Source organism: Miscanthus floridulus, chromosome 8 (genome assembly GCF_019320115.1).
Source record: "Miscanthus floridulus cultivar M001 chromosome 8, ASM1932011v1, whole genome shotgun sequence".
Classification (NCBI taxonomy): domain Eukaryota; kingdom Viridiplantae; phylum Streptophyta; class Magnoliopsida; order Poales; family Poaceae; genus Miscanthus; species Miscanthus floridulus.
The window spans coordinates 52,550,539-52,619,105 of NC_089587.1; the positions used below are offsets into that span (position 1 = coordinate 52,550,539).

At 46.6% G+C, this 68,567-nt stretch overlaps 7 protein-coding genes and 3 long non-coding RNA genes across 25 annotated transcripts; 6 read left to right on the forward strand and 4 right to left on the reverse strand.

Annotated features, from left to right (window-relative positions):
• Positions 1-7,624: 7,624 nt before the first annotated feature.
• LOC136472035 (uncharacterized) lies at positions 7,625-10,231 on the forward strand. Of its 3 annotated transcripts, none has more exons than XR_010762208.1 (5): positions 7,625-8,108; positions 8,180-8,638; positions 8,741-9,063; positions 9,259-9,487; positions 9,562-10,231. XR_010762208.1 is itself a non-coding variant. In XM_066469772.1 (3 exons), exons 1-3 carry the CDS (start codon positions 7,680-7,682, stop codon positions 8,990-8,992), a joined length of 1,140 nt encoding a protein of 379 aa, XP_066325869.1. In that variant the 5' UTR covers positions 7,625-7,679; the 3' UTR covers positions 8,993-9,093. The 3 variants fall into 3 exon arrangements, 1 of the variants encoding a protein (XP_066325869.1); XR_010762209.1 differs by having other exon boundaries at positions 9,368-9,487; XM_066469772.1 differs by lacking the exons at positions 9,259-9,487; positions 9,562-10,231 and having other exon boundaries at positions 8,741-9,093.
• Positions 10,232-19,788: 9,557 nt separating this feature from the next.
• On the forward strand, positions 19,789-21,328 carry LOC136472036 (uncharacterized). Its single transcript, XM_066469774.1, has 3 exons — positions 19,789-20,343; positions 20,415-20,873; positions 20,976-21,328. The coding sequence occupies exons 1-3, from the start codon at positions 19,795-19,797 to the stop codon at positions 21,225-21,227; spliced, it is 1,260 nt and encodes a 419-aa protein (XP_066325871.1). The 5' UTR covers positions 19,789-19,794; the 3' UTR covers positions 21,228-21,328.
• Positions 21,329-26,343: 5,015 nt separating this feature from the next.
• Positions 26,344-27,084, reverse strand: LOC136472037 (uncharacterized). The gene is made up of 4 exons (XR_010762210.1): positions 26,988-27,084; positions 26,830-26,911; positions 26,583-26,654; positions 26,344-26,478 (listed from the first exon to the last, which is right to left on the reverse strand). It is a non-coding gene; the product is annotated as an uncharacterized lncRNA (long non-coding RNA).
• A 1,537-nt stretch (positions 27,085-28,621) lies between these two features.
• Positions 28,622-33,975, reverse strand: LOC136472038 (uncharacterized). Of its 10 annotated transcripts, none has more exons than XR_010762213.1 (10): positions 33,204-33,975; positions 32,965-33,120; positions 32,501-32,659; positions 32,362-32,428; positions 31,593-31,640; positions 31,285-31,491; positions 30,421-30,822; positions 30,072-30,165; positions 29,737-29,827; positions 28,622-28,736 (listed from the first exon to the last, which is right to left on the reverse strand). It is a non-coding gene; the product is annotated as an uncharacterized lncRNA (long non-coding RNA). The 10 variants fall into 10 exon arrangements; XR_010762218.1 differs by having other exon boundaries at positions 28,635-28,817; positions 32,965-33,090; XR_010762216.1 differs by having other exon boundaries at positions 28,635-28,817; positions 30,421-30,736; positions 31,285-31,352.
• Positions 33,976-36,067: 2,092 nt separating this feature from the next.
• Positions 36,068-36,933, forward strand: LOC136469063 (uncharacterized). Its single transcript, XM_066467398.1, has 2 exons — positions 36,068-36,737; positions 36,923-36,933. Exons 1-2 carry the CDS (start codon positions 36,068-36,070, stop codon positions 36,931-36,933), a joined length of 681 nt encoding a protein of 226 aa, XP_066323495.1.
• A 76-nt stretch (positions 36,934-37,009) lies between these two features.
• LOC136472039 (uncharacterized) lies at positions 37,010-38,779 on the forward strand. Its single transcript, XR_010762221.1, has 3 exons — positions 37,010-37,198; positions 37,302-37,352; positions 38,758-38,779. It is a non-coding gene; the product is annotated as an uncharacterized lncRNA (long non-coding RNA).
• Positions 38,780-43,453: 4,674 nt separating this feature from the next.
• Positions 43,454-44,606, forward strand: LOC136472041 (galactinol synthase 2-like). 3 transcript variants are annotated; one of them, XM_066469775.1, is made up of 3 exons: positions 43,454-43,800; positions 43,923-44,263; positions 44,388-44,606. In XM_066469775.1, exons 1-3 carry the CDS (start codon positions 43,522-43,524, stop codon positions 44,491-44,493), a joined length of 726 nt encoding a protein of 241 aa, XP_066325872.1. In that variant the 5' UTR covers positions 43,454-43,521; the 3' UTR covers positions 44,494-44,606. The 3 variants fall into 3 exon arrangements, with proteins under 3 accessions (XP_066325872.1, XP_066325873.1, XP_066325874.1); XM_066469776.1 differs by having other exon boundaries at positions 44,391-44,606; XM_066469777.1 differs by having other exon boundaries at positions 43,962-44,263.
• A 1,336-nt stretch (positions 44,607-45,942) lies between these two features.
• Positions 45,943-50,264, reverse strand: LOC136469064 (uncharacterized). Its single transcript, XM_066467399.1, has 9 exons — positions 50,169-50,264; positions 49,305-49,379; positions 49,090-49,173; positions 48,084-48,197; positions 47,715-47,833; positions 47,003-47,120; positions 46,847-46,913; positions 46,175-46,215; positions 45,943-46,023 (listed from the first exon to the last, which is right to left on the reverse strand). Exons 1-9 carry the CDS (start codon positions 50,262-50,264, stop codon positions 45,943-45,945), a joined length of 795 nt encoding a protein of 264 aa, XP_066323496.1.
• A 9,558-nt stretch (positions 50,265-59,822) lies between these two features.
• Positions 59,823-61,209, forward strand: LOC136472042 (galactinol synthase 2-like). Of its 3 annotated transcripts, none has more exons than XM_066469778.1 (3): positions 59,823-60,177; positions 60,300-60,640; positions 60,765-61,209. In XM_066469778.1, the coding sequence occupies exons 1-3, from the start codon at positions 59,899-59,901 to the stop codon at positions 60,868-60,870; spliced, it is 726 nt and encodes a 241-aa protein (XP_066325875.1). In that variant the 5' UTR covers positions 59,823-59,898; the 3' UTR covers positions 60,871-61,209. The 3 variants fall into 3 exon arrangements, with proteins under 3 accessions (XP_066325875.1, XP_066325877.1, XP_066325878.1); XM_066469780.1 differs by having other exon boundaries at positions 60,768-61,209; XM_066469781.1 differs by having other exon boundaries at positions 60,384-60,640.
• A 4,962-nt stretch (positions 61,210-66,171) lies between these two features.
• On the reverse strand, positions 66,172-67,085 carry LOC136469065 (glycine-rich cell wall structural protein 1.0-like). Its single transcript, XM_066467400.1, has 2 exons — positions 66,956-67,085; positions 66,172-66,797 (listed from the first exon to the last, which is right to left on the reverse strand). The coding sequence occupies exons 1-2, from the start codon at positions 67,083-67,085 to the stop codon at positions 66,172-66,174; spliced, it is 756 nt and encodes a 251-aa protein (XP_066323497.1).
• Between the last annotated feature and the right edge of the window lie 1,482 nt (positions 67,086-68,567).

Genomic DNA, 68,567 nt, shown 5'->3' on the forward strand with positions numbered 1-68,567 from the left:
AAAAGGGTATGGGGATGGTGCCATCGCCAGACTCTGCTCCGCCGGGATTGGCTCCTTAGGGAGTGGTGGAGCGGAGCTTGATGACTGGGCATCGCCGTGTGCCACCGGCGATTTTCCTTTGTCCAAGCTCAGGCTAGACAGGTCCCCAGCCAGGGACCCTGTGCCAACAGCTGGTCGTAGGATATCGGTGGGGAGCGGCGTGCCGCCCCGGATTCGCGTAGCGTCGGGGTGGTCTTGCTTGCGTCGTGCCTGGCGAGCGCGGCGAGAGCGGCCGCCCGGGCGCCGCCTGCGCCTAGGCTGCCGGTGCGTGACTTCATCGTCGGTTGGTGGGGCTCGAGGAGTGAGGAGTACCATGTCGTACTCATGCCCTAGAGACATGAACTCTAGGCTCCCAAACCAAACCACCATGCCGAGACGCAATGGTCGTACGGGGTCTGCCATCCAGAACTTGCTGGGATGATGAAACTGACACGCAGAGGTCCCTACCTGGCGCGCCAACTGTCGGTGTTTCGGACCGGGGGGTCCTCGACCAACCAGTAAATGTGAACTGCGTGCCCCTAATCCCGGATGGTGATGCAAAGAGACACAAGGTTTATACTGGTTCAGACAATCGATGCCCTACGTCTAGTCTAAGAGATAGATCTTGTATTCCTGGCACCGATGTGCTCGTGGTAGGGGGTTACAAGCACGGTGAGAGAGGGAGCTAATCCCAGGTCTCGGCGAGGTGTCACGTGGGCTGCTCGAAACGTTGCTCTCAGGCAGCTAGGGAGGTGTGTCTGTGTGTGTTACCTAGTGTTCCTCCTCCTTCCTCTAAGTGGCCCAAGTCCTCTCCTTTTATAGTTGAAGGGAATACAAGGACAGTACATGTGCTGACTATACGACGTCGTGCCAACAGGGGCGGTGTGTCCGAGCCCTATGGCCTGTTCCTGTGGCGGCGTGGTCGTCGGAGTGGTCCGTCCTTGGAGCACTGGGGCGACGTGCTGGTCACGTCTGACCCTGTGCATCATGGGAGCTCCTGGGCTGCCTCGAAGCAAGTGCGGCGGCCAGGACGTGGATCGCTGTGGATTGGCGGTGCGTAAGGCCGAGGCTCGGTCAGTGCCGAGGCTGTACCGCAGTGGGGGGTCTCGGTAGACACGAATCTTGAGGTAGCCGAGGCCCTGGTGCATAGTGCTGAGGCCCGGAGAGAGCGGTTGATCCGGGGTGCTAGCTTGGAGGCAGTGATGAACCGGGCCAGGCCGTCCATGTCGCGTTGTTTTCAAGGCGGGGATCACGGGGCACAGTGCAGTGTGGGCGCTGATCGTGGGCACAGCATCAGGATACAGTGATCGATAATCCCCGCCGTGCCCTGTCTCAGCCGGTATGGGGCCGATGCGACCTCATGTCCCGTCGGCCATTCTATGGCGTCGAGCCATCGTCCGGCTGAGATTGCGGGAGTGGTTGAAGTATTAATGAGACATGACGTGCTGTCGGGAAGACCGACCGAGGCGGGGGCGACGGACTATGGATAAGCTGGCCTCGCGCGATACGGAGAATGAGGCCTCGCGCGAGACGAAGAGCGAAGCCTCGCGCGAGACGGAGATCGAACTCCTTGCCGAGGCCTTCCGTGAGAGGCCTTGCACGATACGGAGAATGCACCCCCTTCCGAGGCCTTCCGTGGAGAGCCTCGCGCGAGGCGGAGATCGTGTTCCCTGCCGAGGCCTTCCGTGGAGAGCCTCACGCGAGGCGGAGATTGCGTCAGGACGCCGAGACCTCCTACGCGAGGCTCGAGGCGAGGCGGAGAGCCTGGTGGGCTCGGACGTGGCGGGTGAGGGGCCCACGGCTTATCTTCTAGCTTTGTTTTTTGATGGGATTTAAGTGACCCCTTTGATGTTCGCTCGGGGTACCCCGTTCTAAGGTACCCGACAAGTTTATCGGCAAAGACCTCTTTGCCGAGTGCACTTTATCAGGCACTCGGGTGCCAATCCGACACTGGACAAAGAAAACTGGCCATGATAGCGAGCGCCACCGTCACGACGGCTTTGCCGAGTGTCAAGGTCAAGCACTCGGCAAAGGTGCCTGCTTTGCCAAGCGTCGTTGACTTAGACACTCGGCAAAGGTGGCCACTTTGTCGAGTGTCTTGTCGATGACACTTAGCAAAGTGGCCACCTTTGCCGAGTGCCACGGTCCAGACACTCGGCAAACCTGTGATGTTTTGCCGAGTGTAATGGCCATTGCACTCGGCAAAGCATGTTCCCAGATAGTTCCCAGATGGTCACTTTACCGAGTGTCATGGCCATTGCACTCGGCAAAGTGACTGAAAACAGTAATTTTTATTTGTTTTTTACATCCCATCCAAACAAATAGAAGATATATATAACAAACATCACCAACATCACATATATATCATCAATATCACATATATATCACCAACACCACATATATATCACAAACATCACATATATATCACAAACGTCACATGTCTCACAATATATCACAAATAAGTTCACAAGCAATCCAAGTGCTCCATCATCGTCAACCACAATTGCAAATAGAAGTATCATTAACAACCACAAGTATCATCACTGATTTGGTGAAGGATTCGCTGAAGCATGAGGATCGTTCGATGCCACCGATTGATTCTGCACAAAGGAGAAGAGATTGCATGTGTGAGACAAGATAAATATATACCATACATGAATAAAACTTTCATACCCCACTAGGTTTGACCGTAAGCATGAACATGCAAACTAAAACATTTATACTCACAGGAGTAGAATAGTGAGGAGGTGGAGGTGGAGCGAATAGCGAAGGTGGCGTATCTACACCCATAGCGGCGCCAAGACTTTGCATGTACTGAAGAATCTCCGCCATCCTCCACTACTCGGCCTCCCACTGGGCCTCCACCCTCTCCATCTTCGCCTGCATCTGCTCCCGTATCCTCCTCTCTTGTTTCAGCTGGGCCTACAATATATTCACCCCAATGTTACAATAATGCAAAGGAAAGGTATAAAAAAACCAATGAACGATGAATAAACCAGGAATAACCTCGAGTGCCTCCACCCGGTGGTGTGAAGTGTCCTACCGAGGTTGTATGGCCGGGCTCCTGCTCGTGCTGCTTGCTCGAATCTGGGAGAGACTAGGAGTAGCGGCCGAGTCGATTGCGCCGTCGTCAATCCAGTACCGCCCATGCTTCTTACCTCCTCCCACCCTCATGATGACTTCTCCATCAAGGTCCTTGGTGCTCAGATCATACTCTGACCCATGGACCTCCCTTGCCATCGATGTGTACTCACTGAGGCGGTTGTGGATGGTCGCATTGCTGCACGCCTCGGGCCCGTCCTCTGGGTTGTAGTCGACGTCGAACGTCGCCTTGCCCTTGTGGGCCATAGCAAATGCCTTGAAGATGGAGCAAGGCTGGACACCATGTGACGCCGACTGTGAGAAAAAATGCAAGATGATTATAAATCGTGCAGAATTGAGCGTTAGAATAAATAAATGAATTTGCGTACCCATGTTTCTGCGTATCCGCTAAGGCTACGACTGCCTTGATGGTGTGCTACACCTGGCATCATCAAACGCCGCTCCCGGCACAAGTTGGGCGTCTCCTCCCACTCGCGTGAGCACCACCTATCTATCATATGTTCCCAGCACTAGGGATGCGCGGCGCACCAATAAGGAATTATCTACAGGCCATCAAGTACATGACATATCAGAAGATGAAATTAAGCCTACTTAATCTCAAAAGGAATCAGTGTTAATGTTCTGTATTTACCTGCAGGTACTGGTCCCGGGTCAGCGTCATGGATCTTGCGTCCCTTTTGGTGACCTTCGTTCAAAGGACGGTCCCGTGGTAAGTTACGATGGCATGGATACGCGCCTCGTAATGCATGTCCATGACGAGTTTTTTGCAGCATTTGGTAGCCACCGCATCCGCCCTGGCCTCATGTCCGTCCTGGCATCTAAAGAAATCCTGCATACAAACACGATGTATCCATTCATTATTTCAAGATTGTATTGAGTAATTTAGTGCGAGGAAAACTTACCCACAGCTCTTGCTTCACCCGCTCCACCTTGTTATTGAATACCCTGCGGGCCCGATCTGCAGCATCGGGGGCGGCGACGTAGTGGTCAAACGAGTAGGCCGGCCCCGTCACTCCGGCGTACTCAACCAGGGCAGGGAAGTGCTCCTTGCACAAAAGACCGAAGATGCCATTAACTTGGCGTGTGTGACCACCTCCACTTGCCACAATCATCCAGTTCCTGCCCAAGTGATTAAGAAAAATTATTAATTTCTATTTTGATTTTCAACATATCATATAAAGTAGTGATAACATCTAAAGTTACTTACTTTTCCCCCTCAGGTCGAATCAGCGGGCGTCTCTCACGAGGTATCGGTCGCTGAGGGAGGCTCGCGGGACCTCACAAGTAGACGCTCAACGAATTAGAGGAAGCGGAACCCCCTGCTGTCGCCTCCTCCTCGTCGTCCTCCTGCGCCTCCTCGGCGTCCTCCTGGGGCACCTGCTCCTCCTCCTTCTCCTCCTCCTCACGCGACGGGGCGGCAGGTGACGGCTCCCTCCTGTGGCTCCTCCTCCTCTTTCTCCCACCGCCCACCATCTTTTTGTAGTGTGCAAATGCTGAGATTCATGGGAATAATTTCTGAGTTGATCCACAGTATTTTGATAGATAGCAGTTTTGACTAGAACTTATATATATGTAGCATTCGTATCACTCCATAGATCGAAATTAAAATTAACAAAAGATCGACCAACCTCAGGCCGTTCCTGCTGAACACAACATGCAGACAGAACTCAGCAGTCTATGTGTGTAGGAGTATGTACCAAAGTAGTATATATATACATGTGGGATGTTCAACCTATAAAGTTTTCATGGTCAAAAGTTTTCATCGGAAGGTTCGGTCCACTCCAGTCACCGCCTTGGGGCCTTGCTGTGCCTGTGCGCCACACCACACAAGCGCGGCAGCGGCACACCACGTGAGGCCCAGGCGCCGGTGTGGATCGAGCGCACTGCGGGCGGGCGCGTGCCGGCCGGAGCGCGCAAGTGACGCGCCGCGCCCACACGGCCACAGCACACGTCACCGAAAAGTGGCCGCCCGCGCGCGTGCATGTGTGTGGCCTGTGGGCAGTGCGCTTGACGACGTCGATCACCCAAACTCCCAGAGGATTCAGATCACGCTACCGACTACCGAGCGATCCTCCAGAGAGGGGCACAGAAAAAATATCCTAAGGTTCTGTGCGCCTTTCTCGTATGTTCAGTTTTGAGCCGGGCTTTTGATGATTTAAAAAAAAAATCACACGAACTGGATGCTAAAATTGTTGCCCATCTGTTCCACTGTCGTCTTCCCAACGAGCAGCACTCATGCTTTCTTTTGATTTTCGTGGCAAAAGTACGTTTCGCGATTGCGATGCACCGTCGTCTTTGCGCATTTGGGCGGTTTTGCCCGTGTCCTAGCTACCCCAGCCTAGTGTCACGGGACCGCTCACGCTTTACGATTCGTGCAGCTAGCTTCGGATAATGATTTGGGTTGTTTCTAATTGATCGATCAAATTTTTTTTTGGTTAGTTAGCACAAGAGACATCCCTAACCAGCTGGGCCTAGCGCGCAGTTTTGTTTAAGCTGCAACTCGATCAGAGTTGTTGCAGCATACTAGTATTGCTTTGAGAACTGTTGGAAAGGATGCAGCTAGCGTAGTGGCAAAATAATATTGTGGTAACTAATTGAGGGGAAGGAAGGGAAATGGAGCAGGAAGATCGAGATGGAACTTTTGACCATGCATGCTATGCTTTGAGTTTTCATGCATGGATATATATATAAAAAAATTATTTGGAATATTCAGTTGTGTTGTAGGCTCTAATTTTTGCAAAGTTAAACATGCCAGTCACATTTGCTTTGATGCCATATCTTATTGGAGTAGTAGCACCATTAAATCAAAACTAAAACTACACCAATATCACAGACACACTACTAATTCATAATTACAGCTCTATGACCCCGTTCGCTTGTCTTAAATTTGGCTTGTTCGGCTTGTTTTTTTAGCCGGAACAGTGTTTTTCTCTCACAACAATTCAGCCGAAACAGTGTTTTTCAGCCAGTTTCAACCAAAGTTCAGACCAGCGAACGGGGCCTTATATATATGTGTCGATTGATCTACGCACGAAGAGCAACAGCATGAGTTTGATTGCAGTTTTGCGGTGCCCTTTTTCTTTCCAAGATAATGAAAACAGCAAACAAACTCATGTGTTAATTTGAGTGTTTTGCAAACACGGATACAAAATACTAGTTGTTTATCTTACCGGATATATTGGCAGTGTATTGCACCTTCTCATCAAGTATGACCGACCCCAAATGCCATAATTACGTACCGAGCTGCGTGGACGTCGACAACGACGACAACCACCTGCCGCCGTTGGCCTGCTGCCTGTCGAGCGGCACGGCGGGCTGGTGTCCGGTGAAGAGCGCGAGGTTCCGACGAGCTTGTCCTCCTCTCTTTCTCCTCCACCTCCGGCAGCGCTGGCGCTGGCGCGAGCACGGGCGGGGGCGGGTGCGTGTGTGTGGGCCGGCTGGGCCAGGAGGTTAAATCCCTGCTTTGCCGAGTGGCCTCGATCTGGCACTCGGCAAAGTTTTTTTTTAATTTTTTTAATTCTTTGCCGAGTGCCACTTAGCCTGGCACTCGGCAAAGAGTTTTTTTTTTTTTAAAAAAAAGTCTTTGCCGAGTGCCTCTAGACTGGCGCTCGGCAAAGAGAGGTTTTTAAATTTTTTTTAAAATTCTTTGCCGAGTGTCATACGTCCTGAAGCGGTGATTTGCCGAGTGTCACTTTATGACACTCGGCAAACCATATTTTTTCACTTTTGACCTCCAAACTTTTTCTGCAGTTCTCATACAATACATGGAACTCCATGTTCCAATGTGGCACATTTCTCGGACTTTTCTATATTTCTTTAATTTATTTCATTTAATTAAATTTTCTTGGATAATTCAAATTATAACTGCTAGTCATTCGAATAATAAAAAAAATGAATGGAAAAATGATATTCATGTTATTTAGTATAGTGTGAGGCCGTATCCAGGGCCAGACCATCAATTTCGAACATCTTGTTCACGAAACATGACCACGAACTTGCAGTCGAGTTGTTTTTAAATTCTATAAAAAGCAAACGAAGTCCGAAAATCATGAAACTTGTCAAGATGTCATGATATCATATGTGGAGGCTGTGATAAAAATTTGAGAAGGTTTCGCGTAAATTGTCACGTACAATGCTTACCACCTTGTCGACATCTTCACGAAATTATAAAACTTCTTCGGAGATTCTTCGGTTTGCCAGCATCGGACGGCATTCAAGGAACCGTCAGTCCGTCAGGCGGTCGCGATTCCGGGTAAAAAAAAAGATGTAGCCAAAGTACGCCACGCGACGCGCATTCCATTTGGCTTGCGTGCATATTCTTCCCCTGCCACGTGCACGCCTGTAACGAGATAACAGGTGTACTGGGCCCCGCATTCCATTTGGCTTCCATCTTCTTCCCCGGTACAGGAAAAAATCGTACGCCGCGGCTGGGCTGGGCTGGGCTGGACCCGACCATAAAAGCCGCGGCCGCGTCAGTCTCCAAGCATCCCACAAGTGCGGTCCTGCCTCGACCTCGAAAAGTCGAAACCAAGCTCTTCCCAGAGCTCGCCCCGAACAGCATGGCGCAGGGGAAGATGCCCGAGGCTGGCACCGGCGCCGGCGCCGGCGCGCCTCGGGAGGCGATGCCGAGCGCGTACGGCGGGATCGAAGCGGACCGCCTGGTGGTGCTAGCCAAGCCGCTGCCCACTGGTGCAGGCTACTGCGCGCCCTTTGCCGTGGTCCGGTTCCAGGACCTGCCGGAGGAACTCCGTCGGCAGATCGCCGACGCTCACGGTGCCGCCGCACCGGTGGCGGCGCCCCTGCGTGGCGAAGGAGTCGACGCGCGGTACCACGCCGCGCTCCCCGTCGACGTCGTCGTGCCGGACGAGGGACTCCGCCGCCAGCTGCCCGGATTGTTTTCCGGGCCCGACGACTCGCCGGCCGTCAAATTCGCCGGCGACGGTAACAGCGACGCCGTCAACGAGTACTCCGAGCGCCGCATCCTGCGGGTACAAGCTCTACCTGCCGGTCCGAACAGAGCAACGTGCTGTGTGCGTGATGCTTGTCTTTTCTTTCGTAGCTCATGGAGGAGGACGGCAAGGTGGTGCTGTACCTGGATGCGTCAGCGCTCCAGGTGCTCGGCGACATGGAGGGAAGCCTGTTCCAGAAGGAGAAAGGGTTCTCGCACGCTTGGATGGGCCACTCTGGCGACGAGGTCTGCCCCCAGCGCGCCGCCCACAGCTATATGGGCGCGTTCTACGACAACGGCCTCCCCGCGCGCGAGTACGCCGCGCCCGTCGTCGTCGCGCTCCTCCTCGACAACAACCACATCGCAGGAACGCCTGCGCTCGAGCTCGACAGCTGCTCCGACGGCGTCGCATCCCCACGTGAGGACGCGGTGCCTTTCGTCCAGATGCTCGTCGGCAACGACCGCGCCACCGAGCAGGACGTCTACGACGTGCTCCTGCCGCCTGACAACGTCGTCGTGCCCGCCGTGGAGGCGTTACGCGCCTCGCGTCCCCCTACTTATGCCGTGCAGGTGAGCTGGGCCTGTGCACGTGCAATTTCTCGAGACGCCACGCGTCCGTGTTCGATTGAGCTCACTCCTGACCACTCATCTGACATGTGAACGTACGCGCAGGTCTCGGTCGACGGCGACGCGGCCGTGGGTGGCAAAGCCGGGGATCCGATTGCGGGCGGCGTCAAGGCAGCCGGTGCGGGCGCCGGAAACGAGCATGGCGGCAACCTCTCAGCTGTGTTGGGCATTGTCGTCGCCTCCTCAGCCGCCACTGCACTCGCCGCCGGCACCCTCGGCCCAGCGGCGGCGTTCGGGCTGTTCGCGGCCCTGGTCGGCGGTCTTTCCCTGGCTATGGCCAGCGTCCGCGACCGGTAGGATGCACCGGGAGGGATGGATGGATGGATGCCTGGGCACTGTTGGATTGTTCATCTTTCGCAGTCAAATGAGTATGGAATAACAACGACTATAATCAGATATACGTTTTGTTTTGTAGTTTTTTTTTTTTTTTTTTTTTGCGTCTCTGTTTCAGCATTTCGCTCTGTTTTGTGCCGTGGTATTTTTTAGGCCTGGTTTTTGCGTTGTCTAGGATGTGTCTCGGGAATGCGTGTTTTTTCAGGTTTTGCTGAAACAGAGCCTTGCAGGGCTGACCACCGCGTCGTCCCGTGCCGTTCGTGTGCGGCATCATCGTCGTTAGTCTGCGCTTTGCAAGCAACTCGATGATTGACTTGACTCCGTTCGCTTCGGAAGTAGATCGGGAGGTGCTCGTGCTCCAGGACTAGGTGATGGGGATGGAGGACGTGAGTGTCCGGCTGCGCGAGCTGGTGGCTCGGTAGGCAGAGGATTTCTCCACCCTTCAGGCCTCTCGCATCGGTGCGTACCTTTTTGTTTTCTCTTGGTGCTGATTTTTTCCCCGCCTATTTCTGAGCTTGTCGCCCTTCTTGCAGAGCTGGGTGAAAAGGTGAAGACGCTGGAGCGAGACCTGGAGATGACCAAGGCGAACTTCAGCCGGAATGTTGAAGGAGCTGGCCAAGTCCCGTGAGGAGCAACGTGCTCTCGAAGGGGAGCTCGGCCAGATCCGCAACGCTGCCCAGCTCGTCGTCTCGGAAGTCTTTGGGTCGGCGCCAAGTACCAGCGCGCCCGCGGTTCAGCTGGCGGAGGTCCCGGACGCGGTCAAGGACCTTGTCAGGAGCGGGCTGTTTTATGGAGCGTCGGGGGTGCTGACCTCGGTGACGACGTACCACCCGAATCTGGACTTCGCCACTATCTGCGGCGGGTATGCTGAAGGCCTGAGCATGGAGGACATCCAGTCAATCGGGGAGAGCCTGCTGCCGCACGCGCGCTCGGTGTCAGAGCAAAGTCTCCGCCGAGTGGGTGATGGATGTTCGCCGTCAAGACATGGCATGAAGCAAGCGTGGAGAGGATACCTCCGAGCCTGCAGATAGCACGGAGCCTGGTTCGGGGGGGGAACGTCGCCTCGGCCCTGATCGAACCGAACGTCGTGCTGCCGGGGAGCGAGCAGCCTGCGCCTTCGTCGGTCGCGCCGTCAGCAGACGCCGCTGGGTCGGTTTAATACCTTGATAAATATAAGTAGTTAGTAAATGTAAGAAGTTTAAGTTCGTGGGGGAACCCCTGTGTAAAACGTTTGTGTGTGTTTTTAATGACTGCAATCGGCTTCTGTTTTTGTGATAGAGTTGCTCCGTTCGGGGAAGCTTGTTCCCTTTCGTTCCTTAGTTCCCCCTTAGCATAATTTTGTTTTAAATTTCTTTCTCTCTCGTACCTATCCGTTTGTTCCGTAGGCTGCAACTTTGCGAGCCTGGGGCGTGGCCCGTGAGGCTCGGCCGGTCGTTGTAACAGAACCGACCAATTATACGAAATTAAGTAAGAAAATCATCTGTCAGGGCAGACGATTTAGCAAACTTAAGCCCGTATAACCCGGTAGTCCATGAAATCACGAAGGATTTTAAACCAACTCACATACCAGCCAAGATCGTAATAAGTTTAGCGGTCACCATCACATATTACATAAAAGTTCGCATCACAGGTACATCAGAGTTTAAACATAGTTATTACAAAACGAGTTCAAATAGAAATAGCGGAAGCCATTTGTTCAAAACCACACACACCCACACGGAGTTCAAATACAGTGTCAGCTAGTGATCATCTCCAACAAAAGCATTAGGTGAGACATAAGGAATGACCATGCCCATGGTCCTAAGCATCACCCATCGCAGGATAAAGGCAGTTGATACAGTAGCCGTAATACACCTGCCCATCTACAACAAGTGGGAATAAAACCCTGAGTACGAGAAGGTACTCAGCTAGACTTACCTGACATAACCGAAAATAAAGTGACACCAAGGATTATGAATGGCTTTATAGTAGGGTAGCTGACTCGTTTACAAAAAGAGACATTTTTAGTATTTCAAGAACCTTTCCAAAAGCATTATTGTCAAGTTAATTATTATTAACCTGTCGACTACATTTGCACCTATACTAGAGCAAGCATGTGATTAAGCAAATAATGATAACCAATGATCATTAACAACTTCCATAATGTCATATTCATTATAACTGTCCAAGTGTTCCATCAACATTACTACGATGAAGTCACTCAAGTCAAGTGCCCACTATCCAGGAGCGATGGCGATTCGAATCGATTCCTAACTAGCTGGTGATTTATTCCTTACATAAACCTCACTCACCCGCTAAAGTGAGGTATCGGTCACCGAGTCAACTATCCAGGAAAAATCTCGAGTTTGCCAGAAACCACATGTACCCAGGGGCCGACCGACTGCCTTTCGGTCTTATCATCGCGCCCCCATGTCCTACCACACATGCTCCGGTACAGTGCGCTGCGGGCAATCTACTCGGCCCGAATAATCTCCCAGCTTCGCGGTCGAAAGGTACTTTATTCGGTCAGCTAAATGTAAGGCATGCGTTCAACATGACTCGAGGCCCAACAACGGTCGGTTCTTAATCGACATAGACAGAAAGCACTACAGTCCAAAACTCTGTAAGTCTCCGTCCGGTCTCAACTTCAATTAACACTTAGTTATACCATGACTACATAGTTATCCAAACAGATTCAGGTAACCACCTATAGCTCGCAGGTGACAGGAAATCACCCGACTTCTACCGGTCTAAGCCAACTAAGCATTAACTCGACTGCGGATACCAGGGTAACAAGGATATAGTATAACAAAGGTAGACAAGGTATAATGCAGCAACGGTTGCAAACAACTCCTGAACGTAATGCATCAATTAAAATAAAGCATTAATTAATAATCGCAAATCGGGGAGAAAAATGCTCCGGGGCTTGCATCTCTCGAAGGAGCTCGGGCGGTGATCGGGGCACTCCGGAAGTTCCTCAACGTCCTCCTCGTCTGCTTTGATCACTTCCTACGGCTGTACCTCGAGCTGCTCCTCGGGCTCCGCGGGTATGACGACCGGACTCTCGGTTTGCGATCCTGTATGATGCAGGTGCGTAAGTGCTTATGCAAAAGGTGCATCGGATGAAATGAACACAATGAATATGCTTGAATGCAAGGTAGTCAATATCATCCAAGAACATGTACTACAAGCACATGTCATCTACTGCATTCTCTTCTACTACTAATATGCTAAGTCAGCACATCTCATTAAATGCTTCAAAGATACACCAAAGCTTCACTAATTTCTTAATCATGCATAAAGCAACATTTGATTAAACCCTAGTTAATAATAGGTTTGAATAGCAATATCTATTTTTATAGCATAGAAAAATCTTAGAAAATTACCATAGCACAGTACTACCCTAAGTAGTCTACCATCAAATTTTTATGGCATTTGAATAATTGGATTACCCTACACAAAAATGACAAACTATGGCATAATTATGATCATGAAAATACCTTGTACTGTAAAAAGTGTCAAACAACATATGTAATATTTTTCCTATGTTCTACACAGTAAATAATCACTGCACAAAAATTATCACATGCATGTTTGATACAAATTTTGCTCTCTAGCAAAAATAACAAAAATCAGTCATTAAAGGCACTTGAACTACACCTCATAATTTTTCTACAGGACATACATGGAATATATTTTTCACAGAAAGTACATTACACAAGAAGAGTAACAAACTTGGAATCATATTTTTCTGATCTTTCTATGATTTATTATGCCTTTCTTAAGAAAATAGCAATTTCAATGATTAAATAAAACTCCACATAAAAGTATCTCAAAAATGACATGCAATATTTTTAGCATGTAGATCTAGTGAGAAGAAGCACGACAAAATTTGTTTCACCATTTTTGGAGCCATTTTAAGCAAGTTATAAATTCTCAAAGCATTTAAATAGAAATCTGAAAATCATTTCTTAAATACTTTCAAAAATCAGCCGATGAAAATGCTGGGTGCACCCGGTGCTGTGCACCCAGACCCGAGTCAGGGCGCTGACGAGCGGGCCCCCACGGTCAATGGCCCCACCTGTCGGTCAGAACGAGATAGGGGCGGAGCTGACCGGCCAGCTCTCGCCGACGGTGAGCTAGCCGATGGCGTGGTCACCACCAGCATCTCACCCGCGACGAGGCGAACGCGGTGCACCAAGAGAAGGCATGGGAGGAGCTTGGAATGGAGCTCGGCGGCGTGCATGGCGGAGTGGAGGCGCGGCTCGTTGGCGGTACGCCGACTCCGGCCACGGCAGGGCGCGGGGAGGCGCGCAAGAGTTTCGCGACGACAAGGCGGTGCTCATGCGCTCGAAAGGAAGGAGAGAGGTGGAGCGGAGAGGGGCTGTTCGCGTGGAGCCAAGCTCCGACGAGGAAGAGCTTACTCCGACGAGGAATTATCAGCCAGAGAAGACTTACCACGGCGAACAGACTCGAGCACCGGTTGTGAAAGGTGGAGGCGATGCTGCTGGCGAGATGGAGATGGCTCCGGCGCACTGGAGTGGCCGGAACAGCCAACTCCGGCTATGGTGCGTGGCGGAGGCGAGTGCTGCGGCTGCTATTGGCGCTGGCGGAGGCGAGAGAGCGTAGTGGAGGAGTGAGGAGGAGCGCAGCGTGGTCGGGCAGATGAAGGCGCGACAGGAGGGCGCGGGGCAGGCCGGGGCGGCCGCGCAGCGTGCTCGCCAGCGCATGGCGGCCACGCGGCGTGCGTGCTCTATCGCGGCCGGGTGAGTGCGCGGCGCACGGGAGCTGGAGCGCGGCGCGGAGCAGGCCGGGCCGGCTTGCGCAGCTGGGCCGAAGGCGAGGCGCACGGCCCATTTACTGAAAAATGTTCTTTTTCAAATTCTTTTCAAATCCTTTTTCATTCAAATGAAATTTTGAACTATTTCAAAGCAGTTTTAAAAGTTGGTGTAAAAATAAAAGTTGTTCCATTTTTCAAGATCTACAACTTTGCTTTTATGACCAAAGTCCAATTCCAAATAGATTTTGAATTACAAAATAAAATCAATATTAACTCAAAACCCTAATTTTGGAGAATTATTTTTAAATTCAAAATTTGGTAAAAATTTAAATATGAACTTTGCTCCAAATTGTATCCTAAATATTTTTAAGCTATCTTAGTGATTAAAACAAGAATCATGGCATCCAAGCATGAGCATGGCATTTCACATTGTTTGAACAATAAATGAATTTCAATCACTTAAGCATCACATGAAATGATACTTCATTTCTTTCGAAATGAAATGCATGAATGATGCTTATGCATGAGGTGATGATGATTATGCTCATGGGATGAAATGGTAATGCACGCTTAACTCCGAGGTGTTATAGTCGTAGCTGTAGGAAAAGGCGGGGTGCGATCAGTCGGAATGTTCTAAAGCAAAGTTACGTAAGGTAAATCAAAGGAACGAGCTGCCCTTTTGTTCGGGTAGGAAGGAGTTTCTCCATACGAAAGTAAAAGAGTACTTAAGGTAAAAACAAGAACAGAGAGGTAGTAGAGCCCCCTAGTGGAGCCCCCAAGCGCCTTGAGCCGAAAAGTGTTCGGGTCGGGGTGCTCTTATAGGAGCGTTCGCTAAGTAAAGGTAAGACTGAAACTAAGGAAAAGAAGAAAAGACATAGATGTTCCAAGGTCCTCGGAGAGAGCGTCGTCGTTGTTGTCCTTCAGTCGGTAGGCTTCCGGTCGGATCACTTCAGTCGTCTGGATCCTTGCCCGCTGCGCCCCCTTCTTCGGTTGCAGCCTCTTCGCCTTTTTCTTTCCGTGGCATGCCAGCCTACCTCAGCAGGCGCATGAGGAGCTGGTAGTCCTTGTAGAGATGGTTGATGGGGTAGTTGTGGTTGGTGCACGGGCTCTCCATGAGCTCATAAAAGTGGCCCAGAGGGTCTTGCTGGGGCTGAGTGCCCGCATAATCTACCGCGGCGGCCAACGCAGAGTTGGCCGGTCGGCGGCGATCCTTTTTGTTCTTTTTCCCCTCTGCGTGGAGGGGCCCTCGTCTTGATCCTGGTGCTTGGCCTTACATTCGTCGCGGCCTCCGTTGAAGCGCGGTGGGAACGACGCTTGCTGGAGGTGTTGGACAAAGGTCCGTGGTCCAAGGCGGTCAGGGCTGGGACTCCGATCGACGCTGCGCGCGTCTCGGTTTAGCCCGAGCCGTGCGTAGATAGGCGGTCGGCACGGGGCAGTCGTCAAGTCAATATGAGATGTGGTTGTGGCTTCCTGTGCTGCACTCGGTGGTTGTGGCGGTGATGGGGTGCAGTGCCCCATCTGCTGCGTCCCTGTTCCCCGGACGAGGAGCGAGGTCGTGAGTCGGCGTCGCGATACGGAGCACTCCGCTTGTTGAACGGTGGCGGCCTCCACCAGGGCCTGGAGGTTCCGGTGGATCGCCTGTTCGCGAGGGTCGTTCGACTTGGACAGACTGTGCTGGAGCATTGCCGCGGCGGCAATGTTCTGATTGGCTCGAGCGAACTATGGGGGGTCGGTCCCCCGAACCGGGGCGTTGCGCTGGGGTTGACGGGCGCGACCCTGAGCGTCGTTCGCTGGTCTATGCGCACGAGGCACAGCGTGGTGCGCCAAGCGCGCTGGTGCAGTTGGTGGCTGATATGGCCACTGTCGTCGTAGATCCTCCCCGTGCTCATGTGTGAGCTCGGGGGTCTCCGTATGAGGGCCTGGAGTGGCGTGAGTCTGTGAGGACTCCGTTGTCCCTGGCGGCTGTTCCAGAGCGTCCGTCATGGCGCACTCCTGGGACGGACGGTGGCTGGTTGCCACGTCGCCGATGCTGGAGCCGTCGCTCCTGACGTCGTCGTCCATGATGTCGAGGAAATAGGTGGGACCATAGTCCGCCATCCCCACGAACTCAGACATGAGAGGAGGCGGCGCCATAATCTTTCGGAGCCCCCGGGCGTACGTGTCCATGGGAGACACGAGGCCGTAGCGGAAGATAGAATGTAGTAAGTAAAGAACGTCATGTATATTACTTACAGCGGGGTTTGAGCAGAGAGTTTGCTCGGAATAAAGCGTAGATGCCGCGCCGTTGAAGTCGCGCGTCCTAGAGTCGGTGGAGGGCGTCCCTCCGACGAGCGCCGGGTCGCGAGTCTCCTCGCGAAGGTGGAGTACACCGAGCCGGTCGGCGACGAAGTCTAGGCTTCCGAAGTGGAAGGCCTGGGATGGCTCGAAAATGGGTGGAACCTGCATCCCGGCGAGCGAGAGTGTGGGAAACTCCAACGAGCCGAAGCGAATCGTATCGCTCGAGCCGACCACGGCGGGGGTGGCGGAAAAATGGGCCAACCGATGACAAAAAAGTGTTGAACGTACAGCGTCCTCCCCATGGACGGCGCCAACTGTCGGTGCAGGAAGTGATCAACTAGTAAATATTTATAGTTTTATTGTACGTTGTGATCAGAGGTGGCCTAGCACTCAATGACACATGATTTATACTGGTTCAGGCAACGAGCCCTACATCCAGTCGGGGTCGACCGGTGACTTTATTCCTGAGTCCAGGTGCTCGAAGTCTGTAGCGGGGTTACAAACGAGAAGGAGAAAGGAGGGGTGTTCAAGAGTCCCGGTCGGGTCCGACCGGAAGGGTCGAGGGCGACTGAAACTCCGCTATGAGCTAGAAGTCCAAGCGTGTGCTTGAGGGGTTGTCAGCTATCGATTTAGTGAGTCTGAACTTGAAGAAGTCGACCCTCTTCGTTGGAGGGAGCACATCCCCTTTTATAGATAAAAGGGGATGGCTTTACAGGTGAGAGGGAGAGAGTACGGATGTTTCTAAGCCTTGTTGCCCATGCCGACGAGGGTAGCGATGATGGTAGACGCCCACAATACTGTTGATGTCACTGTAGAATGTCAGGTGTACATGGGAGGTTGCGTTGGCTTCTTCAGGAAGGGTGGATGTTGGTACCTATAAAATACTATTGTTATGTGAGGAGCCCTTACCATGTGCACCAGGTATGGTGAACCCCTATGCCCACTATCGCTGCCCAGAGGCATGGGGTGCTTTTTGCCGTATGGGAGCCCGATAGCGTCTACAATACTGTAGACACAAATATCGGCGCCTACAATACTGTTTGTGCCAGGGCGGTTGTGGAGCACTGTTCCCGCAAGCGTACAGGGTATGGTCCCGGTATCGTGGTTTGACTTTGTGCACTGTCTTCTCCGTTTGCCCCTGGTCCCTTCCGAGCGGACGTCTCCGGTCGGATGGCCCCAGTCGGCCCTGGCCGCGCCAGTCGGAGAAGAGTGGTAAGCAGGCTTCCTACGGAGTCCCGGTCGGAGACGCGGGGTCGGAGTAGGAAGCAGCGTTTTGGGCTAGGCCTTTCCGATCGGAGAGACCGCCTGGAGGCGGCTGGTGCCCGAAACGAGCGCTCCAGTCGGAGAGGTGGGCCGAAGAAGTTGAATAGCGGGCGCTTGCTCTTTCGGGCAGACCCCCGGTCAGCGACCGGACTGTCCTTTCGGCCCGTCGTGTTTTAGACTCTTGGGTCAACACATGAACTATATGTTGTTTCTTTGACGTGGAAGGCAGTCTCCGAAGAACCCGACTTTATAAATCTGACACTTATGGACCGACTTATAGGACACAGTAACAGACTCCGCCGGCTTTAATACCGGCCGCCCGCCCGTCGTCGACTCACCGTCACGATCAGCTGGAAAGAATAACATTGCCGTACTCACTACTCATGTCTGGTTTTTTTTTCCCGGCCGAGGACCACGTTGCGGTCGCTGTCAGTCACTAGTAAAACCAGCAATGAGATGGGGGGCAGCAGCTGAAACGTGGTCACTTACCTTTTAAAAAATCCACTACGGAGTACGGAGTACTTGTAGCAAAACGCTTGGAGAATTGTCACCTTTCCGAAGGGGCAATTAAGGGCAATATGATGGGTCGTGATGGAATGATGTCCTAATCATTTCAATTAGGGATGTAAAATCAAATTGTTCACCCCGAGATGTATTTCACCTAGGCCTTGTTTAGATTGCGAAAAAATTTCAACCCGATGAATAGTACCACTTTCGTCTTATTTGATAAATATTGTCCAATCGTGGACCAACTCGGCTCAAAAGATTCATCTCATGATTTCCAACTAAACTGTGTAATTAGTTATTTTTTTTACCTACATTTAATACTCCATGCAAGCGGCTAAAAATTGATGTGATGGAGAGAGAGTGAAAAAACTTGGAATTTGGGTGGCATCTAAACAAGGCCCTAATCTATCTCGTTCTTCCATCCCTGTCGTCGCATTGATTAGCCTAGCCCTGAGGCAAATGCATGAGCCGAAGTGGTTCACGTGAAGACAGGATCCAAGTGCTCTCCGCTTCGGAAACTTGGATCGGCAGTTGGGAGCAGCCATCAATCTGTCTGTCAATGAATCAGGTTGACGTGATCGTACGTGTTGGGCTCTTTCGGGTGTGTTTAGGGCTGGTTTAGTTGGTGAATTTTTTTGAAAAATGATAATGTAGCATTTTTGTTGTTATTTGGTAATTAGTGTCCAATTATAGTCTAATTAGGCTTAAAAGATTCGTCTCGTGAATTTCGTCTAAACTGTGTAATTAGTTTTATTTTTTATTTATATTTAATGCTTGATGCATGCGTTAAAGATTCGATGAATTTTGGTAACCAAACACTACCTTAGTTGCTCCTAACTCCCAACTTTCGCACTATGCAAAAAGAAGATTCCCCGTCATATCAAACTTGTGGTACATGCATGGAGTACTAAATGTAGACGAAATTAAAAACTAATTATACAGTTAGGTTGTATTTTGCGAGACGAACATTTTGAGCCTAATTAGTCAACGATTAGACAATTATTACCAAAGACAAAAGAAATGCTACATTACGCTGCAGTGACGCACAGTGAATCCGGCCGCGCCGAATTCGGCTAGATCTTTCGTTGTCTTGTCCGGCGATGTGCAGAAAGCGACGTGGCTCCTTTACCCTGTCGTCACAACATGCTTCTTCCTTCCGCTTTTAGACAAGCATCTGATACCTGGTGCATGTATGTGGAAAACCAGACAACTTCACGACACACAAGTACTGTATTAATGATGGTGCAAATTCATCAAAGTAACGTAACTGCTCCCTCTGTTACAAAATAACTATCGTTTTCATTTTTGAAGAAATAACTTTAATTAAATATATATTAAAAGATGTTAATATTTATTATACATAATTAGTATCTTTAAAAACATATTTGAATCAAGTTTTTTAATAAATTTATTTAAAGTTATAAATATTGCATGTATTTTATATAAATCGAGTCTCTGTGGAAACAAAAACGGTAATTAATTTGGACCTAGGCATTTAAGGAACCGTCAGTCCGGTGGTCGCGATACCGGGTAAAAAAAAGATCTAGCCAAAGTACGCCACGCGACGCGCATTTCATCTAGGCTGTGTTTAGTTCGTGAATTTTGGAAATTTGGTTATTATAGTATTTTTATTTTTATTTGGTAATTATTGTTTAATTATAGACTAATTAGGCTCAAAACGTTCGTTTCGTAATTTTCAACTAAACTATGTAATTAGTTTTTTTTTTTCTACATTTAATGCTCCAGATCACAAGATTCGATGTGATGATTGCGGTAGCACGAGCACTTGGCTTGCGTGCATATTCTTCCCCTGCCACATGCACGCCTGTAACCAGATAACAGGTGTACTGGGCCCCGCATTCCATTTGGCTTCCATCTTCTTTCCCGGTACAGGAAAAAATCGTACGCCGCGGCTGGGCTGGGCTGGACCCGACCATAAAAGCCGCGGCCGCGTCACCAAATGAAGACACGCACGCGCCACTGCTCCCCGTCTCCAGTCTCCAAGCATCCCACAAGTGCGGTCCTGCCTCGACCTCGAAAAGTCGAAACCAAGCTCTTCCCAGAGCTCGCCCCGAACAGCATGGCGCAGGGGAAGATGCCCGAGGCTGGCACCGGCGCCGGCGCCGGCGCGCCTTGGGAGGCGATGCCGAGCGCGTACGGCGGGATCGAAGCGGACCGCCTGGTGGTGCTAGCCAAGCCGCTGCCCACTGGTGCAGGCTACTGCGCGCCCTTTGCCGTGGTCCGGTTCCAGGACCTGCCGGAGGAACTCCGTCGGCAGATCGCCGACGCTCACGGTGCCGCCGCACCGGTGGCGGCGCCCCTGCGTGGCGAAGGAGTCGACGCGCGGTACCACGCCGCGCTCCCCGTCGACGTCGTCGTGCCGGACGAGGGACTCCGCCGCCAGCTGCCCGGATTGTTTTCCGGGCCCGACGACTCGCCGGCCGTCAAATTCGCCGGCGACGGTAACAGCGACGCCGTCAACGAGTACTCCGAGCGCCGCATCCTGCGGGTACAAGCTCTACCTGCCGGTCCGAACAGAGCAACGTGCTGTGTGCGTGATGCTTGTCTTTTCTTTCGTAGCTCATGGAGGAGGACGGCAAGGTGGTGGTGTACCTGGATGCGTCAGCGCTCCAGGTGCTCGGCGACATGGAGGGAAGCCTGTTCCAGAAGGAGAAAGGGTTCTCGCACGCTTGGATGGGCCAATCTGGCGACGAGGTCTGCCCCCAGCGCGCCGCCCACGGCTATATGGGCGCGTTCTACGACAACGGCCTCCCCGCGCGCGAGTACGCCGCGCCCGTCGTCGTCGCGCTCCTCCTCGACAACAACCACATCGCAGGAACGCCTGCGCTCGAGCTCGACAGCTGCTCCGACGGCGTCGCATCCCCACGTGAGGACGCGGTGCCTTTCGTCCAGATGCTCGTCGGCAACGACCGCGCCACCGAGCAGGACGTCTACGACGTGCTCCTGCCGCCTGACAACGTCGTCGTGCCCGCCGTGGAGGCGTTACGCGCCTCGCGTCCCCCTACTTACGCCGTGCAGGTGAGCTGGGCCTGTGCACGTGCAATTTCTCGAGACGCCAGGCGTCCGTGTTCGATTGAGCTCACTCCTGACCACTCATCTGACATGTGAACGTACGCGCAGGTCTCGGTCGAGGGCGACGCTGCCGTGGGCGGCAAAGCCGGGGATCCGATTGCGGGCGGCGTCAAGGCAGCCGGTGCGGGCGCCGGAAACGAGCATGGCGGCAACCTCTCAGCTGTGTTGGGCATCGTCGTCGCCTCCTCAGCCGCCACTGCACTCGCCGCCGGCACCCTCGGCCCAGCGGCGGCGTTCGGGCTGTTCGCGGCCCTGGTCGGCGGTCTTTCCCTGGCTATGGCCAGCGTCCGCGACCGGTAGGATGCACCGGGAGGGATGGATGGATGGATGCCTGGCCACTGTTGGATTGTTCATCTTTCGCAGTCAAATGAGTATGGAATAACAACGACTATAATCAGATATACGTTTTGTTTTGTAGTTGGTTTTTTTTTTGCGTCTCTGTTTCAGCATTTCGCTCTGTTTTGTGCCGTGGTATTTTTTAGGCCTGGTTTTTGCGTTGTCTAGGATGTGTCTCGGGAATGCGTGTTGTTTCAGGAATGCTGAAACAGAGCCTTGCAGAGCTGACCGCGGCTACTCCATCCCACTGCGCGTCGACGTCGTCCCGTGCCGTTCGTGTGCGGCATCATCGTCGTTAGTCTGCGCTTTGCAAGCAACTCGATGATTGACTCCGTTCGCCGCGCCGCCCTGGCAGCACCCGTGGCCGGTGGTCTCCTGTCCTATGTACGGCACGGCGAAGTAACGAACGAAGGCCTCGGCAACTTTGATGATTGCATCTCCCTTGGTCTAAGTTGGCCCAACTCCTCCTCCATTCCCTGTCCTCGGCCCAACAAGTAGTAGCCGAACCTCCCCACCGCCCATGAGCCAAGCCCACGATCCATCTACAGAACTCGCTTTTCCATTTTCGAATTAAACGAACAACCAAGTGAAACCAACCATTCCAAAATTCATATCTCATCCATTAAAATTTTGATTGACACTATCCTTCGCCTTAATTTCGACTAAAATTCAAAAAATACTGGATACATATGTAAATGTTTTCATCCGTATTTATTGAATGACTTCGCATTTGAATTGCATGTGCTGTAAAAAATGACATTTAAATTACCAAAAATATATACCATAAATTAATAATACACTTAAATTGCATGAAAATTTTAAAGGTAAAAAATTGAAAAGATTGTATATCTTACACCTATTTTTCTTAGTCAACTTATATATTTGAAATCTAATAAAAATAATCTTTCTCAAAAATATTTTAAAAATGGCCTTTAAATTACAAAAAATATATGTTGTATATGAAATAAATAATACAGTTAAATTTAGCAAAACTTTTAGAAGGAAAAACTAAAAAGATTGTATATCTTAATTACACAAAGTTTTCTTAGTCAACTTATATTTTTCAAAAGTCTAATAATAAACAAAATTTCTCCAAAAAAATATCAAATCTGACTAGCTTCCCTAAAAAGTTTTCATCTAGTAAATAGAATTCATGTAACGATCATTTTATTTGGTCTTCATTTTAGAGAACAAGTTTTTTTCCTAGTCAACTCTCTCATCTCTAGCAAGATTCGATCTGATTAATACTTAAATTTATTATTTTTGCACGAAGTATTGTACTCTTAATTCCTTCTATCCTACAACATTTTTAGCAACAAAATCATAAAATTAAATACTTTTAAATGTCAATGCATTGACCTGCTGGGCTGCTGTGTGGGCGGGTGGGTCGTAAGGGCTCATCCCCTTTTTCTTCTTAATATAATGATACATAGCTCTCCCGCGTGTTCGAGGGGGAAAAAGACAGAGAGGCAGTAATTATAGCACAATTACATTAGTTGTGAGATCAAACTGAGGCCCAAACAAATGTAATGTTGGAAAGATACACAACTCCCATGCATATTCTAAAAATTAGTAAAAGCATGAATAATTTGCCACCAAAATACTGTTCTTGACACCTTTGTCAAACGCCAAACTATTGGCAAGCTATACTGCCTAAAAGTTACCATCTCAGCCATATAAGTGTTGACACTGTATATTGCTAATAGAATTTACATAATATGTTTGTTTTAATTTACCCTTCCTTTATTTTAATTTAATATGAGGTATACCATACGAATTTTGTTTTATATTCTGAGTTGCAGGTTGTACAAAGATTCCAGGACTCTTCGAGAAAATTCGAGGTACACACATTCTAGTTCTACCGTCTATGGACTATGTGATCTTCGAAGGATCTGAAGCACTCTGTGTTTCATATATCAAAATTTTGGATTCACCAAAAGCAGTTTTTGTTTCTACAATTATTATATTTTTAAGATGAAAAAAAAAACCATCTGCTATATCGAAGGAAAGTAGATGGATGTTGGAAAACTGCCTGCCTTAATATGGCTCTCTGTTGGATGTGTACCTTTGTTGAGAAGCAGGGGCAGAGAGAAGAGGGACGCACCGAACCGATGCCGTGGCGGCTGGGATCGGTGTGGGACAGTGGGGGAGTTTAGGGTTTGTAACTTTGTATGGTGGGCTGGCTAATTGGGCTGGGAGTGGGATGCGGCCTGTGGGGCTTCCGGCTGCTGCTGCCTGCAGCCTGCTGGCCCAGCCATCTATGATAACAGGCCTGGCTCGTTTGGTTTGCGAGCTAGCTCGAGTTGGCTCGTTAAGACCTGAGCCGAGCCACTAACGAGCCGAGTTGAGCGAGCTACCAAGTTGTGAGCTTTTCGTCCAGCCCTACATATAGGGGCCTAGTATCCCTATGGGATTACGATATGTGTAGCAATGCTTCTAGAGTAGCTCCCTGGTTGATTCTAAGAAGAACTCTGCCAGATTCTGTGAAGTATAATTCTCTAAAATGAGCTGAAGTTCTAGGAGCTGAAAAATAGCTTCTCTCCATTAACTTCTCACACAGGATCATTTTCTCCACGGAATTTACCCAAAAGAATCATTTTCATCCATGGAATGTTTTGCCCTAGAAAAACTTTCAGTATAGAATTAGAAGCAAGATTAGCTCCACCAAACAGGTCCTTCTCACAGTGTATTAGCATTCTGACTAAGTTTAACAGTTGTTTGCACATTTCCAAGTGGCAATTTAACAAAGAAGCAACATCAACCAAGATTTCCCAATTATACATCATTGGCTATTTAGAATTGAAACTCAACCGCTGTAACTTATTTTGTAATGGTAATGGGTTCTTTACTGGTCCAGTATGACGTTGCTTTTAAAAATACACAAATAAATAACCAATGTGTGAAAAAATAGAGCTAGGATGACTATACTTGTTTTTGAACGATCTAGCACTAAGGGTGCCGATACCAAAACTTAGCTATAGGCCCAATCAGAATACCAAATAACACTTATCGCGGCATTTAAGTTTTTTTTCCCCAAAAACTGGTTAACCTCATCCATTTGTCCCATTTACTTCAGGAAACTTTGCTTTATTCTGGAAGCAAGTTTCTTTTTATATTTTTCTGATCTCTTGCAAAAATATGTTGTTAACTCAGAATTGATGATATATATATGGAACTTAATGTCCTGGAGTGTATACTTGAGGGAAGCAAGAAGCCGAGTCATCTATCATATCGACTTCTACAGTTCATCACTGAAAATTTTTCTAGTGAGCGCAAGGTTGATACTAATCTATGCACAGAAATGTACAAGGTAATTTTGTTTTGCATAGCAAAGCTGAACTTTATGTAAGGCTCAAGCCCATGCTAACAAAGCACCTAGTGAAATTGAACAGGGCATCCTGCGGAGCGTTGCTGTGCAGAGGCTTTTCACTGGGGATACTGATGACAGCAAGTTTCATCAGGAGGTTAATAAAATGATGATGATGGCTCAACACCGAAATATTGTAAGATTTTTAGGCTACAGTTCTTATAGAGAAGGAAGGCAGTTTGAAAAGGAGGGAACAACTATTGTGGCTGACAAATGCGAAAGACTGCTCTGTTTCGAATATTTAAGCAAAGGAAGGCTTGACAACTATCTTTCTGGTATGATAAGATAAACTTTTTTTTTCTCGGACACGTAGGAGAGATGCATATCATTCATTAAGAAGGGAGAAATAATCAAGTGAAAGGAATCCCTGCTAATACCACTCTCAACAAAGCAAACCCACAAAATTCGATCTCTACATCCACAAACACAATAGGCCACCCAACTGAGACCACCAGAGCCTACAGGAACAAACTTGGTGCTGCATACATAACAAAACACAACCACAAGATAGCGACAGAGCTTGCTTGTTGTGACAGGGTTTCTTGTAGTAAAACTATCACAAATACCTCACTAAAAAGATGGACTAGTTATCCTTGGTGTTAACTGAAATTAATGGTCATTGATATAAGTCTTTCCTAATTATTGATATTGACTGTCACTTTATTTTCTAGAACTTAGTCCAGTATACTGCCTACTCTTTGATTGAGACACGTCACGCAATCCTGATGAAATTTTCTGAATCCTATGTAAAATCAATGTTGATACATCACACTGGTCGTAGCATGTAGTGGTGATGATTGTGATGGTCTTCACTGATGGGACACCCCTGGATCTAGAAAATTGAAATGCAATTCAAATGACAAATTACTTCTTTTATTTCATTGTCTCTGGTACGAGAAAAGATTTTTTTAAACATTTGAAAACTAAATCTCTGCCCGCTATCATATGTTTCCTTTTTAGATACATCTTGTGGACTTGAATGGAAAGTGCGGTATCAAATAATCAAGGCGATCTGTGAGGGCTTACGCTATATTCACGCAAACGTTTTATTACACCTAGATCTTAAACCTGCCAATTTACTGCTGGATGATAACATGATACCAAAGATTATTCGGACACCATATGAAGTATTCTTGGATACTAAATCATATCTTGATGGATCGGTGTAAACTAGCTTGACCTCTTGATGCATGTTATTTTTCTTTGTTTACGTATGAAACTTGTTCACATGTAATATATGATTTTTTTGCAGAGGATATTTGGCACCGGAATTCTTTCTTGGAAATATCTCATTCAAGTCGGACGTATATAGTCTTGGGGTTATAATCACAGAGATACTAACAGGACAAAAAGAATCTTCGCCAACTGATTATGTAAGAACGATTTATGTAACCTGCCTAGATGAAGACAGTAGACACTGCGTGCTAAAGCACATCTAATTTATTGTAGCACTAGTGGAATGCGCGCGCCCTTGCGCGCGTCGGGTAAGTGTATGTGCTGTAAATAGAAAACATGTCTTGGCAATGTTTACAACTGTCTTATCTTCTCTCCATACAACCTCAAAGACAACATGAGTCATCAGATCGATATTTCACAATTCATTAAGGCCCAACTACAGCTTCGGAACAAAGCAAAGTAAATGTGGTCATTATGTGAACCTAAGGTAACAAATGCAGGTGTCTCAACTAATTTTAAAGTTAAACATTCATGTATAATTATCATGTGCTAGATTCATGATCCAAAGAGTCCTTAGAGTTTAATCTCATACAAATCCAGACCAACGAAACGGGCTGTAGATGTTGGCGTTTGGTTGTTTCTATGCACTGTTCACTGTAAGGAGCACATATTCTGGTAGGAAACAAAAGCAGAGAATGGGGGTTCAGAGGACCAAATGAAGTGGAATGCTAAAAAGACAGGCACACACCTTCTGTTTGTGTGCAAGAGAAACATACCTATTGAAGTGGCACAGATGATGGCTGGAGCCACACAGGCGCCTAGGATGTGGAAACAAAATGTCAATCAATCTGAAATCAACAGAGAAAATGGTTGCTGAAACATTAAGTTTGGATCTATCTACTGTTAATAAAAATACTTGTTTAAAAAGCACTCCAAATTATAGCAGAAAAAGTCACAGTTTTGCAGATAAATGTAGAGCATGATGACTGTTAGCCGTGTCAGTTTATGGCATGGTGAATGTACCTGCCATCCACGGTAGATGAGCCAATTCATGTTGTTTGCATCACGGTAACATCTCCAAGTCAAAGCTCGCTGCATGGAGCGTCTGCTGTGAAAGCAGACTTGCTTGTAGATTCGCTTTGCTTAAATGGATGATAAAGCTTTGGTGGTATATATGTTACCTTGAAAATGGCGACATATAAGTTAAATGGTACTGCAATCTCTTTTGCAATTTCATCTGGGTGCATGCTGTATGCGTTTAGTTTTCCAATGCCTGTGTATTGTTGATGTGTATCTGAAATTGGTTAATGGCGATGGTAATTCATGATGTACCCTTTGTATTGGGTACAGATAATTGGCATACGATGGTGACGTAGTACCTTTGCTGTTTTGTGGTGCTTCCACAAAGGACCGATGGATGTACCGTGCTTTGAACAGCTGAAGCCTGTAATATGCATTAGATATTATATGAATATGTCAATAGATGACATGTCAATAAAAAAAGATCATATTTTTTGGGGGTACAATGCTAATGGTTCATCTGTCTGGCAGCAAGACACTATTGTGTTTCAACCTATGTTCTGGAACTATAGTAATTAGGTGTGTTATTAGCAAGAAGGGAAGCCTTTTCTTTAAGGAAAGGGAAATACTATATCTTAACTGTAGAAGTATGTGGCCACCTCAAACTATGCATGATGATATGATCGGAGATACATGCAGTAGACGATGCATTTGTCTCAGTACTGTCAAGAGTGATTTGCTTGAATACAGTACTGAGACATGGATTCATTCTCTGATAAGACAAAATAATTTTGATTGACCTCATTGCTATCTTATTTAGTGAAGCGGAACTTTCCTCAGAAAATAAAAATAGCTGATGGGAGCATTTGCTTTAATTTCTAGCAGGTTATGCACTATGTAAAAAGAAAGTCAATTTTTGAACGTTTAAGGTTTAAATGAACCAGAAGTGTTCATTAAGCACATCGGTGACTTGGATTTCGAAAGGCATTAATATTAGTTGAAACTAATTAGAGTACCAGAACTGTCATTTGTCCAGTGCACGTAGCTCCCGCTTGCGTAGGGTCAGGAGAAGGGTCCGACCACTTGGGTCCTTTGTACATAGCCTTTCCATGCATTTCTACAAGAGGCTGTTTCCAGGACTTGAACCCGTGACCTCATGGTCACAAGGCAGCAGCTTTACCACTGCGCCAAGGCTCCCCTTCTAAGACAAGCTAACATTCACAAATCATATTCCATTCATCGTATATCAGCAGTTGCTTTGTGATATAGGATTATGGTTGTTCACTTCTTTTCCCATTTTTTAGATCAATCTAATCCTAGAATATATGAATAAGTGAGAAGCTTTAAAGATAATAAGAGTGCAAAAAATCTGTGTGAAGTTACTGAAGCAGTAAGTATATATTGCAGTAAAAAACCCTAACAAATTTACCTGAGCAACCAATATCCTAAAATCTCAACTCACAGGCATCCATCAGACACAATCATAGGAGGGTACAGTTAAGGATTTAGCTGTAGCAACGAATGAAAACAATTTTTGGATGCATTTACCATACTATATATGTCATCTCACTCGAAGAACAACAATTATTGATGCCTTTACCGTACTATTTATGTCATACATATCACTCGAAGAACAACAATTACTTTGGCAAAGAAGGAAACAATGGTTATCAGAAAAGTCAATAAGCTATGATGCCTTTTTCATTATCTTAATCAAGCATTGTATGTTTGAAAAGGACAAACGGATGTTGTAAAACGATCAATCTGTCCGGCACGTGAACGTGCATATGAATAACCAGAGGTTACAAATTCAGCAAGCAACACTATGACTATAGGTGGAAAGTGCAACGTAGATGAGGAAAATAGAAAGAAAAGTAGGAGTTTAGCCCACCAGTCTGAACAACAGCAACCTGCGATTTGTAGGAGCAACAAAAGTGTCTGTTGGATCTTTGAAACAAATGAGAAGCACCCCAGATGTAGGGAATATAGACCTAACAAAAAATAGACACGCATATGAGCCGACACTGCAGTGCAAAAAAAAAAGAAACATAAACTGCTTAACAACAATGTATATTAGCAAAACCTTTCATAAGTAGGAATGCATCACATGAATTGGCAAATGCCTAGAACAGCCTTTCATAAGCAAAGAGGCTTTCAGCGTAATTTTAGTGATACACAGCACACCCACACCATCAGCATATAATGAGCACGCGTTTAGATTGCAAACAGTGGAATGTGTTTAGATAGCAAACAGTGGAATGTGTTTAGAGGGAAAATAAATTGATTAAAAAAACATTAGAGCATTTTAGAGGTCTCGGTAATTTGGCCAGCATCATTTGTTCATGAACTTGGAGCTTGAAGGCATGATCAGAAATGGGTTACTCTCATAAATCGCATAATCTAAGTAACAGGTCATGCCTACTACGGTAGTACCTCACAAGCAAATGAACATCTTGATACCCTCTTTGACTGCGCCTATCGATAATGCCCTTGAAAAGCAGTAGCCTATTGGGGCTTCACCCGTATAATCTGATACTAATCTTTGTTCTGTATCTGTCTGGATAGATGAATGGGCAACATTAAGATCGTTTCCCCATGATGAACTCATCAAGGTTTCGAAGATCGGTGGAAGAACACAGGCATTTCATTTACAACCATCAATTTTCTGAAGCTTTCTGATTATTTGCAGGAATCCTCATCAATGCGAGGTACAATTAAATAAGCAATTATCTCGAATAAAACCTCACCAGGATGTCGAATAAGCGGGCACATGTACGCTGAACTCAAAGGGTATTGCTGAACTAACCTGCACAAACCTCAGATTTAGAAACACTATAAGCAGTACCATATATGTGCAGGTTGGTTGAAATTGGAATCATAAAAAGAGGTTAGGTTCATGTTGATCCCCACCTATTCGAGCACAGCATTCAGTACCACTCCGTAGGCTTCCTCTGTTTCCATTAGTATGATATCCTTGTTTTTATCTTCAAAAGAGCTTTGCCTAAAACCAGGTATCCATAAAACAAAGGTAACGATTCATATAGCGGGATACAGATGCATTTGTTGGGAAAGATTTCGTGTAATAGAATTACTAAGAACAAATCGCCTTCACACTATATATATGCGCAGCTGTTGGCATGGACTATTGCAAGGCTGTAGAAAAACTAACAACACCCGAAAGTAAGATCTTAGGTGAAACTACTGTTGAGGAGAACTATGACACACTAAGTAAATAAATGGCTCACCTTCATGACCATAACCCTCTATGTACGAAATAAGCCTAGGCAGTAGTGTGAATTGCATGTACACTTGATCCCTAGGCACCAGGACGTATAACAACTGAATTGAAACAAAGTGCGAGATTAGTAGGCACAATAGGCTGTAATTAGATCAGATCCGAATACAAACGGATTAGGCTCGGGTCTGGGTGCTTGGCTTGGCACAGCAGGAAGGGAAGCGAAAGGGTGGGCGTACCTGGTGGAGCAAACACAGGCCGACGCCATTCAGCAACACAATAGAAGAAAGAAGAGGAGGGTTCTAGGGAGGGGCTTGGGGAATGAGAATACATTTTAACGGGTGCAATAGAAGCGTGACCTTTGGAAGCAGTTGGAGCTTGGCCGATGCAGCAACCAATGAAAGGAAAACATTTTATGTTCCCTGTTTAGTTTCCAATCCTTGAATTGACATAGTGGCAACAATAGTGGTACTGTTAGGGAAATGAATTTTACATTAATTAGAATGTGTTTGGGAAAATGATAGATTAATAATTATGACCAGTTTGTAGCAGGAAGCCTTACTATGAATTATCAATGTAAGCAAACCCAAGTGATTTTTCATGTATGCGCACCAATAAACTTGAGACCCGTGAAACCCACATAGAAGGAAGAGTGAACAATCATTTTGCCTACACCTAGACAGAAGGCGAAAAGGGCTACTTCAACTTAGTCAAAGATCTGTAGCAAGTTTTTTGTATGGTGACATTCATTTTGCCTGCACCTGGGCAGAAGGCAAAAAAGGGGTAGTTCCATTTAGTCAAAGATCCGCAGTAATTTTGTTGTATGGTGACGTGCAAACTTCTCTCTACGGAGGATGTTATAAGGCACTCTGGAATACCACTTTGCACGAAGGGAAGTGTTGCATCGAAGGCATGAAAGCGGATTTTTTTAAAATAATGGTTGGCTTATGTAAAATCAAAAATTGTGGATAATACCTAGATACTAATGCACCATTGAAATAGAATTCATGGATGTGCATAGGTACTAATTATAGCACTGAAACACTAAGGGTAGCAAACTAAAATACATAGGTATACTACACTTCTGACAAATATATAACTTACTCGCTGGACCACTCAAAATTGTGCCATAATATAATTCTGAAGAAGATTTGTTAAATATATAAAATAGAGTGAAATTGGTAACACCATAAGATCATGGCACTTCAATTCAGTAGGTGTACCTTTTTAAGTGCACATGCTATGGCGATACAATTCCATTCCCTTGAAATTTGAGATAGAAACCTGCATACTACACATTAAATTGCAGGCAATTAGGAGGACTAAGCATTATTACCTCATGATTAACAGAAGAAGGTAAACCAAGGCCAGCTATATGATGCAGCAAAAGAGAAATGGCTGCAGCAAACCAGGTGCCCAGCGGTGAACCCCTAATTCCGCACAATAAACAAAGCGGAAAGCGTTCCTGTGGCATCAGGCCATTGGTGTATCAAAGAAGAATGGGAAAAAAATCATAAAATATGTTATTCACCTGCTAGCATAAATATCTGTTGGCAGTATAGTCTGACAAAGGTGGCACCTGGGCAAAAATTAGGAGCTGGTAAAATATATATACATTCTGAAGCCAAGGAGTGCATGACCGAAAATGGATTTTTAATAGAATTATAGGAAAGAGTTTAAATTACCAAGGGAATTCTTTTGGGCAATGTAGAACCCAGATTACATTAAAATATCATTTGGCTACAGTTAACTGCCATCTAGTATTCTAAAGAACACATTTGTTTCAGTTAACTGCCATATATAGGCAACCATAGTAGTTTACCTGAACCAGTTCAGCAAAGATTCTTCTTTTCAACAAAAGGAACATATGAGTCTGATTCATGAGAAAAGTAGCAATAACAAATGCCCCAACTTTCATAAACGGATGCTTTAATGAAAAGCGAAAAAAAGGAAACATATCCTGCCAACATTGGTTGGCTTAGCATTGCTGGTGGTTCGTCCAGCTAGGTTGGAATGCAAAAATCTAGAAGAGCACTGTAACATATGAAAGGTGTACAACTGTGAACTTCGTAGTTTTATTGCTTGTGCATAAGTACAGACAGGGAACGACAACAGTTGAAGATTGCTCATAAATGTGGGATGAATTCGTTCGATTCAGAAATGAATGATGGTAAAAGAACACAGCACAGATTGTGCACAATATATAGACAATCCATGACATCTCGCTGCACAGAGGCATTAGATGTTTACAAATTGCATAGGAAGATAAGAGTTGTTGACTAATCAGGCCCTGAAGTTACCTGAGAGTAATTCATTCTGCAGCTCTGATTCTGAACCCTAAAACTGCAAATGGCAAATACCTCAAGCCTGCAGGAAACATGTCGATAAGAGTGGGATTATCATAAGAAGATTAAGAATAGGCTGTAAACAAATTGCAACCTGCATGTGCCCACATGCTGCCTTTAGTGCTCTGGATCCCTAAGCTCATGCTGAGTTTTAGACGAAACCATTTGGCTGCAGAAGTAATTACTATGATGAAATGGCTACACAATAGGCTGGAGGTAAGTATCTCATTCTTGGGTAATCAATGTTACTCCACTGCACCAAAAATAGAAGGAAACTGATAAGAGTTTGAATCAATGCGAGAACAACATGACAGAACTTACTCCCTAAACAGATCGAGGAAGCATTGCGAAGAACAAAGGACTTATATTTTACTCACAAAGCTACCATAAATAATTAGTGCTCCTAGAAACTACCCCCAACATGCATCTGTATTGGCTGAATTTTTTCTCTTTTTCTCTTAATTGGAACTCTTTGAAGTGAGAACCATGAGATGAATCAAAACTAAATGCAAAGAAGACAAATCACAATTTGCTTGTCAAATTATTCCGTGAACTCACATATTTGTTCTCCACGATTGCAAGCTGGACAGTAGGAACCCAAAACTGCAGCAGACATCGCATTCTCCTATCTAACAAACGTAGCACCTTGCCCTTTGTAGTGACCCTTGGTGTCCACCTCCGAACCTACAATTTTAGCAGACATAGGATTCTCCTCTATACATATACAAGAATAATACATCGGTAGTCAGTGAACGTATATGAACCAAGGGCAAGTAGACAAGGAAATTGTTATGTACCTTTGCATCGTCCAAAACAACATCTATATGTGGTATCAGACTATCATCAAGTGAGTGGTATCCCCGTATCCCATCTTATTAAGACACATAGACAATTTGCTGCTTGCCTTGGTTGCTGATGTAGCATTGGAAGGAGATCGTTGGTGCCTCCAAAATACACAAAACAGAATAGGTAGAAAGAGATGCCAAAAAACAGGAATAACCAATTGACCAAGCTAAAAAGAGATGCAAAAAATAGAGTGGTGAGCGCTATAAAAATAGGATATACAATCGCAGCGCCTAGATAAATCAAAGAAAACTGTGAGATAAATAATAGTAATTCCCAGTGGCATTTGTCTTGTAAAGGTTTGTAAAATTTCTGTCATAGCAATCGAAAAGGTCAGTTTTTTTTGTATGAAGACAAGATCTTTAGAGGCCTCAGGAACATGGCTATGATCATTTGTAAATCCGCTTGGAGCCTCAAGGCAAGCTGACAAATGGACCACTCTCAGAAATTGCATAATATAAGTGACAGCTCATGCCCAGTACCTCACAAGTGACTAAACATCAGATCATATCCTTGAGCAATGGGTATATAATTGTCATCACAGGCTGAAGAAAGGGAAAAACTGCATAATAAAAAAAAGACATTGCCAAATTAGTAGTCGTTATAGAACTGTGTCTTTGTAGAAGGTCTGGGTAAGTAACTGTGGAGCAACAAATTATCTGGGACAAAAAATTGTGCGGAAAGCATCTAACGGCATAACTCAAATTTAAACAATTGGTCTGACCATTTGACGAGGTTTCCTTAACTAAGTACGAAATAACAATTTGAAGAATCCAACATATACGTACAACAACATTTTAGAAAATAGTACCTGGCATGCATGGATTTTAAAGACTAACACGGAACTGAAAGCAAAAAGGAGCTAGGAGAGAAGCAAGGCAGCACCTGCGTCTGTACTGGCTGGATTTGAAGCTGGGCCGGAGGCTTCTGACGGGAGCAGGCCACGCCGAGGGGTACCCGCATCGTCGGGTACCGACGGGGCCCGGTCGAGCCGTTGCGCCACGAATCGCGGGCGGCGTTCCTGACATTGGCACCGACCATTGCACGTCCGTGGAGGAGAGAGGATTCTGGGGGAGGAGGCATCAAATGAGGGAAGAGAAGAAGAGGACTACGTACCGGTAGATGTGGCCGCGGAGCAGAACCACTGGCGCGGCCGATGATGAAGTGTCAAGCTAGGGTTTCGTCGAGGCCACGCGGATCGACGTCAGGAGGCAGCGCCGAGGAGCCAGGGGGCAGCGGCGCCTGCAGCCAGCGGCGAGGATCCACTGCGCCGTGCCGTGCCGTGCCAGAACGCAGCGACCGCCGGGGCCCTTCCGAACGGCCGTGCCGCACACCGGGGGTGCCGCCGACCTGGCCGCGCACAGGGCGTGGAGGCTGCCGCGTTTGGGCCCAGCCTCTGCGCCGGCACGCCGAGAGAGAGTGAGAGGAAGGAGAGGCGCGGTCGGGGGCAGGGGCGCGAGCGCAAGCGGCGACGGCCTGCTGCGGGAGGAGCCGGGGAGGACGACGGGGAGGAAGGGGAAGAGGTAAGGTGGAGACCGGTTTTTTTTTGTTGTCTCTCGAAGGATCACGAAGCGAAATCAGAAGGCCGCGTATATATTTGGTGGGCCGGCTCCGGAGCAAAAGCCGCACAACACTGAGGGAAGTTGAGAAAAGCAGATGAAAGCCACGAAGGAGCTGCAGAAGCCGCTTCCAGCCGAATCCGCTCCGGACAACCGCGGCCACACGATCGAAGATCTAACGGCTGAAAATAATTCGGGCGACGTGGACGTTGGTTCTGTCGGAGGAGCATGTCCGGCTTGTGTAGGTAAATTGATGTACATGTGGCTCGTATATCTCCAACAGAACAAAGTGCGGACATCTTTTGGTGTGACATTTGTTTTGATTCGTCCGTCTGCACACGCCTACGATCCCATAATATCTTAATTACTGATTGATCGTGCCATTATCCTTGATTGGATATTGCCTGCCATGTGATAGAGGAATCACGGCAAAATAGGAAGTAGAAAATTATTGTGCTATCCATATACACATTGCATGTTTGCATGCACCAGCATATATGGCAACGAGCAAAAGGAAAGATAATTAACACAGAAGGAAAGAGAATTAAGACAGAAGGAACATCTTTGCATTTCTGAGAACCTTGCCAAATCTGCCTACATTTAATTACTTCCCCTCTTTGCATTTGCAAAAGGGACAACTTTTTCCTCCTTTCATTTGGTTTCACGCTCACGTGTTCCATCGCCCTCGCTTGCTATTTCTTGCGTGAACCATAGGTGATGTTATCTGTCTTCTATGGCTCAGCCTCCCAATCCTAAGAGAAGGTCCCTACCTCTCCCTGACTGGAGATCCGGCCTGCCAGAGGATCTCCTCGAGTCCATCGGGCAGTGTCTCGCGTCAGGCCACGACGCGGTGTCCTCCGATCCGCTTGCTCCCCATGGCGCGCCGCCGTCTCGTTCGCGACCTTCGGGCCGCTCCTGTTGCTCCCGTTCGATCCCGACTCGGACCGCGTCGGCTTCTACTGCGTCCCGGAGAAGGTCTTGTCCAAGACGCTGCCTGACGTGCGCGGCAAGGTGGTGTGCGGCTCCTCGTGTGGGTGGCTGGCGCTCATGGACGAGGTGGCGTCCATGACGCTGCTGAATCCATTCGCCGGTGCCGTGCCCCCCCTCCCCCCCGTGTTGAGCTCCCGCCAACAGGCGAACACGTCACGGCGGCGTCCTCATTGGAACGCGTGTCTAGGGTCCACGGCCGGTGGGTCCTCCATCCCACCAACAGCTATGGGGACGCGGATGCTGCAGGCAGAGCCATCAAGCTAGAAGACATGAGGGACGTGTTCTTCCGTGAGATCGTGCTCTCGGCGCCACCTGACGTCGCCGGCCGCGAGTGCGTGGCCATGGCCATGCTTGGGTGCTCTACGGAGGTCGCGTTCTACCGGGTTGGAGTCGACAGCGCATGGACGCTGCTCGACACCAAACTAGAGTTCTCCATGGGATCCATCGTCCACTGCCAAGACAAGTTCTTGGCGATCGACTGCACTGGAGAAATCTCTGTCTGCAGCAGCAACGCCGCCGGCGCTACTCTAACCGCGACGCTGCTGCCATCGCTGTCGCCACCTGCGGGGCTCTGCCACCGCAGCTACCTTGAATCAAACGGTAAGCTGCACATTGTGGGTGCCATGGTGAGCATGTTCCACGAGACACAGAGCTTCACCTACAGCAGCGCGATCTACAAGTGCAACCTCCATGACCGTACGCCAGAGTGGTCCAGGATGAGGGACATCGGTGATCAGACACTGTTCGTGTCTAAACATTTCAATGAAAGCTTCAGCGGAACAAGTGCATCCAAGTACAAGGAGAACAAAATCTACATGTCTGAGCCATTGTATGGGAATCCATACGACTTGATCCATCGACTGGAGATCATTGATATTGCTACCGGCGCATCCAAAGTGAAGCCCGTCCAGGAAAAGATGCAGGGTTCCGAGGCTCTAGGTTGGATTCGACCCAATCTCTGGAAGCTCTAGAGTTTGTGAGCCTGCGACGCCGCGCACTCCGTGACTGTGTTAAATTCATAAACTTTGCTTTTTTGGATTAAATGTCACTTTAACGTTGGTATTTAATTTAACAGTATTGTTATCTTATCGTGCGATCCGTGTATTTTTTGTATAAATTGTTAGTTATTCCGTAGCAACGCACGGGCACGCTACCTAGTACTTTAGTCAAATCCTAAACATTGCGGTTTCATAGGTATATGGAGGCAGAGACTGACCATGGATGGTTCGGTGACAGACACACTCTTGGAACAAGTAAGAGCGTGTGCTTGGATAAGCATAGCTTGCATGAACACTGACCGAGCAAAGAGGCCAAATACAGAGGTCATAATGGATATCCTTGCTCAAACAGAAATTAGGGATAAGGTGGAAAAGAGCTCGAGTGCGATGCCTGTAGCAAAGGTAAGCTTACTCATGGATAATAGCATGCTACCATTAACTTTTCTAAACTTCATTCAGTACATCTCAATTTTCATTTTTCTTTGGTCTGGGTTGGTGGATGAAGCCATTGTCTGTTGAGGAAGAAAAGGCTGGCAAGGTACCACAAGGTTTAAAGGTGAGTTCTCCCCTACTTAAGTATTTTGAGGTGAGAGATTCCTGGCGCTCGCATATAAGTTTGAAAAATTCTGGTGTAGGCTAGAAAGAGTAGAAAGGTAATTCAATATCATTTTGAACTAAAAAATCTGAAAAGGCTATGGACATATTATTTCCTTCATTATATATGTGGCAGTGAGCCATTGAGTTCCAACTTTGAGCTGTTGAGACTTCTACAGTATAGTTGTGGAGGGAGATTGGATCCAACAATAGTAGGGGAGTTTCTCTCGTCTTGGGATAACCCTTGGGGTGCATAATGGTCTCTCCCCATTTGAGCCAACAGTGGTACCACATCCCAGCTATAGTCTCCTAGGCTGTTTGGAAACTAAGGTTGTTAAGGCTTGGTGAGCTGTGTGAGGTTTGTCAGGGCTAAGAAACACCGATGTGTGATGGTAAATTGGACTGGGCTGTGAGGCTGGTCAATACTTTAAGGGACATCAATGTGTGGGACACTAAATTTGTGACGAGAAACTTGTTAGAATAATTTCATGTTGGTGGTGGATTAAGAGTTGGGAATTTTTCTTAATATCATTTACTCTGGCAACTACAAAAATAATTTAAGGATTGATGAAGTTTTAGATATAATATCAAGTAATGAAAATGCATTTTTCCCAATTGAAACAATGAAAATCGGACATATCCTCAGTCAAGATTCCCCTTTTGATCAGCTGGATAGCTGAAAACTTTGTAATAAAACTGGTCTGTGCTTATGCAGATGCTAGATACATCTTCATTTCTAAATTCTAATACCAGTATAGTGAAGATGTAAAATACATTTAATCTTTGCCATATGGTTTGGCGAAAAATAGTCCATCCACAGGTGATTTCTTGAAAAAGTTGCAACTCTTTCATATAATCTAAGATGAAAATAACTATACGAAAATTGTAGCAGTCAACACAATCTACAACTTTGTAGATGACTACTTTTAACTTAAGGCCATTTTGATGACCACAAAGTGGTTATAGATAATATCTGATATTCATAGCATTTTTTTAGACATAAAAAATGGAAAAAATAGTATTTAGAGCTGAACTTTGTAGCCACTTTTTCGACATCAAAGTTGCTTTAAATTAAAATGTTCAGCTACAAATCTGTAGATCGCATCATAGGTGTAGAGTTGGAAACCAAAGCTATGTTTCTATGCAAAGTTTTTATAGGGGCATGGAAAACTACTATAGTTTTCCAAAGCACTTTAGTTTGGAAAGTCACGGGTATAACAAACCATGTAGTGTTGTAATTGGTATTATTTAAACTGTAGTATCTTTTAAACCTTTTTAATTAAACCATAGTTTACGTGTCTCTTGATTTTGACAATATGCGGTCGCGTTAGATTTCCTGATTCTTCTTCTTGTCCGTATTTTTGCAGCAAAAGATCGTGATCAAGGTGACTATAAGAGCCGGGCTAAGGCCGTGGCACTGGCGGCCCGGTGTGGAGGTACGCATAATAGCACTCCCCTACCACGTTAGTCTCCTGTCTGTTAGTGTTGGAAGAATGGGTCACAAACATTGCATCTGGGGCAGGGGTGGAATCGGTGGCGCTCACAGGCGATGCCAGGGACCGGCTGGAGGTGGTCGGTAACGGCGTTGACCCGATCGCATTGGTCAGCGCCCTCCGCAGGAAGTTAGGGCACGCCCAGCTCTTGGAGGTGGGGGAATACAAGAAGGGTAGTAGGGCCCTGAACGAGCTCTCGCAGCCAATGGCTCAGGCTTATATGTGTCCTTGTCCTTGTCCTTATCCTTGTCCTTATCCTTATCCATCACCACAGTATGAAGAATCATCCGATAATTGCTCAGTCATGTAAGGGCCGGCCTGCTTGGTGGCGCGGCTCTCTCATCTCAGCCCCGCCTTCACCACTACTTCCTCGATTTGTCCATTTTTGAGTGTCGCTATGGTATATATACCGGTCAAAAGTTTATTATGAAAAAAGATTCAATGATCCATCTAATAATACTAATTATATACAATAAATATTAATATTTTGTTGTATATATTTGGTTAAAATTGAGTATGTTTGATTTTTCGGAAAATAAGAACAACGGTGAAAACGGGGAACGGAGGGAGTACTGTGCAAACTGCTCCTAGTTGAAGCCAAAACTGGCTTCACCAGAAATCACTGCCTCCTAAGAGCCTCTTTGGCAGGCTCCTGCAGGGGCTTCAGCTCCGGCTCTTGCAGGAGCTGTGCCAAACGCCTGTTTTGGAAAGAGCTCCGTATGGGGAGCCGGTCAAGAGCCGGAGCCATTTTTTGCCTGTGCAGGAAAAGCCTCAAAAACGAGCTTAGCGCGGCTCCTTGCTGTGGGTTCACGTCGTCTAGTGTGAAGGAGCCGTTGTGCCAAACGTTTTCTAGAACGGCTTCAGCTCCTCCAGATGAACTGCTCCTTCAGAGAAGCCAGAGCCGAAGCCATTTTCAGAGGAGCCAGAGCCCTGCCAAACAGACCCAAAAATAGGTACAAGAGGGAACTTTCAGCTGGCGTGAAGAAACAATCCATTCCTAAGAGAGACACATAGCAAAGGGTTGCCCAAGCAAATATAATATATATCATACAGTTTATTATGTGGTCACTTGAAGGACATACGAATTTGGATATTTATCGGTCGCATGATGCATTTCAATTCGCCTTGGAGCCGGACTTGATATCATAGTTGTCGCGTGCTTCTCTAACTAGTATAATCATGGGAGGTTTATATATTTGTGCAATAATGAACACGTCAAGTTCTGATTTGTCATGAAATCAGACTCCGTATCGTGTTTGGGCATGCTGCTCTAACTCGTATAAGCACGAGAAAGAGGAAATACCCTGGAAACGTTAATATTATAGCTGGTTCAAAAGAATTTTCTCCATTTTATTTCAGATAGGACCTTTTGGATAAGCTGGATGACCGAGGATCTGGGTTTAGGTTTTTCCGATCAAATCATCGTCAATTCAGTCCTAATAATTATGCTTATTATACAACTTCCTCTGTACTAAATTATAAATCGTTCTAAGATTTCTAAATATATAGTAAAAACTATGTATCTTATATATAGCATATATTTTAGATACATAGCTAAACCTATGGTCTATAAAAGCTAGAACAACTTATAATTTGAAATGGAGGAGCACATCTCAGCTTTTGGAGAGTATCAATTATGTTAGGACATTCTAGAAACAGAAAATGGTTTTCACTTAACTGCTAGTACTTTCCTCAAAAACTTTACTGCCAGTATGGCCCCGTTTGGCAGGACTTCACTTCACTAGTGAAGCCATTTTTTTTGGCTTCAGCTCCACGAACAGTTCCACCGGTGGAGTTGAAGCGGTTTTGGTAAACCGTTTGGCAAAATGGCTTCCCTGTGAGAGCATGTTTTTAGGGGCCTGGAGGAGGAGCCGGGAGAAACCACTTTTTTTTTGGCTCCATCCCACCCCAAATCACTGTGAGAGCATGTTTTTATGGGCTTCACAAGTGAAGCTATTTTACTTCACCCCATTTGGTAGAAAACGGCTCCAAACGGCTCCTGAAGCCGATGAAGAAGCCCTGTCAAACGGGGCCTATGTATGGTACATCCAGCAAGTACCACCGCATTGCAAACTAATTTGTACAGCTCATATATACCTGAGTTAAAGAAAAGCTTGTTATTCTTTAAAATTCTATTCTAAATTATAAGTTATTTTAATTTTTCTTTACCATTTAGAAGGGAGAGAGTACATTAGAGGGGTCTATCAATTTCCGTCAGATTTCGAATATGGTTGCAGCTTAGCCTTGGGATCACCGACCGAAGCTTCTCTGGGATAGACCATATAGACCAAACATGTAGTTGACCGAGACTTTGTCGGCGCAAGGAAAAAGAATCAGAGATAAATGGGGCCCACAGAATTTGAGATAATGCTTCAACCAAACGCAATCATGCAACAACCCCTTCTTCACTGCTCCATTTTCTTTTCTACATATTATCTTTGCACATCTTCCTGAAATGACGAATCGAACGGGCAGACGTTGGCCCCCCTGCTTCAAGTTCCTAAAGGACCTTGCACCTATATATGAATAAGTGAAATTTTACTGCGCAAAATAATGAGAGCCCCTGTTTCGTTAGATCAGATGATTTAAAAATAGGAGGAACCAAATAGAAGGATCTTAAGTTTTGGACCGGAAAAAAAAATATGTGGACCCAAAACTAGGTTTTAATTATCTGATGTGGGCGCTCCTTGGACGCGTAGCAGGGCCTGTAGTTCCCTCCCTCTCCTAGCATGGTCGGCGCGGTCGGTTCACGCTCTGTATCGACGCGGCGAGCTTCGAACGGTGCGGCGCGGCCCGCGTGGAGTGCGCGCGGGAGGTGTCCGTGTCCAGTGCCGCGCCGCAGGATCACCCTCGACCGCTGCAGCGAGGCACAGCTCTGGGGCAGGGGGCGCGCCGACGTCGAGAGCTTGGGCAGGGTACGCCTGGTGCGGCACCGTCGAGGTCGAGCTGTGCACGGCCGTTGATGTCACCCCTGCAACGCCGTCACCGCGGAGCACGTACTTCCGCGTCGTCAACGCCGCAGCCGTGTTCAATTTGGCGTTCTGAGATGCTGTTGGCCTGAACGGAGAATGGTTCAAGGTCATATGCAATGATTACGTCAATCTGCAGCATTGAGGGCTCGAGGCGACGAGCTGGGAGGCGGCGACGCAGGGAGCACCGAGATTTCGCGGCGCACGGAGAAGTGTTCGTGGCATTGGATTAGGGAGTTTGAGAACGGAAGGAACTGGTGGTTCCACCTAAGCACCGTAACAAACCTCATTGAATAATTGTATAACAATATTATCCGTCCATCACTTTTGAGTTTTAAATATCACTACTGGCTGATTATTCGTAGTTTCGTACGTTGCAACAGGAAGAAAAGAAAACTATAAGAGAGGTTTGATAGCAAGTCAAAACCAAACTGTGATAATTCAATTTGCACACGTATATTGTGTCGTGTCGTGTCGTGATAATAACAATACAATTGATGTGGCTAATGCGGTCATATTTTATCATTGTTATTGATCCCATTGCCAGAGCATCTCACAAAATTCGTCATGGGCAACTGGATCACAAGCGTACAAGGGAATTACCAGGAGCCTACACTGTGCCCATACGTAATCGGGCTTGCTATCGCCTGAACGTCATGATGGGCGGGGCATTCGGATGCCCGCGTCTGCAGTCTGTTTCTCACACCGCTTCGCACGCCCATATAGAGCCTGCACCACCCCGAACGTTTCTGGTGTGTTCTTGTGAAATGCATGGCCACTACTACATCTACAAGCAACCGTGGAGCTTATCATACTTTATAGTGGGGCCACATGGTAGTGTTTGCTTTGGTTTGGCAACAACGGTTTCACTCTTCCTCATGGTATACTAGTTCAAAACCTTCAATACCCACAGTCCACACGGTATACTCTCACCATCCGATCCCGCGGCACCGCCACGACGCTAGACGTATTCCTTGGAGCTAACGTTCCTGGTGTTCTTGTGAAATGCATGGCCACTACTACACCTACAAGCAACCGTGGAGCTTATCCCCCGCCTCTGATGCCATACTTTATAAAGTGGGGCCACATGGTCAACTACCCATTTTGCTTCGGTTTGGCCACAACGGTTTTACGCTTCCTCCTAGTATAGTCGTCCAGAACCTTCCACATCCACAATCCACAGGATGCTCTTGGCGTTCGATCCCGCGGCACCGCCACGGCGCCACATGTATGCCTTGGAGCGAACGTTCACGGTTCTTGTGAACACATGGCCACTGCTACACTTACAAGCCACCGTGGAGCTTTATCCCCCCGCATCTGATGCCATACTTTATAAAAGTGGGACCACATGATCAACTACCTATTTTTTGCTTTGGTTTAGCCACAGCAGTTTCACGCTTACTCCTAGTATACTCGTCCAAAATCTTCCATATCGTACACGCGATGCTCTCACCGTCATCCCGCGCGTATGTATGCATGCCTTGGAGCTAACATTCCGAGACCTCCTGTTGCGTGTGTTGTCTATTTAAACCTCGTCGTCGGCAGTCGGGACCGACCACCAGCACACGCACCGTACCGTCGTGGATCAGACAATCAGCCACGCAACTTATACCCTCCAAATTCCCAAACAAAGCTCGTTCTTCGCAAGCTGCCGGCCCGTCCCGTCGATATGGCGGACAAGAACGCTGCTGCGGCGGTGATGAAGCCGGCGACGAGGGCGTACGTGACGCTCCTGGCGAACGACGGCGCCGATGACGATAGCTTCAAGGGCGTGGTGGGGCTGGCAAAGGGCCTTCGCAACGCCGGCTCGGCCTACCCGCTGGTGGTGGCCGTGCTGCCCGACGTGCCAGAGTCCCGCCGCCGCATCCTCATGGATGAGCTGGGCTGCGTCGTCCGCGAGGTCCAGCCCGTGTACCCGCCCCACTACAACAAGCTCCGCGTCTGGGAGGTAATTATAACCAACCGATGAGCTGATGATCCACAAACTACTTTATTTATTCGAACTTTCGAAGTAGCGAAATTGATCGATCCTGCGATGATATGTATGGTGTGTGTGCTCGATCGCTCAAGTTAATGTCGTCGTCGTGGCCGCCGGCCGGCTTCGTGCAGTTCGTGGAGTACGATCAGATGATATACCTGGACGCGGGCATTCAGGGGTCGTTGGAGAACGTCCACGAGAAGTTCGAGCCGAACCACGGCCCGCCGCCGGCGCCCTACGTCGACGCCGACATGTTCGTGTACAAACCCAGCATGGCCACCGCCAGGCTCCTTCTCCACATGATCGCCGTCATGATGAGGCCGCGCACCACCATCGCCGATCACGTCATGGTGTGGCCGCGCATCAGCATCGCCGATCACGTCATGATCAGGCCGCGCACCACCATCGCCGATCATCAGCAAGCAGCGGCCAGGTGAGAGTAGATCGCCGTCGTTGAAGCGATTTATCGGCAATCAGCCGGCGTGTGTCTCTGAATCTGTCAGGACTTTCCACCCCACCTGGTGTTTATTGCTGATTGAGCATCTGATTTCTTGCAGCAGCAGCCGACAATTCAGTAACAGCCTCACAACAGACAAGGAAGTGATGAAGGTATTCTTCATGGCGGCCGTTGCTGTTGTCACCATCTGTCTTCACTATTACTAAATCTCTGTGATGGATCACTGGCGCCTGACGACTGACATGAAAAGGCCACCTCGTGTTTCGTCGGAAGTCCGCTGTCATGCTCCCTTTAATTTGTTTTGCCCCCTGTTCATGAGCACTAGAAATCGCTTTGTTCTTTTTACTTAGAGTCACAGAGTCACAGGGGGGGTGGGAAATGAGTAATCGGTGCCGTGTTTTCAGAGTAAAAGGGGGCGTTTGGTAGGGCTTCCGGGACAGCTTCAGGAGCTGTTTTACGGCTCCTCCAACCAAACGCCCATTCACCGAACAGCTTCGCTTGAGAAGTTTCGGAAAACCCGGTAACTGGAGCTGTTTTGCTTGGACGACGAAGCTGAAATATCTAGCATTGCCCAGCTTCGCCTTCAGTCGCGTGAGCCCTCGTGCAGACGTTGTCCGTTTTGCCCTGGAGGCATGGGCGCGGGCGAGACCGGCGGCGTGATGTGAGTCGACGGCGGCGCTGAGGTGCGAGACGGAGGGGCACGCGGTGGAGGGTGTTGGCGTGGGGGAGGGCGCCGAAAGTCACTTGTTTTGACATTGCTTAACGTCTCCGTTGCACTGGATTAGTACGTGGGGGTCTGACAAAAATGGGTACAAGAGGGAACTTTCATCTGGCGTGAAGAAACAATCCATTCCTAAGAGAGACGCATAGCAAAGGGTTGCCCAAGCAAATATAATATGAGTCTGTCTACTGTACACACGTGTGTTTTAACATAAGCCAACACATGGTTGTTGGCTGTATGTAAAACACACAGATTTCAACATAGGAAAAACCACGTGTTTTTGGGCTAGTTAGCACATGGTTGTTAGATGCCTAAAAACACACGAATTGAAACACCGGAAAAAACGTGTGTTTTAAGATAATGCAACACACAAATTCCATGAGGCAAACAAGGCCCATAAGGAAATTATCAGGTTTTATATCACGGTGAAGAAACCCTTTTTGATGCATGTACTCAACCCGATTAACCTGAAAGATAAACAAGGAATGTGTTAACACTAGCAATTCACAGAGTTAGGACAAAGAGGACAGCCCTATGCACAACGAACTAAGATTAAAGTTAAAGTTAAGAAACAAAATGGAACAATTTGAAAAATCTAGGATTAAGTGTTCACCATTTGGTCAGCAAGCATGAGCAGTCTTCAGAGAGAACTTCCTACTGCAATAGTTGAACAAGTCCTCAAGGCTAGGGCCAAGAAGATCAATCACCATCACATTATACTCCCCCTCAACGCCGTACCACTTCAGGTGTGGAATGCCAGCTGTAACGAAACAAAAAGGGGGGCGAAAAGGTCAGCCCAACTCACGCATCATACTAGCAACTAACTAACCACAGAGTACCGTCCCATAACTAAAACTGGATGGGTGGATAGGCTCTATGGCATTAACTTACTTCCTCCTTGGAGAAGCATGTATAGCTTCGACTTATAATAAAGCTACGGGTGCTTTGTCTTGACATTTTCCTGTGCAATAAAAGCAGCAACATCAATGACAATCGGTTCCACCAACCCAAACATCTAACAGTGTTGACAAACAGTATTGAAATGGACCATCATCATTTCATTTCGCTAGATTTTTGCATCTCAGTGATCTTATCACGAAATAGACCGACATGGCAAATTCTATGGTATGGTAACAAATAAATAGCAATCGGAGAGAATCCAATACCAGCTTGACGGCGACCTCCTCTCCAGTCTGCACATTCACAGCTGCGAACAACAACAACAAACAAATATTATAAATATGTACAACCCACTACACAAAACCCAGATAAAAAAAGTTGGAATGATTCTCGTGGAAGAATGATTTCCTTACTAATAGTCAACCCCTGAAAGTAAAAAGGGACATATTGCATATCCTCAACACTAAAATTGCAGTGCTCAATAATTGCAATTTACAGCATTGTTGGTTGCAATTATTAAGTAACTGAATGTTTTATTTGTTTTTTCGTGAATAGAACAGATTAATAGGAACAGAGCACTACGACTATTACAGCCTGGTATCCTCGTACAGATTTGGTATGGTTTGACAGGGCAGAAGGCCACAGGGGTGGTGACCGGGACGACAGCTCCACGCCGTGCTCAGCGCAACACTGTGTGCAGCAAGGAAGCGAAGGCAGTCAGGATCGCAGGAGGAAGGCCAGAAATACCGAAAGATCGACTACTCCTGCTACAAGGCATTGTCCAATCGTAGGAGGAGCAGCACTAGCCACTGGGACAGCCGCCGTGATAGACAAGTGCATAGGCAGCGGCTTTGTTATGCGCTAGCTGAATCGGACTAGGTTACTCTACTCCACTGGACACCGGTCCACCCCACCCTCCTCCTATGGCTAGAGGCAACAGGCGGATCCTTTCCTGGGAGGATCCACAATAACGACACTAGACCCTTCAAGCCAGTGAACAGGTTCCTGGTGCCATGACATAGAATTACATATTCCAGTGAAAGCCAAAATATATAAGATATAACCACAGTACAAATACAAAATTGATTGCTTACAACTGAAGCGTCAGTATTGTGCCAAGTGATGGTGCAACCCAGGTTCGCTGGAAGTCGGCTTGCTGATGTCTCGAAAGACATCTTTGACTGTTTGTTAATCTCAACACATTTCATAGACCTGCAAGTAGAATGACTTTTTTCATGAAAATAGCTGGATAGACAAGCATGCAACCTTAAGATAATATGCTGAAAGTAGGCATGTCCAGTTGGATATGGACAGCACCAAGCTGCAGAATGAAGTCCATAATTTTTTTAATAGATACCAGATTTTTTTCCCACAAATATTTCTTAGGAAATCTAAAATTAGTTTGTTTTGTGCTTACAGCTCAACCAAAAAAAAAGGGTGGCTTAGGGCCAAATCACATAGGATAGGACCGAGAGTTGGGCTCGGCTTTGCCCTTTTCATCCTAGGCTTTTGCAAATCAAGTATAGGAAAGGCTTAGCAAGGCCTACAATATCAGTACTGGTATTTGCTTACTTAGCAGTCTACAACTAATAATACATATAACACCTAATAATATAACACCATGTCAAATGTTGTCAAAAGATTTCAACCAAGAGACCATATGGAAACAAAAGCTCTTAGAATTAATGCACGCATTAAGACACTGCATCAGGTTGTAAATCTTTTGGTATGCAAATCCATTGTATCTGTCCTCACCAGCATATGTGAATAACATATGTTCCTCTTAGCATGCATTTATCTGCTCACCTACATTTCCTTGAAGCAGCAACTGATAGGCCAATAACGCCAGCCCCAGAGTACAAATCAACAACTGTTGAACCACGTGGTACATACTTGTTCAGCTTATGCAACAAAGAGTTAAATGACTGCAAAGAAAACAAAGCACAGTGTGATAGCAAGAAAACTTTATGAGAAAATTTACATGAGATAGCAAAGTAGCAAACACTAATACACTATAGCTTCAAACACATTTGAGATCCTTGCTCAAGCACGCAACAAAACAGGTGGCACATGGAGTTCTCTTGGGTATCAAGTAGCTTGCAGATAATTGAATTGGCAAGAAATTTTTGTCATGGTGAAATTGTACATGAGTAAGGACAATTTAAGTGCACATACCAGAGTATTAGCCTGGCCAAAGGTACAAGGATCCAGAGAAATATCAACTCCCCCATAACGCTCCCACAGGTCCCTCTCCCCCTTAAGATGTCTCCATTTATGCCCAAAAATTATCTGCAGAATGACACATTGTTATAAGGAAAGAAATAAAAACATGTTCCTCACAAGATAGTGTGGAGTTGGTTGCTCAGCAGATCTGGTAGCTAATCTTTGACCAAGGCAAACAGTTAAAAGTAATAATGAGAAGGAAGAACAACATGGTCGTACACATACATTCTTCCTCCTATCGGAAATAGAAGTCCATCTAGGTTTGTCCAAAGTCAAAATATTATAACTTTAATCATCAATATCTAAATTTTTATATAGATTGACAACACAAGTTTGACATTACTAAATTCATTATGAAAAGTACTTTCATCATATATAACTCTTTTCATTTAAGATAGTACATCTTGTGTAGAGATTGCTAGTCAGAGTTAAAATTGTTTGACTTAGGACAAACCTAGATGGACTTGTATTTCGGATTGGAGGAAGTACAGTTTGCATACATGTGAAGTAGAATGTAGTTATCCTATATATGACAAAGAAAAGTGATCTTGGTACACCTGCAACACCAGCCCCACCCCACTGCACCTTCACCCAAGGACATGAACCTACTCCAGCGGAATTTAGTACTTAGATGCAGCATTGCTGCTTATATGTGGGGCAACAATGCCTGAATCTGTTCATCTGCTGACACATGCAGTGGTTACCACATGTCCATATGGATTATTGACTCGTAAGTCCTAACTTCTGCAAACCTGGTAATCGCTATGCCAGTGGTTCTAAAACAGAATCTCAGCATCACAGTATGTTTTATTGTCTTCCTTAGTTCCTTTGCACAAAACTACAACTATTTACAGTAGCCGTAATGATAATGCCAAATGAGTTGTGTATTTTTTTACAAGAAATAATATAAGTATAGACATGGTTTACATCCACAAGAACTATGACATGGATATCGTACGTTGCTGGTTGATGCCTGAAAATTGGCCCATATAGAATGGATCAGATGAACACTACTTTTTGGCCCACCATTTCTCCACAAGTACTGTCACAAACGGTATATTCGCAATGATTTAGTGATACAGCGTGCAAAGCAGTGGAATGTGTTGGGACAAAGTTCCAATAGAAATATGAAAAGTACTCCATTGTTGCAGAACCTCAGTTTCAACAACTTACTTCTATCAATGAAGTCAGCTTCTCTGCGTTCTGGGAGCGCTCGTCTCTTGAATTCCAAACCAATGAAATGCAGATCTACTAAAAAATGCAGCGGGTCAAAAAAATGCAGATCTACTAAAAAAACCAAAAATCAGCTACAAATACACAATCAAGAAAAATACAACACACACCCACAAGCAGAGACACACACCCACACCAAAACACACACACAGAAAAACACAGAGAGAGAGAGAGACAGAGACACATACAGAATAGAATCACAAAAATGCAGTGTGTTCTAGCACAAATATCTGAAATGTGTCGGCACAAATTACAAGAAACAATTTTTTCTATGAAAAAGACAAGGACAAAAATTTGGTGTGTGTTGGCACAAATCACAAAAATAATTTTTTTCTATGCAAGGACAAGGACAAAAATGTGGCATGTGCTGGCACAAATCACAAAAACAAAGGACAAAATGTGGAAATGAATATTGATAGTTATTACAAATTGTATTCAAACAATGTAATGCTAGTTATACTCATGAGGTAAATCAAAATTTCACATATTGCATATTATGACAACTAAAATTACGGTGCTACATACTCGCAATTTACACTATTCCTGATTGCAACTAATGAAATTTGTGTTTTATTTGTATGTTTTCATGAACAGGAGAGTTCAACAACAGCAGTGAACTACAACTGCTACGGACAAGAACAACAAACACGTGGAATGAATGTGAGATTCAAAATTCATACCTCATTTATCAAAAATATGTGGGCACTAACAAAACATTACAAGTTTATTGTAATGATGAATGCAAATAATTGCAGGTTATATTGTCACAGGGAGATGAGCAGCAATGAGGATTAGCGATTATACTAGCCATGGTCGAGATAGAGCAGTCTGAGTGAGGAGCGGTGCCACGATGAGGATGCCGATTGCCGATGGCAGACCACTACAGCCCAATGGTGACATCCGGGATCCATCAATCACAATGGAGTGCTTGGTAAGCCTTTGATACCTGGCCAATCAACAAACTTGGAGTGAGCATCATGTTTGGTTGCATAACATGAACTCTGAATCGTAGATACAAGAGAATGAATCACCTAATGTTTTTCAGGCTAAATCGAGAAATAAATAATATAACGAGTACATACAACCAAATTGCATATACTCAGAACTACAATTACAGTGTTGTATACCTGCAATTTACATTATTCCTATTTGCAATTAATTATCTGAATGTTTTTACAATAGCCAACACAAATTGCATATGCTAAAAAAGCAGCCTCAGCCACAACATGTGGAACCTACAAACACCATAAGCGGTGCAGGCTCCAACTTCAAGTAAAAAAACAAGAACAGTTGCATCCCAATGTCAAACTAAAATATGAACAAGCACTGCACGCAAAACCAGATGTATAGATCCAAAGGAAACACCATTGATGACCTTAAAAAATATTGCACACAGAAACTGTAACCCATTGGGACATGGACGGCATGGAGGGCTACAAGAGCCGGGGCAAGTACTGCTGCAATGAGCTTTGAGTAGCCCATTGTTAAAGTATATTGCTTTGCAATGGTTGGTTGGATTGGAGATGTGGAGCTGCAAATTAAAAGAGCAGTGTATTACTGTATTTATATATCTATATGGACCGGTGAACATCAATCGAGATTATCAAATTAGTGTATATTTAATTTTTTTTCAAAGACAAATAAGTGGTGCTGAACATTGAAACAATTCACTTCTAAGTCTGAACGTAGCAGATCAGATCAGAGATGTCAGCATCCGAATTTAAGGAAGCTCAAAATATAATTGAAACTGAATGTAGCTGACCCTTGCTTCGTTTGCCATACATGTGCAGTCAATGGATACGGAAGAAGTAGCCATGCTAGCAGAAAAGATGGATGAAGAAAACAGATTACTAAAGATTATAACAGTGACACGAGAAAAAGAATGTTGGACTGTTTCAAATGGATTATATATGAGTATGTCTAAGAGTTGAGCCTACAGCCTGCTATTAGATAGAAGTTTTGGTTCAGGCTACTAACTTTGACCGAGAACGACGTGAAATACAATACACTGAAAAGGACATGACAACATCAATTAGAAGAAGAAACAATGCTTTAATTTTCTTTAAATCAGGTCAGAGCGAAATATTTATTTGGTAAAACTACACATCAAATGCTAGAAAATATTGCTTCACCTCTACCTACCAACATCAGCAAAGGGTTGTATGACGCCGATAAAATCAAAGAGGTCATCTCAGATGCCGATTGTGACAATGTAGGGAACAAACATTATGTAAATGATTAACTTGTCTTGATTAATTGTTCCGGGTACTGAGCGTATGTGTTTTTAGTTTCTTTAAATCATCACAAGATATAATGGGAGAACCTTTCTCTATATAAAGAAGTGGCTATTGCAGTGAGCACTACCACAGATTGTGCAAGGAACATCTTGATACTTGAGACAACAAAAAAAACTTATTGAACACTATAACTGAAAATAAATGAGCACTGAAAAATTAACTGAAAATGAACAATAAAACTAAAATCACATAAAGGGATAAGAGGCAATTATCATCATAGAAAAACAACATGCAGCTAAAAAATATCTACTACAAAAAATATTCTGCAATGAGCATTACAAAAAATATTCTCACAAATTAATCTGCCTTAAAAATCAATACCACATTTCCACTATCCAAAAACAATTATAAATACCAATCTGCATCGAAAAAAACAAAGATACAATCAACAACAATAACGTATCATCTACCTCTGCATCAATCGAACCATTCAAATCCCTCAAACTATTCAAACCACAAACCATGTGAACAACAATCACAGGACAATGAACCAACAAACAACCGTCAACTCCTAAAATCTATACAGACTACCCTGCAGAGACAACACCATCCTCCAACGAATCAAAAAATGGGGCAAAAAACCTAAGCACAAACTGAAGAACATGGGAAACCGGATCCCGCATCACCTAAGGGGAAAACCCTAGACAACAAACAACACAACACAAAAATCGCATACGAGCGGACACACAAACCAGATCTGAAACGAGGACAAAGGCATTAAACATGAACACACAAATTGAATAAGGTAACAAACAAACCCAAGCATCGATGGAACATATCGCAAAGAAGGGGGCAGGAACAACTTAGCTCGTGAAACCCTAGAAACCGCAGCTCGCCGTGCCGGGGAGCGGCACCAGGCCCTGAGCGCCCTGCACAGGCGACCAGGGTCGGCGCGTTGCGCGGGGATCCACGCCGACGGCCGCGAGGAAGCGCGCGTCCTCCGAGTCCAGCCGGTCGCCCAGGTGGAACCGCCACACGCGGACCAGCGCCAGGCCGCCGTCGGGGCTGGCCAGGGCCACACCCACCTACGCCAACCGGACGCCCTCCACGCGGGCGCGCGTGGCCTCGTAGCGGGCGTCGAGCATGCCGCAGGCCGTCGAGCAAGCCAGGAGTCGACGGGAGGAAGCCGAAACGAAATGAGAATGGGGAAAGGAGGAAACGGACGACACGAAATCAGGCGCGGAGTCCCCAAGACAAACAGTAGCACTGATAATTGGGACCCACAATACAGAGAAACAAACAGCGGTGGCCAGCACAAGCACACGATACCCATCCAACGGACACAAAAATCGTGCGCCAACAAACAACAAAACACATGTGTGTCCTATAGCATTCCTGATATAATATACTTATATCATACAATTTATTATGTCGACATACGAATTTAGATATTTATCGGTCGCATGATGTGTTTCAATTCGTCTTGGAGCCGGACTTGATATCATAGTTGTCGTGTGCTTCTCTAACTAGTATAATCATGGGAGGTTTAGATATTTGTGCAATAATGAACACGTCAAGTTCTGATTTGTCATGAAATCAGACTCTGTATCCTGTTTTGGCATGCTGCTCTAACTCGTATAAGTACGAGAAAGAGGAAATACCATGGAAACGTTAATATTATAGTTGGTTCAAAAGAATTTTCTCCATTTTATTTCGCAGAGGACCTTTTGGATGAGCTGGATGACCGAGGATCTGGGTTTAGTTTTTTTTGATCAAATCACCGTCAATTCAGTCCTAATAATTATGCTTATTATACAACTTCCTCTGTACTAAATTATAAATCGTTCTAAGATTTCTAAATATATAGTAAAAATATTTATCTTACATAGCATATATTTTAGATACATAGCTAAACCTATGGGTCTATAAAAGCTAGAACAACTTATAATTTGAAATGGAGGGGCACATCTCAGCTTTTGGAGAGTATCAATAATGTCAGGACATTCTAGAAACAGAAAATGGTTTTCACTTACCCCAATGAAGAAATGGCAGAACAAGATTAGAAGGTTAAGACAGTTTTTGAGAGGTTGGGCGAAGAACGAGAATGGGAATTTTAATAAAGAGAAAGAAGAACTGTTCCGACTGGTTGGAAAACTGGATTTATTGGCTTAGTCCCAGGTTTTAAGCCAACAAGAGCTGGACTTGAAACAAAGTGTAAATGAAAAAATCATACAGTTACTTCGAGAGGAGGAAGTAAAATGGTTCCAAAGAGCTAAAACAAAAAATCTGCTACAAGGGGATAATAATACCAAATACTTCCATATGGTGGCTAATGGAAAAAGAAGGAAAACAAGAATCTTTGAACTAGAACAAGAAGGGGAAGTAATCAAGGGGCAGGAAAACTTAAAAGTTTTTATAACAAATTATTATAAAGATCTGTTTGGATCATCACAGAGAAATAATTTCTCACTGGATGAATCAAAAATAAATGATATACCCCAGATAACTGAGGAAGAAAATAAGCTGCTCACTGAAATGTTCACAGAGAAAGAAGTAAGAGAAGCAATTTTTCAAATGAATCATAATAAGGCATCAGGTCCTGATGGGTTTCCGACGGAATTTTACCAGATATTCTGGTCTCTCATAAAAGATGACTTAATGGCCATGTTTAGAGAGTTCCATGCTGGTAAATTACCTCTTTTTAACCTTAATTTTGGGACAATCACTCTTATACCAAAACAAAAAGAAATCAAACAAGTTCAGCAGTACAGGCCGATCTGCATGCTCAATGTAAGCTTCAAGATCTTTACTAAGGTCTTGGCTAACAGGCTAGTGGCGGTGGCTGATAAAGTTGTGAGACAATCGCAAACTGCATTCATGACAGGAAGGAACATCCTAGAAGGAGTAGTAATACTTCATGAAACTATTCATGAGCTGCATAGGAAGAAAATGAGTGGGGTAGTTCTTAAATTGGATTTCGAAAAGGCCTATGATAAAGTTAACTGGGTATTTGTACAACAGGCTCTTAGGATGAAGGGTTTCTCGCCAATGTGGTGTAAATGGATTGAAGAGGTAGTGAGTCGAGGAAACATGGGGGTTAAAGTGAATGAGGAAATAGGCCATAACTTTCAGACTAGAAAAGGACTTAGGCAGGGAGATCCCCTCTCACCTATCCTTTTTAATCTGATAGCAGACATGTTGGCTATCCTAGTGTCGAGAGCAAAAAACTGCCGACAATTTAGGGGGTTAGTACCAAATCTAGTCGATGATGGGCTTTCCATTTTACAGTACGCTGATGATACTGTATTGTTTATGGAAGATGATTTGGATGAGGCAAAAAATTTAAAACTGGTGCTGATAGCTTTTGAAAAATTATCGGGCTTAAAAATCAATTTCTATAAGAGTGAGTTGTTTTGTTTTGGGGCGGCAAATAACCATGGTTTGGAATATAAGAGAATTTTTGGCTGTGTAGAGGGAAGCTTTCCCTTTAGATACTTAGGAATTCCAATGCACTATCGAAAACTTTCAAATAAACATTGGTGCTCAATTGAAGAGCGCTTCCAGAGAAAGCTAAGTAGTTGGAAAGGGAAACTTCTTTCTTCGGGTGGCAGGCTTGTGTTGATCAACTCAGTTCTGTCAAGCCTGCCGATGTTCATGATGTCATTCTTTGCCGTCCCAAAAGGGGTAAGGAAAAGATTGGATTATTACCGATCTAGGTTTTTTTGGCAATGTGATGAACACAAAAGGAAGTACAGACTGGCTAAATGGAGTATCTTGTGTAAACCGAGATGTATGGGGGGAATGGGGATTTTAGATCTGGAAACTCAGAATCATTGCTTACTTAGTAAATGGTTATTCAAGCTTTTTAATGAGGAGGGTCGGTGGCAGGATGTACTTAAAAGGAAGTATGTCAAGAACAAGTGTCTTTCACAGTTAGAAAAACGTCCAGGGGACTCTCATTTTTGGTCTGGGCTGATGGGGGTAAAAGATTTGCTATTACAACATGGTAGGTTCAAAGTTAACAATGGGCAACAAATAAGATTTTGGGAGGACATGTGGATTGATCAACAACCGTTAAGACGAAGGTTTCCAGAACTGTACAGAATTGTAAGGAAAAAAGGGGTATCAGTAGCTAGTGTTTTAAACTCAACACCGCTGAATGTCCCATTTAGGCGGGGATTAGGGGGTGACAGACTAAATGAGTGGCTAAAGCTAGTCTCTTTAGTTCTTATAGTAAACCTAAATAATGATAAGGACAGCTTCATTTGGCAAATAAAAAAGAATGGAGTTTTCTCCACACAGTCACTATATAGGGAGCTAATGAAAAGAGAGAGGATTTCAGAGAATAACGTGTTCTGGAAAGCTAAATTACCCTTGAAAATTAAAGTCTTCCTTTGGTATTTAAAGAAAGGGGTGATTTTAACAAAGGATAACTTGGTTAAGAGAAGATGGAAAGGAGATACTAAGTGTACCTTCTGTGGGTTAGAAGAAAATATCCAACATCTTTTCTTTGACTGCCGAATAGCTAGATCGGTTTGGAATATATTGTTCATCACCTTTAACTTTCAACCACCTAAAAGCATTACTCACATGTTCGGATCTTGGATAAGGAGATTTGCTCCTAGACTAAGAAATCAAATAATAGTGGGGATTGCAGCCATGTGTTGGGTACTATGGTTGAATAGAAATGAGGCAGTATTCCAAAATCGAGTTACTAATTCTTGCTTGCAGGTACTTTTCAGGGGGACTTTTTGGACCAGACAATGGTCCATGTTGTCTAAAGAGGAAGAGGGAAGAAAGATGAAGGAGGGCTGCAGGTATCTAGAAGTCTTGTCACTGCAATTTTTTGGATCCAGTGGGTGGAGAAATCAAAAGAGAATAAAACAGTAATCCTCAGGGAGATGTACTGGAAGATTACAGCTATCAAAAAAGGAAGAGAGGAAAGCTATGAAGTTTGGATGCATGGAGTTGGAAATGATGGTTGCAAATCTTCAGAAGTTCGGTGTCGAAGCAACAAAACAGTTTAGAGAACTAGCTTCGTTTTTGCTGTATACTGCCTGTGATTGGACACTACGAGTGTTGCCGGTTTAGCTACAGTGGGAGTTGGGGTTTAGCTGTTTACCAGTATGTGGTTTGGCTGCATCTTTTGGGTTGTGTTTAGTCAAGGCAAGGGTTGTTTGGTTATCAGTAGTTTGGAGTTGGGGCGAGGCTGCTTAGCAGTCTTATGGTCTTAGACCATGGTCTTGTAATGGTTCAGTTTGGTTGTACCCATTCGATTATGAATGTGGGAGGCCGGAATACATTTGTTCCTTTATTTAAAAAAAATTGCCAGTACTTTCCTCAAAAAATTTACTACTAGTATGTATGGTACATCCAGCAAGTACCACCGCATTGCAAACTAATTTGTACAGCTCATATATACCTGAGTTAAAGAAAAGCTTGTTATTCTTTAAAACACAATTTTAAATTATAAGTCATTTTAATTTTTCTTTACCATTTAGAATGGAGAGAGTACATTAGAGGGGTCTATCAATTTCCGTCAGATTTCGAATATGGTTGCAGCTTAGCCTTAGGATCACCGACCGAAGGTTCTCTGGGATAGACCATATAGACCAAACATGTAGTTGACCGAGACTTTGTCGGCGCAAGGAAAAAGAATCAGAGATAAATGGGGCCCACAGAATTTGAGATAATGCTTCAACCAAACGCAATCATGCAACAACCCCTTCTTCACTGCTCCATTTTCTTTTCTACATATTATCTTTGCACATCTTCCTGAAATGACGAATCGAACGGGCAGACGTTGGCCCCCGGCTTTAGGTTCCTAATAAGGGCTCGTTCGTTTATTCTGGATTAGTTGCCCTGGAACTATTCCAACGGGAATGATAGGCTTATTTGTATTGACATGTATTAGCTGGAATAGTTCCAGCCTCAAAACCAGGCCAAACGAACGAGGCCTAAAGGACCTTGCACCTATATATGAATAAGTGAAATTTTATAGCGCAAATTAGATTAGATGATTTAAAAATAGGAGGAACCAAATAGAAGGACCTTAAGTTTAGGGCCGGAACAAAAAAAAATATGTGGACCCAAAACGTATCAGAAGCTGCTTCTCAGTGTCGTCTCAGGAGCTGCTTCTCATCTCTTATCCAAATGTTCTCCCCCAATTCCCTCTCGACGCGCCGGAGGCACGGCGACCCCTTGCACTCGTCGTGGGCGGGCTCTGATGCGGGCGCTCCTTGGACGCGTTGACTTGATAGCAGAGCATGTAGCTCCCTCCCTCTCCTAGCATGGTCGGCGCGGTCGGTTCACGCTCTGCATCGACGCGGCCGCCAAGGGCGTCGGCGCGGCGAGCTTCGACCGGTGCGGCGCGGCCCGCGTGGAGGGCGCGCGGGAGGTGTCCGTGTCCGGTGCCGCGCCGCGGAGGTGGATCACCCTCGACCGCTGCAGCGAGGCGCGCCTCTGGGGTAGGGGCGCGCTCCGCGCCGCGTGGTGCCGGCGCGCCGACGTCGAGAGCTTGGGCGGGGTACGCCTGGTGCGGTGCAAGGCCGCGCGCGCCCACTGGTGCGGCACCGTCGAGGTCGAGCTGTGCAGGGCCGTTGATGTCACCCCTGCAACGCCGTCACCGCGGAGCACTGCCGCGTCGTCAACGCCGCAGCCGTGACCAATTTGGCGTTCTGAGATGCTGTTGGCCTGAACGGAGAATGGTTCAAGGTCATATGCAATGATTACGTCAATCTGCAGCATTGAGGGCTCGAGGCGACGAGCTGGGAGGCGGCGACGCAGGGAGCACCGAGATTTCGCGGCGCACGGAGAAGTGTTCGTGGCATTGGATTAGGGAGTTTGAGAACGGAAGGAACTGGTGGTTCCACCTAAGCACCGTAACAAACCTCATTGAATAATTGTATAACAATATTATCCGTCCATCACTTTTGAGTTTTAAATATCACTACTAGCTGATTATTCGTAGTTTCGTACGTTACAACAGGAAGAATAGAAAACTATAAGAGAGGTTTGACAGCAAGTCAAAACCAAACTGTGATAATTCAATTTGCACACGTATATTGTGTCGTGTCGTGTCGTGATAATAACAATACAATTGATGTGGCTAATGCCGTCATATTTTATCATTGTTATTGATCCCATTGCCAGAGCATCTCACAAAATTCGTCATGGGCAACTGGATCACAAGCGTACAAGGGAATTACCAGGAGCCTACATTGTGCCCATAGGTAATCGAGCTTGCTAGCGCCTGAACGTCATGATGGGCGGGGCATTCGGATGCCCGCGCCTGCAGTCTGCTTCCCACACCGCTTCGCACGCCCATATAGAGCCCGCACCACCCCGAACGTTTCTGGTGTGTTCTTGTGAAACACATGGCCACTACTACATCTACAAGCAACCGTGGAGCTTATCCCCGCCTCTGAGGACATACTTTATAGAGTGGGGCCACATGGTAGTGTTTGCTTTGGTTTGGCAACAACGGTTTCACTCTTCCTCCTGGTATACTCGTTCAAAACCTTCAATACCCACAGTCCACACGGTACTCTCACCATCCGATCCCTCGGCACCGCCACGACGCTAGACGTATTCCTTGGAGCTAACGTTCCTGGTGTTCTTGTGAAATGCATGGCCACTACTACACCTACAAGCAACCGTGGAGCTTATCTCCCGCCTCTGATGCCATACTTTATAAAGTGGGGCCACATGGTCAACTACCCATTTTGCTTCAGTTTGGCCACAACGGTTTTACGCTTCCTCCTGGTATAGTCGTCCAGAACCTTCCACATCCACAATCCACAGGATGCTCTTGGCGTTCGATCCCGCGGCACTGCCACGGCGCCACATGCATGCCTTGGAGCGAACGGTTCTTGTGAACACATGGCCACTGCTATACTTACAAGCCACCATGGAGCTTTATTCCCCGCATCTGATGCCATACTTTATAAAAGTGGGACCACATGATCACCTACCTATTTTTTGCTTTGGTTTAGCCACAGCAGTTTCACGCTTACTCCTAGTATACTCGTTCAAAATCTTCCATATCGTACACGCGATGCTCTCACCGTCATCCCGCGGCACCGCCGCGGCGCCACATGTATGCATGCCTTGGAGCTAACATTCCGAGACCTCCTGTTGCGTGTGTTGTCTATTTAAACCTCGTCGTCGGCAGTCGGGACCGACCACCAGCACACGCACCGTACCGTCGTGGATCAGACAATCAGCCACGCAACTTATACCCTCCAAATTCCCAAACAAAGCTCGTTCTTCGCAAGCTGCCGGCCCGTCCCGTCGATATGGCGGACAAGAACGCTGCTGCGGCGGTGATGAAGCCGGCGACGACGGCGTACGTGACGCTCCTGGCGAACGACGGCGCCGATGACGATAGCTTCAAGGGCGTGGTGGGGCTGGCAAAGGGCCTTCGCAACGCCGGCTCGGCCTACCCGCTGGTGGTGGCCGTGCTGCCCGACGTGCCGGAGTCCCGCCGCCGCGTCCTCATGGATGAGCTGGGCTGCGTCGTCCGCGAGGTCCAGCCCGTGTACCCGCCCCACTACAACAAGCTCCGTGTCTGGGAGGTAATTATAACCAACCGATGAGCTGATGATCCACAAACTACTTTATTTATTCGAACTTTCGAAGTAGCGAAATTGATCGATCCTGCGATGATATGTATGGTGTGTGTGCTCGATCGCTCAAGTTAATGTCGTCGTCGTGGCCGCCGGCCGGCTTCGTGCTGTTCGTGGAGTACGATCAGATGATATACCTGGACGCGGGCTTTCAGGGGTCGTTGGAGAACATCCACGAGAAGTTCGAGCCGAACCACGGCCCGCCGCCGGCGCCCTACGTCGACGCCGACATGTTCGTGTACAAACCCAGCATTACCACCGCCAGGCTCCTTCTCCACATGATCGCGGTCATGATGAGGCCGCGCACCACCATCGCCGATCACGTCATGGTGTGGCCGCGCATCAGCATCGCCGATCACGTCATGATCAGGCCGCGCACCACCATCGCCGATCATCAGCAAGCAGCGGCCAGGTGAGAGTAGATCGCCGTCGTCGAAGCGATTTATCGGCAATCAGCCGGCGTGTGTCTCTGAATCTGTCAGGACTTTCCACCCCACCTGGTGTTTATTGCTGATTGAACATATGATTTCTTGCAGCAGCAGCCGACAATTCAGTAACAGCCTCACAACAGCCAAGCAAGTGATGAAGGTATTCTTCATGGCGGCCGTTGCTGTTGTCACCATCTATCTTCACTATTACTAAATCTCTGTGATGGATCACTGGCGTCTGACATGAAAAGGCCACCGCGTGTTTGGTTGGAAGTCCGCTGTCATGCCCCTTTATTTTGGCCCCTGTTCATGAGCACCAGAAATCAATTTGTTCTTTTTACTTAGAGTCACAGACTCACAGGAGATGGGAAATGAGTAATCGGTGCCGTGTACATCATTTTCAGAGTACAAAAATTGAATATTGACGTCAGCATGGGTTTCTCCGGCAAAACATGAGAACACTCTTTTACGAAGCAAATAAAAAGGCATCCTTAACGGCTCCGTAATAGAGAGATGACGGGGATGATCCTGTGTTTCTCGTCGCCTTGTTCTCTATGCGATCATGTAAAACTACATGTAAAACCAGCGTAAATAAAGAAGGAAAAAAACAGATCAGCACTGCACTACATGTGAAACATGTACGTGACCAGCCAAACAAAACGGGACATCCAGGGAGCATATACATTGGGCCATGAAGGAAGGAAAAAAAACATCAGAGAAAAGAGGCCCACCTACACAGAAATCAGCCCAAATGTGCAGAATATACGTGGAGACACCTGGTGGTCGGCAGATTCCTCGAGTCCGACCGGTCGGATCCGATGATTGGCGACCGTTCTGGCCTGCGTACGTACCGTGTGTGGGGCTCAATGTTAATTGGGTTTGTAAATAAATGAAGCTGTACTACTATATTGTCGACGTAAGCCAATAGTCCAAGTTTACAATACTGTGTATTAGAATATGACCAATGCAGACATATAATTTCATTCAAAAGTATGGATGTCTAAATAGAAATTGAAAGCTTTGAGCTGCTATGCCCCCAACTAAAGTATACTCCTCCTGTCCCCACAGTTCTCTTTGCTCTGGTTTCCTAAAAAAAAAGAGTCTCTTCGCGGCACACATACAGTAGCCTGTAGGCCGGCCGGGCCCAGATTGAACGGCACAAACGCCGCACACTCCGGGGGGGGCTGCCTCGACGTCAAGCGCATTCCACGTCAGCCAAGTACCAGGCGGTGGCGGGCCGGCCCGCCACGGACGCCAAAGCCAAACCCAAACGCGAGGTCAAATGGCGTGCGTCAAATCAGGCTCGAGAAGATTCGTTCATTCTTGTCCATATCTACCTCAATTTTCACGAAAGTCCATTTTCCACCCCAAACTCGAAAATCGAGCAAAACACCTATCTCAACTTTTAAAATCGTTAATCTTACCTCCCTGATGCTGTTATAAGCGGTTTTGAAGGCGGTTTTATCTTTTTCTTTTTTATTTATTTCGACTGAATCTTTAAAAAATCATAGTAAATCACTGAAAAATCATAAAATGGAAAATCCAATTTTGTTGGACTCCAAATGAGTAGATCTACACAGTGAACATATAATATGGTATGGTTTAGTACAAAGTTTTTGCTGTGGCTTTAGATCTATGCTTTTCTGTAATTAAATGGAATAATTCATAACTGTAATTTCTATGGTCCAATTATGGTGAATTTTTTATGGTGGATTAATTATTGTATGCTTAAACTATAGTAAAAAATTCATACTCATTGAATCATCTATAACTTAGTTATAGATTTTATTTAGGTTTATGCTTGTTAAATATAAATAAATCTATAACTAAGCTATACATGATCGAATAAGTATGACATTTTTACTGCAGTTCATACAATAATTATCCCACTATAAAAATTTCATCATAATTGGACCATAAAAACTGCAGCTATGAATTATTCCAATTAATTACATAAAAGCATAGATCTAAAGCCACAGTAAAAACTTTGTACTAAAGCATAACATATTATATGTTCACTGTATAGATCTACTCATGTGGAGTCCAATAAAATTGGATTTTTTATTTCATGATTTTTCTGTGATTTACTATGATTTTTCAAAGATTCAACCAAAATAAATAAAAAAGATAAAGATAAAACCACCTTCAAAACTGCTTATAACAGGTCAGGGAGGTAAGATGAATGATTTTAAAAGTTGAGGGAGATGTTTTGCTCGGTTTTAGAGTTCATGGAAGAAAAGCGGACTTTCGTGAAAATTGAGAGAGGTAATGTAGTCTTTTTTTCCAAACAAAATGTACAGGAACCCGTGATTTTCTCGTTAGGTGCTATCGTCGTTTCTTTTTTCTCGATTACACAAAAGGTTTGCACGTCTTTATATAAAAGTAAAGAAAATGTTTAATACAACATGCCTTAAAAGCGTCCTAGGTGGCTAGAAGAGTATTACATGAACACTCAGACCGTCCTAATGTACTTAAAGCTAAGCTGTTATATTGGACACTGATCAATCCGACTTGCGGAGTCGGCTAGGAGGCCTATGTCTGAGTTGCCGAGCAGCGGCGGCACTGCTTACGCGGACCCACATCGTCGTTCGATGGGAACAACTCACGTAGCACTTGCATGTTATCAAGATCACCGCTGTAGATTTCTTCCTACATCTTTAGGACCGACGTCGACGGCGATGCCTTCAGGAAGAAGAACCAACCAAACGCTGTGTCGCAGTCCCGATTCCAAAAGGGCGCTCATCAGAAACAAACGATTCTAAAAACAACGTGTTCCTCGCAAAGTCTCTTGAATTGTTTTTTTTAGCCTGGACTCCTAGTGTACAAGTTGTAGTATCTATATTCTACACAACATACTTACACCATCACACACACGCACACCCCTAGAAGCTACAACCTATACATCTCAAACGTCCTTCTGGAAATCACCGAACCCACACGATCCGGTACTGAGATGTTTCAGTTTACTGGCTAGCTAGTACGTTGCCTGTTGACTGATTCTGGATTCAGGAGGCCATTGACAAGGTGACTTGCTTATTTGGCCACATCTATCAATTTGCAAATTCAACAATCTATAAAGAGTTTTTCTGTTGACAACTTACACTGGGTTAGAATTTCTTTTCTAGAAAGGGGGCAAGAGTTTTGCCGGATTTCTATTGGACGATGTAAAAGAAAAAGATAATTACAAAGCAAACCGGGAGCCCAAGTTACACAAATAAAAAAGAAAAGAAAAGGAAGGAGATGGATCAAATTCAATTCTTTTCTTTCGTTCATATCTTCAGCACATCTATATATTTGAATTTGAATTCCCTCGAATGAAGGACGATGTGTCGTACGGATCCTCTCATCTTGAGTGCATTCTGATCTGATTTTATATATTGTTTCAGAAAATATGACACCCGCCTTTTTAATGGGACATCCCGGCAACAACAGGCCTACTCATGCATGTTGCCAAGTATACTCTGACTAATATCCTCGCAAAGAAGGGGATGCATGAACGAAATCTCAACACCTTCAGTTTGTTTATGAGGTCAGCGTCACATGAAATACGGCTAGAATGTCAGCATAGCAAGCCTTGTCGATGGACCATGACTAACTACTAGAAAGACTTGTCCCACTTTGCAACTCAAGTTAAGATCTCTGAAGTCGCCAAGAGAAGAGGCCTGCCTCGCTTTCGATGGCAAAGTCATTTGATTCTGCAACTTTGGGAGAGAAGCCTTCTCCTTTTAGCTAATCGCAGAACCACATTACCCGTTCACGACTTTAAACCTTCAAATAGGTGTATCTCACGGTTCATGGATCCAAATTTGGCAGGGGTGGCGTGCCTCCAAGGCTCCCTGTTTTGTTTGTGCTCGATGTGGGCGAGCACCGGCGAAAGCCATGTCGGATCTGCCGGCAAGACGACGACGACGCCTTCGGGCGTCGTCTTCCTCCTTGGAGGCGTTGTCATGGTGTTTTCCCACTCCGACCGACTGCAGTGGTGCGTCGGCTGTGCCGTGGTGGCATGGCCGACAACGGCTTGCTTGGATGAGTGCCAGTGACGCCGTGGTGGTGTGGCTGGCAATAGCTTACCAGGGGCACCAGTGGCGCCATCCCTGTTTTGTTTGTGCTCGATGTGGGCGAGCACCGGCGAAAGCCATGTCGGATCTGCCGGCAAGACGACGGCGACGCCTTCAGGCGTCGTCTTCCTCCTTGGAGGCGTTGTCATGGTGTTTTCCCACTCCGACCGACTGCAGTGGTGCGTCGGCTGTGCCGTGGTGGCATGGCCGACAACGGCTTGCTTGGATGAGTGCCAGTGACGCAGTGGTGGTGTGGCTGGCAATAGCTTACCAGGGGCACCAGTGGCGCCATCCTTGTTTTGTTTGTGCTCGATGTGGGCGAGCACCGGCGAAAGCCATGTCGGATCTGCCGGCAAGACGACGGCGACGCCTTCAGGCGTCGTCTTCCTCCTTGGAGGCGTTGTCATGGTGTTTTCCCACTCCGACCGACTACAGTGGTGCGTCGGCTGTGCCGTGGTGGCATGGCCGACAACGGCTTGCTTGGATGAGTGCCAGTGACGCCGTGGTGGTGTGGCTGGCAATAGCTTACCAGGGGCACCAGTGGCGCCATGGTGGCGTGGCTGGAGGAACCTGGCTGCTTCCTCAAGGCCAAGAGGCTGCTTCATGAAGGCCAAGAGGTGTTGCTGCTTCTCCACTGCCGCTGTGGCATGGGATGGGCGGTCTTGTGGCCTGGACCGTTGGGGTTGTTGCCTGCTCTGCTGTGCCTATCTGTGCTTCAACTCTATCTTCACATTGGTTTGTCCTTCGGTGTTTGTTGTTGCCGCTGTCGTTCGATTCGTTGGCGGATGCTTTGCCGCTGTTGCTGCTTGGGTGGATGCTTGGCCACCTCGTCGCTTCGGTCTCCACGCTCATTCAGCTACTGAGCGTGTGATGGCCCTCGTTACGGATGCTTTGCCGTAATGGTCCTTTTTCGGCGGATGCTTGGCCGCCGTGGTCGTTTCTTGTGCGGATGCTTTGCCGCTGTTGTCGTGCCGGCTCCCTTGGCTTCCTTGGTGGATGCTGGCTAGCGCAGCTACACTACACCTTAGGCTACCAATGTGTTTTTGTCTTCCTGTAATAGGCTCAGTCTGTAAGGGTTTGGTGGTGGAGGCCCTACCCCCCCCCCCCCCCGCGGTGCTTTCTTGCTGTATCGTTTGTGTTTGTGGGATTGTGCTGGTAATTTTAGGATTACCGGCCAGTCGTTGTTGTTTGGTTCGGTGTTGTCTACTTCCTCTTAATGAAATACGTGCTACATGGCATGTTCGAGAATTTTTTTTTGTAATATGTCTATTGTATCATGTTGCAGACAACATTAGCACCAAAATGAATCTAATATTCAGTCTGGTTGATGCCAATACGAGAATATATACTGCTACATTACATTATGATTCTACCGTCTTTTGGTCTTCAAGATTTACTCTACTTACAAGAGGTTTCGCCACTTGAGGTGTGCCTTCGGTGATGGAAACCCACGAACCCTAACCACTGGATCCACCCCCGGCGCCCTCCCCCTCCCCCTCCCTCAACCTCCCTGCATCCGAGCCCCCCTCCTCTTCTCTCCCACGGACGGGTGCGCGCGAGCACGCAGCACGGCCACCGCCGCCCGTGTCGGGCGCGTCCGGCGCCGCCGATGGCGCCCCCCGGCACAGCGCCTGCTCCCCATCACGGATTCCGCCGGGCGCCGCCCCTCCGCCGGCCTTCGGACATGGGATGGTGTGCAACGACATTGCCCCCCCCCCCCGCGAGCCGTCGTCGGCCGGGCCCCTGTCCCAGTCGGCCGCCTCCTCCTCCGAGCTCGACATCCAGGTGGCAGCCTCCCCTGGATCTGCCCCTCCACCATCGGGGCCCTCCCCAGCGCCGTCATCACCGGATCTCGCTGCGGTCAGGGAGGTGCCCTTGATGCCCCCCCCCCCGCTGACCGCAGCCATGCTAGAGACGGTGGCCTCGGCGTCCAGCTCGCCGTCACTGCAGCGGCCTCCTCCGGTGTCGATGATCGAGCCATCTCCGGCGCCACCTGCTGCCGCCGCCCCGCCGCCGGGAGCAGACGACGCCGGTGCGACCTCTGCCGCGTCCACGCCACCCCCGCGGCCACGGCCGGATGATGCTGCCACCGCCTTCGCAGCACAGTGCGTGAAAGCCGGAGCAGGGGAGTGCGCTGCCTCCGGCTTCGACGTCTTCCTCGTTCACCCGTCCGCCCCCGCTCCGAGCCCGTAGTCCCCTCAAGCGGTCGGCAGGGGTCGCACAGACAGCTCCGGCATTCACCTCGGTCGCTGCTGAAGCTCAGCCTGGGCACACTGAGCTGTCCAGTGAGACGGACACCGTCCATGTCCAGTGAGACGGACACCGTCAAGCCTGACCCGTTGACGCTGACGTTGTACTTGACGCCACGCATGGTCATGATATCATAGAGGACCCGATGTTGGAGGAGTTCGCAGCCTCGCTCGCCAGCAGTCGGAATGTCGCATGGCCTTCTCTTGAGAGCCTGTTGTCACCTCCGTGGCCCCCCAACTACAAGATGAGGCCCCGGCAGCGACGGCCTCCTAGATGGAGGATGAGGACCCGGCGGCAGTGGTCTCCTGTGCGTTGCGGACACCACCTCCATGCCCCATTCACTAGGAAGTGGACCCATCGAACCTCACAGTGGATGCTGGCCCTCCCAGTTCACCGCGCGGTGGATACCCACCCGACCGAGGACAACGACGACTCCGCCAAACACTGCCTCGATAGCTTCATCAACGAAGTGACGCGTAAGAGGGACTCTCTACTAATTCGTGAGCCTCCAAAGCAGCCTCCTGCTAAGGCAGCGATGCCATGGCGGAGCAGGTGGTTGGCGGCTCAGCGCCTCTCTCGAGTACCTGCTTCCAAACGAGGTGAGGTGCTGATCATGCAGCGTATAGGTTTCACCAAGGATCCATCAGCGCCATCCGCGTCGGAGCTGGAGGCCCATGACAGGCTCTTCGGCGGCGACCTGACTGTGTCCGAAGCCAAAGCGCTGGACGAGCTCTTCCCGGCTGTTCTGTCTAGGCAGCCGCGAGGACGCAAGGCCACCTACTAGATCGTATTGTTGTATCGGTATTGGTTTTTTCCTGTAATGTAATATCGAATCTAGATGTCTCTTGCTAGAATGGTCCAGCTACGGCTGTGTTAGGTTGATCTCCTTCGGCGCTCGATACAAGCGCGTTGTATATTTGCCTAAACTCTTCTACTTAATATAATGATACGCAAAGCTTTTGCGTATTCGAGAAAAAAAAACTCTACTTACAAATTGGTCCTCTGCCTCATCATTATAGCAAGCATATATACTGTACTAGTAGCATTTTGGCTGGGTCGCTTTCCACTACTTTCTCTATTCTTTCCCTCCCGCACGCGTTGTCTCCGTTTTAATATCATGACCCTGTTGTTAACAATAAACAAAGAAGCCCTTTTATTTTTGGATAATCATATTGCAACATTTTATATATTATGACTTGAAGATCTTCAAATAACTGTATCTCACGAACCACAGATCTAATTTCTAGATTTTATAGTCTATCACATTTGAGATGACAGGAGCAACAAAATGAGTCCAATAATGGCTATGTTTAATGAAGCTTATTAGGATGATACTTCAGTTAACAAGACTTCAGTGAACAATCATGGCTTTGTACTCGATCTTGTATCTAAAAGTAAACAAACATCAAAGCTTAACAAAATGATAATACAAAGAATACATTCTTGGTAGATTTAATAATTGTATCTCACGAACCACAGATCTAATTTCTAGATTTTATAGTCTGTCGCATTTGAGATGACAGGAGCAACCAAATGAGTCCAATAATGGCTATGTTTAGTGAAGCTTATTAGGATGATACTTCAATTAACAAGACTTCAGTGA

Bases quoted from the DNA above. Each gene is read 5' to 3' on its own strand.
- LOC136472035 (XM_066469772.1), top strand. From the start codon at position 7,680: ATGGCGCAGGGGAAGATGCCCGAGGCTGGCACCGGCGCCGGCGCCGGC. The intron at 8,109-8,179 runs GTACAAGCTCTA...TTTCTTTCGTAG, and splicing joins CCGAGCGCCGCATCCTGCGG to CTCATGGAGGAGGACGGCAA. The intron at 8,639-8,740 runs GTGAGCTGGGCC...ACGTACGCGCAG, and splicing joins CCCCTACTTATGCCGTGCAG to GTCTCGGTCGACGGCGACGC.
- LOC136472036 (XM_066469774.1), top strand. From the start codon at position 19,795: ATGAAGACACGCACGCGCCACTGCTCCCCGTCTCCAGTCTCCAAGCAT. The intron at 20,344-20,414 runs GTACAAGCTCTA...TTTCTTTCGTAG, and splicing joins CCGAGCGCCGCATCCTGCGG to CTCATGGAGGAGGACGGCAA. The intron at 20,874-20,975 runs GTGAGCTGGGCC...ACGTACGCGCAG, and splicing joins CCCCTACTTACGCCGTGCAG to GTCTCGGTCGAGGGCGACGC.
- LOC136469063 (XM_066467398.1), top strand. From the start codon at position 36,068: ATGAGGGACGTGTTCTTCCGTGAGATCGTGCTCTCGGCGCCACCTGAC.
- LOC136472041 (XM_066469775.1), top strand. From the start codon at position 43,522: ATGGCGGACAAGAACGCTGCTGCGGCGGTGATGAAGCCGGCGACGAGG. The intron at 43,801-43,922 runs GTAATTATAACC...CGATCGCTCAAG, and splicing joins ACAAGCTCCGCGTCTGGGAG to TTAATGTCGTCGTCGTGGCC. The intron at 44,264-44,387 runs GTGAGAGTAGAT...GATTTCTTGCAG, and splicing joins CATCAGCAAGCAGCGGCCAG to CAGCAGCCGACAATTCAGTA.
- LOC136469064 (XM_066467399.1), bottom strand. From the start codon at position 50,264: ATGTCACCATTGGGCTGTAGTGGTCTGCCATCGGCAATCGGCATCCTC. The intron at 49,380-50,168 runs GTATAATCGCTA...ATTTTTTAGTAG, and splicing joins CTCTATCTCGACCATGGCTA to ATCTGCATTTCATTGGTTTG. The intron at 48,198-49,089 runs GTACGATATCCA...GTCATTCTGCAG, and splicing joins TTCAGGCATCAACCAGCAAC to ATAATTTTTGGGCATAAATG.
- LOC136472042 (XM_066469778.1), top strand. From the start codon at position 59,899: ATGGCGGACAAGAACGCTGCTGCGGCGGTGATGAAGCCGGCGACGACG. The intron at 60,178-60,299 runs GTAATTATAACC...CGATCGCTCAAG, and splicing joins ACAAGCTCCGTGTCTGGGAG to TTAATGTCGTCGTCGTGGCC. The intron at 60,641-60,764 runs GTGAGAGTAGAT...GATTTCTTGCAG, and splicing joins CATCAGCAAGCAGCGGCCAG to CAGCAGCCGACAATTCAGTA.
- LOC136469065 (XM_066467400.1), bottom strand. From the start codon at position 67,085: ATGCGTGGCGTCAAGTACAACGTCAGCGTCAACGGGTCAGGCTTGACG. The intron at 66,798-66,955 runs GTGAATGCCGGA...AGGCGGTGGCAG, and splicing joins GAGCTTCAGCAGCGACCGAG to CATCATCCGGCCGTGGCCGC.